The 65,284-nt window shown below is 27.7% G+C and overlaps 1 protein-coding gene across 1 annotated transcript; it reads left to right on the top strand.

The window, feature by feature from the left end:
• The first annotated feature begins 21,854 nt into the window (after nucleotides 1-21,854).
• Gnpat (dihydroxyacetone phosphate acyltransferase) lies at nucleotides 21,855-61,558 on the top strand. Its single transcript, XM_016051544.4, has 13 exons — nucleotides 21,855-22,603; nucleotides 25,320-25,496; nucleotides 25,739-25,868; nucleotides 27,684-27,887; nucleotides 30,028-30,179; nucleotides 41,060-41,187; nucleotides 44,180-44,409; nucleotides 45,872-46,144; nucleotides 48,434-48,513; nucleotides 50,778-50,918; nucleotides 52,308-52,504; nucleotides 55,321-55,382; nucleotides 59,851-61,558. Exons 1-13 carry the CDS (start codon nucleotides 22,427-22,429, stop codon nucleotides 59,922-59,924), a joined length of 2,025 nt encoding a protein of 674 aa, XP_015907030.1. The 5' UTR covers nucleotides 21,855-22,426; the 3' UTR covers nucleotides 59,925-61,558.
• The last annotated feature ends 3,726 nt before the right edge of the window (nucleotides 61,559-65,284 follow it).

The raw sequence follows: 65,284 nt of genomic DNA, 5'->3' as shown, positions 1-65,284 counted from the left end.
CTCACTTTCAACGCATGTATGCCATACTCTTATATCACTACCCTTTGTGGTATCACAATTTTTCCATTATTTACTAATTATGTATTTTAACTAATGATTTCAAAGAAATCTGATATCGAAAATCGGGGGGCCGTTCACTAATTGTTACAAGCATATTTACTTGATTTTTTTAAAATTCATTCTGGTAACTCATTATTATTATGAAGAAAAAAATAATGATTTTCCAAATACAAAATTATTAAATTGCAGATTTAGACAAAATTCATTAAGTTTGGGAATCATTTGCTAATCTAAAATTTCTAGGTATGTGTGCAACATTCATGTAAGACATAACATTATGGCATGAAAATATTTATGTCGCCCATTATTTATTAATAATCAGGGATGTGATTCTTTCACGGATTTCCACTTTTTTTTTTCAAATTTTTCTCGCTAATTTCAGCGGAAATTTTTTTTGCACTAGTTAAAATATTTTATGAGGAATTTAGCTTTCCTCGGAGCGAAAGTATTGAAGTCTTCATTCCTCCCTTTGAAGTTTCTCTAAAAATCATTTCCTTGGGATAAAACTGGTTGACCTTTATACAGGGATGAAATTTTTCCGCTTTTTAGCGGATCTTTGCTTTTATCTCTCGAATTTCAGCCTTTTTATCAAAAACTCCGATTCTCTAAACGTTTCGGGGTTGTTTTTTTTTATAAATATCCCGCTTTTTTAAAAAAATTCAGTCGTTGAAATAAAGTAATTATATTTATTTACGGTTTTCAAAGATAAACAGAAAATTCAAACTACGTACTAGCTGCTATCCCTTCCGCATTTTTACTTATTTTAGCTATTTTCTCCGCTTTTACGCACAGGAAATAAGATTTTCTGTATTTTTATCCGTCCCCCGGATAGCTCGTATTTTCGTAATTCAGGCGTGAGGAAGAAGAAAAAATAGAGGTGGAATTGCGGTGAAAATATTTTCTCATTCAATTAATCTTGTAAATTTTTAGTTATTATGTCTAAACAATACAAACAAGCCTTTTAGCAGTCCCAAATCTAGACTCTGCAAATATCTCGATTCTTATTCACGCGATTTTAATATTAATCATCGATTTTCGTATTTACCTGATTTCAAAGTTTCGCATTTTGATTCTTATTTACGCTATTTAAATATCGTACATTATGATTCTTATTTACGAGATATAGAAATCCAATATCTCGTTTTGTATTTATGCATTTTTAAAATCGCGATTTTATTATCAAGCATTGATTTTCGTATTTACCTGATTTAAAAGTTGAACGTTGCGATTCTTATTCAGGCGATTTAAATATCGTACATTGCGATTCTTATTCAGGCGATTTAAATATCGTACATTGCGATTCTTATTCAGGCGATTTAAATATCGTACATTGCGATTCTTTTTTACGAGATTTAAAAATCCAATATCGCTATTTGTATTTAAGCGCTTTTAAAACCCTATGTAGTTATTCGTATTCACGCGATCTTAAAATCCAATGCCGTGATTCGTTTTTGCGATTGTAATATCAAACATTGATTTTCGTATTTATACGTGCTTTAAAAATTAGACATTGGGATTCGTATTCGCGCAATTTTAAATTATGCATCGTGATTCGTATTTACGTGATCTAAAAATTACGCATCATGATTTGTATTTTCGCATTTTTTAAATTCGATATAGAGTTTCATATTCACGTGATTTAAAAACCTCATATCGGGATTCATATTCTCTCAATTTAAAATCATGCATGTGATTCATATTCATACAATTCTAAAATTAATGATCGGGATTTATAATCACATGGTTTACAAGTTTAAAAATAGTTCTTTTTTTGTCAAATTTGTGTGTGTATATATAATTATATATTGATATCTATATATACATATATATTTATTTATTGATATATATTTATTTATGTATACGGGGATCTGTTTATTTTTTGGAAATTTGAGTCCGTTAACGGATCCTTCACAAAATAATTTATCTTTTAATCGGACCCTTCACAAATTTGTTTATCTTCATTATTGTTTTGTTAATCGAATAAACCCTTCCCAGGAAGGGGGGGAGGGAGAAAGACAGGTGTAAACGAACTAAATTTTGTCTTCAGCAGACCCTTCCTCCTTTATTCATCCGAAATTAATATTCAGCAGTATAGGCTAAATACCAAATATTTATGTGTTGCAATAGCTAATTTAGTAGCTGCAATTGCTGTTTATTTTTTAAAATTTAATTTTTTTTTTAATTATAATTTTACACTGTTGAGCATAATCTTGTGCATGTCTTAACAATTTAAAAATTCCTTGAAAAAGTTTTTTGCAATAACGGACCCTATTTGCACAAATTCACAAAAGCGGACCCTGGTTGAAAGAATGTGACTTAACGTTTATTTTATATTCACAAGTTACGAGTAATTTTTTTTACAAAAACGGACCTTTCACAAAATGTCTAGACAGATCCCTGATATTTATATATGTATATATAGATATATAATTATTCATTCAGTCTTGGATTTCCTCTTTTTTACTTTCTGACTACTCTCATCCCTGAATAATACGAGTTAGACGACATGAATAATCTGTAAAAAAGTTAAAATTCGTTCAAGTCTTATTAAAACCCTATATGCGTTCATGTGTTTCACTTTCATGATATCCGACAGAGGTCACTAAAGAATTACAGTTGTTGTTGTTAATTTACGTCGCACTAGAGCTGCACAATGGGCTATTGGCGACGGTCTGGGAAACATCCCGGAGGATGATCCGAAGACATGCCATCACAATTTTGATCCTCTGAAGAGGGGATGGCACCCCCGCAAAGAATTACAGTTAAAAATTTCAATATATTAAATTGACAGTAGAGGATAGAAAAGAATGATTGAAAACTAAGGTATAGCAGCACAAGTTAAAAACTGTTTAGTGTACAAAATAAACAAGTGTACATGTACACCTTGAATAACTTTAGATCTAATGATCAGATTTTCACGTACTGGGACTCGATCTTAATAGTTCAAAGAGCCTATGTCAAATAAGTTAATGAGTGAACACTATTTAAGCTACACAAATATTTTAGATCAGATAATCTTCGAATAAACATGTTTTTTTTTTTTCAATGGATTTGGATTTTTGATCCTCAATATATAGGGGTAGCCAAAATCTGAAATATTTTTTTTACGTAGGCTTATCTTTGAATAGACGAATTTTATAGGTGTGTGTGCAAAGTTTTCCATTCTCTTAAAACGTCCTCAAGATATGACGTACTGAAAAGGTGAAATAAGCAATGTATTTAGCCAGTCTCCAGTGGCATAAATAACACACAGGCGGTGCGAAGGGGGCTAAAAAAAATTTTTTTATTGCGCATTTAAGTTTTTGACGCGCCAAATCTGAATCAAGGTGTTTTCTCGGTCGTTTTTCCGGTTCTTTATTGCTTTGATTTACCAAAATTCAAATTTTTTTTTAATTCGACAAAATGATGATTCTGGAATTTCAGTAATCACCTATGAAGCTCTTTATGTGTGTCCAGTTTATATGCTTAAGTCTCGACCTATTTAATGCATGCATTTATACGAGCTTCGAAATGAATAATCACTTCTGATGTGCTTTATTTGTGTCAATACTATTTTCTAAATACTCTCTTTCTCTGGATACTATTTCTCCAAGTACATATATCTTAACTAAGTTTTGACTTATTCTCGTTTTTCCAAGTATTTTTTCCTACTGTTTTTTCAGCGCTTATTGCTACACGTTTCCGCATGATTTTGTAAATCCCGTTAGTTTTATTCTTTCATTACTACAGCACTCGAATCGCGCATTTGTCCCGCAGTGGACTGATCGTTAAGACACGGTTCCCAGCAGATCACCGAAGTCAAGTATCACTGGCTGCGGTATTAGTCCTCGTTAAACTGTTCTCGACTAAAGTGCTCGACTTCGCGTGCAGGTCGTCGGGCTACCGAAGCGGGGGTGCCATCCCCTCTGCAGAGGATCAAAATTGTGATGGCATGTCTTCGGATCATCCTCAGGGATGTTTCCCAGACCGTCGCCAATAGCCCATTGTGCAGCTCTAGTGCGACGTAAATGAACTACAACAACGAATCACGCATTTAAATGTGCATTTTATTTGTGTTGATTTCATCACAAATCTAAGAGTCTTATTTTATTTTGTTGTTCTTTCAGCAGTTATTACTACGCTTTTCTAAGATCTTGATATGTTTAATCCGGTATTATAACTTACGATTTCCGAATCGAACATTTTAATCAGCCTTTTTAACGTGCGTTATTGCGCAATTTCATCGTCAATCCAAGTTTGTTTGTTTTTTTCAGTTGCTACTAGTTATCTTCGATATTTTTAATTTAATATTATTATAACACGCAAAATAATTTTTTTTTTTTTTGTTCTGTTTTTGAACTTAGTTTTTAACTTTCAGATTTGAATCCGTTCTAAAGTTAGACATTCATAAAATCTCATATAATTCACGAAATATAAATGTCTCAAAGCAAAAAATATACTGAACTAAATGTTGAATCTTACTTAGAGCTATAACGCGTTCGTTTATTTTAAATCATTTTAGAGTTTATACAATTTCTTTAATTAAAATATTTAATTTGCATTTAAGTAGCTCTATAAAATATTTATCTATTTTTTAGTTTCATTCAAGAACATTCGAGTGAATTTATCTTAAAATAAACATTACTCTTCCCCCTATATTTATAATTATTTTTTCTTCACAAATCTGTTTTTTGAAAAGAATTAATTTGGTATTCTTCAGTTTTGAATTGACTCATTGATAGTGGCTCAAGGCGAAGACCTCAAATATACTAATTAATTAGTGCAGACGATATTTCAAGTTATAAAATCAGTTTCAAAAACGTCTGAATGAACATAATTTTTTTTTTTTTTTCAACCGCTTCGGGAAATAGGGACCCCATAGTTGGGTCCGAAGAGCACTTCTATGTTCATTTTACTTTTTGCGCATTCGAGAACTTTTGTAGTGAATTGAAAAACTTTTGCACACACTTGTAAAATTTATTTATCCAATTTAAATACTATACAATAAATAAATTTTAGAATATATTATTATTTTATTTAATAATAGTCAAAAAAATTTGAATTTTAAGGTATGCAATTTTTAATATTTTAAAATATGTAATTTTACATGGCAAAATATCAAATTTGAGCGAAATCGGTTGAATCTGACCTGGGAAATCGAATTTTAAATATACGATATTCTTTAAAATTTTATTTCTCGGGGACTAATCAACCCATTTCGTATTTTGCCATGGAAAATTACATACTTTAAAATATTGCAAAAAAATGATATACCTTGCAATTCAAAACTTTCTCGACTATAATTAAATAAAAAACAAATATATTCCATGATTTATTTTTTGCTTAGAATCATTTTTGGATAAACGATATTTATAAGTATGTGCAAAAAAAAAATTTCAATTCGCTTTAAAAGTTCTCGAGATATGGCGAAATTCACAAAAAGTAAAATTAATATCAAGGGGTTCAAACTTTGAACCACTCCTGCCCAAACTAAAGGAACCCTATATTTTGGGGGGTTAAAAATCCAAATCCGCCGAAAAAAAGGTATGTTCATTCAGAGAAGCATTTTCTTCTTCTTAGCATTTTTGTTTCCTATTATAATTTTTAAAAATTTAAGAGAGAGCGTATTAATAAATCTTGCAACAGTATCCGAGCGCCGTTTGATTACCGGTCCCAACTGCCACTGGCTAATATTTCTAATGATTTATATTAGATTATTACCTCTAAAAGTTTTGTAAGTCAAGACTTCGGTTTATAAATCGGTACGAAAAAACAAGTGCAGTTGAAAAGAAGAGTGTCAACCCTTGTTTTTAAATTTATAATACTGAATTAAGTTACTAAAATTTCTAAATTACATTTTTTATTTGTAATTTTAATTGTTATGTAACTCTTAAATAAATAGAATCATCAACTTACAATGTGCACTGTCACTTCCTTTAAATGTCCTAATTTATCAATAAATGTTCTGAATTCAAAATTTTGTTAAAATTATCAAGAAGAGCAAATTTCTAAGAAAGACTTTCAAAAAATTTTAAAATTTATTATAATGCCATGTAACAAAATGAATCTTTCATATCGTGTCGAGTATGGTTATTAACTTCCTTTGTTGGTGACTCTTGATTTGATGACATTCTATATTGTAGAAATCTCTCTTTTGCCTCTTCATCCCTACGTTTTTAAAAGGGAAATCGTCGTATTTTTCTACGACTTAACGATTTTCCGGATTTAGACTATTTTCTTCTCCTTTTTTTATAACAGAAATTTTTGTGCAACTTTTCAAAAAAATTCTTACTTTTTTTCTCTCCAGTGGAAGTGTCATTAAAACTTCTATCATCAATCGTGTATCTGCGAATCCGTATTTTATTTTATAACCGTCGTTGAACAGCCGACCCCATTTTTTGGGTTTACAACTACCAATGTTTAACTCCGTAGCCTTGTCATTCTGAACCTAATCCAGAAGACGAGGGAATTCCCGGATCAAGTGTTGTGAGAAATTTGCCGTCGTTGAGGACTTTCCGATGGAACTAACCCGCATTTGCGTTACATGGAGAGGGAAACTATGAAAGCCTCTCATGGTTAGCTTGGCGGCTGGGGGACTCTAACCCATGCCATGATCCTCCTATCACTGATTTTACGTCAGCACAGTTGGATGCGGAATTCGTATCGATCAACCAAAGATTCTGCGTCAAGCAGGAGTCGAACCAGCGATCTATGGATGTCTATGATAATTTCTCTACTGTCCACCAGCAGATATAAAAATTTCTCTAACATTTGACAAAAGAGAAATTTTCAATTGTTGAAATATGACTTTTGAGTATTTTTTTTTAAGTCTTTTTTGAGAAAAATATATATTTAATAATGATTCAGACTCAAAATTTCCAGTGTTTTGTACATATTTTTTGTAATTAAATTTGTTAAAAAAAAAATTATAAAATTATTCAAAAAATGAAAGCTAATTTCATTATATTTTATAAGAATACAGAATTTCCCCTCACTTAAACAACGCGTAGGAGTAAACAACAAAGTTACGTGCGAATAGTTGTGCATAAGTTCCTTACTTTAAAAACTCTACAATAATTCGTCTCATAAAATTTAACGGCTATAATGTTTATTATATATTCAAATAAACACGCGAAAATAAAATTATGTCTTATTTATTGCCTTTCTAAAAAAATGGTTTTAAAAAAACTTAATATGATGCCTTACATATATTGCTTAATTAACAAAGTAAGCTGTTATTTGAGTAAAACCTTTAAAAAGAGAATTAATATTACTTTCCTTGTTTTAAGTAACTGGAACGTGATTGCAAACTACTTTCACTTCATCGCTAAAAACTTAAAGAATGAAATAAAATGTAAAAAATCTTTCCTTATGTCTAAATAAAAAGTGAAGTGAGGAAAATATGAAGTGAAATGATTGCAATGAAGTAATTATCGTTTGCGGAAACTCTTTATTTTTATTATTCTTACCTTCTTTTTTTAGTAGGCTTTGTAGAGCTGTAACTTATTTGACAAGTTAAAGGTCGGTCGAAATCACAATACGCACTTGAAAGAGTGGTTGCATTTTCCCTTTCTTTAAATTATTTTATTGGAGTTGTTTTATTTATCTTATCAATTCTAAGTGTTCCTATGAATAATCGTACACTTGGCTTAAGTTCGAAGTCAGACAAATAATTGAAATAAAAAAAACACATAAAAATTTATATATACATTGCATAAAATGAGAATATAAAAATAAAATTAGAAAAATAAACACATTCAGGGTCGCAAATTAATATTTATGAAAGGAAAAAAGAAAAACGCTCCCTAAGTTTGACGAATCTGGTAAGGAATTACTGTTAAAACATAAAAACCTTTTTGATTGCCAAGTTGGAACTTAAATAATCACCTTTCAACTCTCTCCTGGTCAGGACACATTTCGAAATTCGGCGGAGGATTATCAAATTTGGATAGCGCTTTTCTTTTTTGCTTGAATATTAATTTAATTGCGACCCAAAATGAGCGACTTTTTTTGATTGCATGAAATCAAAAAATACGTATTAAAAGTGGTCACTACGGAGCACCCAGCATGTACATTTTTGCTCAGCCGATGAGCTAAGTTATTGAATCGTTAGCATTTATTATGGATAAAATAAGATTCGTTTCAAACAATGTGAGAATCTAAATTTGATTATAAAATAAGACAGGCCAGTGGTCGGGGGATAGAGCGTTCCCCTTCCAATGGGATGAACCGGGTTCGAATCCCAGTGATGGCTGGTCGATACGAATTCTTCTACCGGTTCGTACCGACCACAGTGCTGACGTAAAATATCCTCAATGGTAGACGGATCATGGGTTAGAGTCCTCTTGCCCTCAGGAACCGAGGGAGGTTTTCGTGGGTTCCCTCATCATGTAACGCAAATGCGGGTTAGTTCCATCAAAAATTCCTCCACAAAGGTAAATTTCTCTCAATGCTTGATCCGGGTGTTCCCTTGTCTTCTGGATTGGGTTCAAAATGACAAGGCTACGGAATTAAGATGAGCAGTCTTAAACCCAAAATTGGGTATGCTATTCAATGGTGGCTGTAAAATAAGGCATGCTTTTAAATCATATGGGTGGCTGACAGAATGAAATGTCCACTTAATTTAAGCACACATTATTACAAAACGAGAGTCACTCCTCAGGGAAAGACTGTTAAGAACACGGAATTTAAAAAAAATCATCTAAATTAACAGAGAATTTGATTTCTTATTTTCGTATTTAAGAAATGCCGGCCTCTCAAAGTGCACTCTATAGGATATTTAAAGATGATAGTTCAGCTATACTATACTATTTTATTTACTGTAGCATTATTTGTTTGTAGAGCTGTTCCTGAGCACTATGCTGCAAAACACGAAAAACACACTTGTAGTGCGTTACTTCTGAACCCTGGGTTGAACATTAGAGGCTACAAGTTCGATATGAACTACGATTAAAATAATGCTCAATCAAAATGAAATATTAATTTAGACCGCATATATCGGGAGAGCATCTATTTCTTTGGTGGCGTTAGCATTGTGACGCATAGCTTGAAAATTCTTTTCTCTTTTTTTAGGCTACTCTAAAAACACAGTTTTTACTTTTTTTTAATTTTATTTTTAGCACATATTTTATTCTTTTTAGTTTTGTGACTGTTAATTTATTCATTCCGGAAAATGATCGAAATGTTGAAGGGCGATACATTTTGCTTACACCTTTCAGGAAACAATTGTAACTTACATTAACAGCAGTAACTGTAATTAATCGAACAATAAATTCTCAATGTTTTTTTTTTTTAATTTACTGTGAATTCTACTTGATGATAAACAAAAAGACTATAATTATGCTGATAATGGTCAGTAAGTGGCGGGAACTTATCATTAGGCATGGAGCATCAGTAAAGATTTGAATGCTCTAACTACTCTGAAAGTAGTTAGACTTTCGGTTTCGATTGACACTAAATTCCTCGACACTAAATCAGGGCTTAAGAGAATAGAAGGGCTAGTTCACTCCTTTGAAGAAACTCTCGATGCGCCAAACCTGCGATTTTCCCCCGTGACGTCTCGCTGGTGCAAAGCGTGAGCTTTTACTTCAAGAACGAAGCGTTCGGTCTAACTAGCTTCAACTAACATTGGAGCATTCCTTTTTATGACATATTCCAACACATTCTTTGTTTCCTATAATGATTTTTCTCAGTTTTGTGAAGTTAATTACAAAAATTTAAAATTATTTATGAAATGCCAGTTTGTGCGATTGCAACTTATAAAAATTCTGATAGAAATTCCACGTGCTCCCTAAAGTAAATGAACAACTATGTAAAGAATGGCTTCAACATTGCAAACGAAATGACCCAGTTAATATTAAATAAGAAGACAAAACAAGATTATGAAGATGATATGAGAAATCGTTATCGTTTGCTTGGATTGCCGATTAGAATGATTTTAAAATTGCTCTAACTCTACCAAGTGCTCTCTTATCTAAGGGAGGATTAATTGTTCCTTCAACAGCATGGATGGAAGTGTGTCAGGAATTTGAGAACATTTTTCAAAGTGTGCATGGGACAGAATATCAAAAAGTGTCATCAACGAACTTATAAATGAATTAGAGGGACGATATCCCGCAGTGAATAAAACAGCAATACGCTTATTTTGTATTTCAGAACTTTTATAAGAATTCACCATCTAAATTGAAACCACCCAGCTACTTCAAAAAAAAAAAAAAGGCAGACAAAAAAATTAAAAAATTAATAAGTCAAAGAAAATAAAAACTTAAATGAAAAGTATAGATAATTAATAGTTAAAATTCTAGCTTCATAGCGTAGTTTTCAATGTAGTTATTCTAAATATTTATTATTTTTTTAAATTATAGTGTAATTATTTTTTTAATATAATTATATTCTTTTAAATTTAAATATCTATAAGCAATTGCAAAATTTCTAATATTTTTATGAACCTAAATTATTATTTTGTCAGAATAATTAGCATTTAAGGTTGTTGTTTCCTAATGATTAAGTATAAACAAATTGCCATTAGCAGCATATTTTAAAATCAAAATTCTAAATCTAACCTAACTTTACAAATTATTGTTATCGAACAATATGTAGCTAAAAAAGTGTCGATATATGCATTAAATTACTGAAAAGTTAAAACTGAAAATTTTAAAATAAAGTATTTATAGCTTCATTAACGGCAACTAGTAAAATATTTTTATTAGTTTAAAATGGTATTAAATTTAATATTTTGGCCAAGATAATTTTTTAAAACTATGTGTTTGAAGGGAAATATGTTATTTGCATAAAGTTTGAAAGCTAATATCAAGAAAAAGTCGAACTTATTTTTGCAGAGAGAATGATACTAGGTTTTCATAATATATTTGCTTGCCATCTCCGAGATCTGAGTGCAACGTGACGTCATGAGGAGGGAAATATTAGCTTCAGCTCTAAGAACGGAATGAACTAGCCCTTCTATTCTCTTTAGCCCTGCACTAAATTCCTCGAATTCTAAATTCCTCGAAGCTGGCAATATATTCCGCTTATAGAGGTAAAAAAACGATTTAAAAACTTATTCTGTTATCCGTCAAAGAGTTCCAGACGAGATTTGAAAACTCTAGTCTGAAAAGTGGCCAGTATTGAGATAAATTCTGATTAGAATAATTAAAACTTGTATGTAAATACTCAATACGTGCTCCAGTAGAAATTTCAGAGCTCTATATGGTCAGAAAGAGGTAGAAATGTCGATTGTAACATTCCTTCCGCACAGACAAGACAGCGAATTAATGGAAACGTAATAATCCAAATTAATTTATCTTTAAAATGCTGCTTACAGAACTACAGTCCTGCAGCATCGTATTGTAATAATTTTTTGAGAGAAATCAATTTCTTAAGCTTTGAAAAAGATTTTCCCCCCTACTTAATACAGTTTTTTCTGCTCTGTAGCGGAAAAAGGAAATAAATAAAAAGGTCCACCCTAATGCTTGTCCCTTGAAGCAGAATCACGCTGTTATTTTGATTGACAGGCTGCCAAATTATGTCTTAATTCTAACGAAGAGGTTGAAAAGATTTAAAGCACTTGATTTGAAAAAGAAGAGTGAAGAAATAAAAAGAGCAAAAAACAAATTCGCCCGAAATTGACGTTATTCAAAGTTAAAAAAACAGTAAGTGTAAAATAACCTTAACCCCACCCGACCTAAATCATTTCCTGCAAGTTTAAGATTGTTTTTCTTTCATATATATTTCGTCCTTATGCGAGGCAGATATAAAAATGCAGTACTTGTTTTTATAAACAATTGAGTTGAAACATGCCTATTTTTTTTATAAAGAAAATAATTTATTTTAATAGTAATAAATAATTTTTGCTAAAACTGACTGCGGAATAAAACGCCAGAATAAACAATGTAATAGTTAGTTCGAGAATTATTAACTGTTAGGAAAACAATACTATGCTTAGTCGATCCGCCGAAATGCAACTGCGGAGATGCTGAAAAAGTCATTTTTATCTGTGAACTTAACCCCGATTTTGCTTCGAAATTCGAATTTACTCGAAAGTTATTGCAAATGTATATGCCTTTTCGAGACTTTTTTTTTCTTCTTTTTCCTTTTTATTTTGAACTAGCTGAATACCAGTTCTTCGGTGAATAAAAAATAAATAAAGGATCAATAAATCAGTAGTGAGAAACACTACGAAATCATGCTCATAACTGAAAAGCATATACCGACGCAGTTAAATAGCTTGATAGAAAAACCTAGTAAGTGACATTTTTAGGGCAATTAATGAATCACTGCTTTTACCTTCCTTTAAATTTTAATATAACTAATCACATACATTTTTAGTGCGCTAACATGATTTTTATTTCGAATTAGGCAATAAGGTTTTAATTTTTAGGTGATTAGGTTTTATTTAAAATTAGGAACAATAAAACAAGAATTATTAGATCCGCATTCTACTAAATGGGTAATACAATAGTTCGGATGCAAAATTTTTTTCATTCTGAAAATGACACTTACCCGCTTCTTCCACCAAATTTTCAATTAATACAGCTAAAATAATTTCACCTATTGCCCTTTCTCTATTATTTATTGCCCTTATCCGTGGCTTTACGTTATTGAAGTAAGCAAAACTTTTTTTTTTTTGGTAGTTTATCCAATTAGAATAAAGATAAAATGTATTTAGCAACATTTGGCATGATGCTATTTCTCGCGGCCAATCCATAATAGTCAAAATTTACCTCGATCAAATAATTTTCTCAGGTACATATCCCTTTCGAAGGGCGTAAAACACTTCTTTCTACATAAATGATCGGTATTCAAACTGCTTCGTATTGGTTCGGTTTTAATCATCACTAAATACATCATTAGAATATTTTATACATATATTAATATATTTGGTACTTATTACATAACCCTTCAACTTTAAGTGTTGTGAAAAATACATTTGTCAGCGACTGCCAACTAAAGCCGATTTTTTTTTAAATTTAAAAAATAGAATTCTTATTAAAACTTGTTAAGGATTTTGGAGCGTAGCCTTTTCTCTATCGAACCTTTAATTTACTGTTAAAATATTTATTCGTAAAAGAACAAAGTTCTTTTAATTCTTATTCATTAAAATAATAATAAATTATCTTTGCTACCACTAGAAAAAATATTTTCTGAAACTATGGGAAACTCGTTGTAGAGCCCTTATCAAAACTGCTCCTATTCTTTTATTTCAATATATGACCTAAATTAATTAAGCATCATTGACGTCAATAATATATATGTAACATAAAAAGCTTCAAGTAATCTTTTTATGTTATTCTTTTCTGTAAATCCTTTTCTTTTATTTTATTATTCTAATCGAAATACTTTCTCACACTTTTAAATTCACATCCTGTCCTAAAATCTATTTTTGACTCAACTAAGCATTAATTGAAAGCAGGACATTTTTCCCGTTAATCTTCGTGGGAATCACTCGACCTATTTCATAAACCAATAGTAATTATCAAGATTTCCATCTTTTCCCTAAATGGAGACACTTTCGGATTTACTTTGCATGATTTTTCCTAACATATAACCGAGGAGCGCAACTTTTCTTGTACACACTCTCATGACTGCTCTGTCTAATAATTAATAAATAAATTTTGTACCCTCCTTCCCGGCCTATATATATATATATATATATATATATATATATATATATATATATATATATATATATATATATATATATATATATATATATATATATATATATATATATATATATATATATATATACAACAATTCTCATTATTGCGCATAAGTTGCAAGTTCACAATATTCATTAATTGCGCATAAGCTGCAAGTAAACAGAACTCATTAGATAAGTTCAAAATGAAGATAAAACAAAGGAAAATTATAGACATATGAAAGAGAAGAAGAAAAAAAGGGGGGGGGGGGAGTAAAAATGAAAAAAAAAATAACAAACTGATAAAAAAAAGAAGAAAAAAAAAAGGATGAAATTTTTTAAAAAACCGGAAAATAAAAGATATAATCTTTTCATCAGCCCACACGATTATATCCGCAAAAAAGAGTGCTTTCTAATATTGTATCAATATAGCCAAAGCAAAATATATTAATACAATAATGTGAGGAGCACTCAAAAAAATTTTTTTGCAAAAATTACAATAAGTAAAATAGAAGACAGTAAAAATAACACGTAAAAACAGAAAATAAAATGAAATAAAAAGAAAAAACAGTATAAAACAAAATTTATAAAGCGAGTAGCGAAATAAGATGTACTTACATGAACGGGAAATTTTTCAAGAATGATTTAAAAATATTTTCGCAACAAGATTGCCAGATTACAAAATATGAAAACAAAAGCGCAAATTGAGTGTAACTAGAGAAATTTATAGTGCCGTTCTTACTGCATTGCTGAAGTGATTTGTTATGCAGTGCATTGATTTGTTAGTTACCAAGGATGGGCCCGAAGTGGATGTGCGCAAGGTAATATTATACTGGATAATTTAAAAAATTGACCATAAGTAATTTTAGAAAATAAATATTTATTTAAGAAAAAATATAAAATAGAAAAGAGAAACATAAATTGCCTGTTTTGTAATTAATTTTAGCCACGGATATGCCCGAAATGGATTTGCACATGGAAAAATTATATAAATTATCAAAGAAAAGAAATTTTAGTAGATAATTTTAACACGGATTTGCCCGAAATGGATTTGCACATGGAAAAATTAATAAAGAAATTTTTAGTAAATAATTTTACGCACGGATTTGCCCGAATTGGATTTGCACATGGAAAAATTAATAAAATTAACAAAGAAAAATTATTTTAGTAGATAATTTTAGTAGATAATTTTAGCCACGGATTTGCCCGAAATGGATTTGCACATGGAAAAATTTTATAAATTAATAAAGAAATTTTTAATAAATAATTTTAATCACGGATTTGCCCAAAATGGATTTGCGCATGGAAAAATTATAAAAATTAACAAAGAAAACATTTTTAGTAGATAATTATAGCCACGGATTGGCCCGAAATGGATTTGCACATGGAAATATTATATAAATTAACAAAGGAAATTTTTAGCAAAGGAATTTCTAAGTAAATAAGTTTGACCACGGATTTGCCTGAAATGGATTTGCACATGGAAAAATTATGCATATTAACAAAGAAATTATTTAGTAAATAATTTTGGCAACGGATTTACCCGAAATGGATTTGCACGTGGGAAAATTATATAAATTAACAAAGAAAATGTTTAGTAAATATGTCCACAAAATTATACGATTAATTCAATGATTTTATATAAAATTTTATTACTTCAGTTGGGTATCCATTGTTTTTTATCAAATTTTGAAAGAGTTTATCGATTTGTTTTTTGGATAAATAAATATTACTACATATTCTTTTAATTCTGTTCATTTCATTAAAAGTGGTATTTAAATAGATGCTCCTAGAAACATTAGAATTCCTTAGTTAGTTTATTAATATTAAAATTAAAATCATTTCTTTTATCGTATAAATCAACAAAGCAGATATTTTCAACTTTTATAATACCCAAATCCAAAAAATTGAAATTAATATTATCATCATGATTACAAAGCAAGATTAATTCCTCAGGGTAAATATCATTTAATAAAATAGTTTAATCTTGAAAATTAAAGCTAATTAAGTCATCAATATATCTAAAAACAAATTTAATACTAAGAGTATAATTTTTTTCATAATAATGCGAAAATAAGTTAGCTGAGAGGGATGAATAATTAGATCCTTGTGGTATTCCATCAATTTGAAGAAAAATACACTTTCCATTGTAAAGATAATTATTAAAAGGACAAAATTTAATCAGAATTTCCCAATAATCAAAATTTCCCGTTCATGTAAGTACATCTGATTTCGCTGCTCGCTTTATAGATTTTGTTTTATACTGTTTTTTCTTTTTATTTTATTTTATTTTCTGTTTTTACGTGTTATTTTTACTTATTGTGTTCGATTTTATTTGCTGTAATTTTTGTAAAAAAATTGTTTTGAGTGCTCCTCACACTATTGTATTAGTATATTTTGCTTTGGCTATATTGATACAATATCAGAAAGCACTCTTTTTTGCGGAAAAAATCATGTGGGCTGATGAAAAGATTATATCTTTTATTTTCCGGTTTTTTAAAAAATTTAATCTTTTTTTTTTTTTTTTTTTTTAATCAGTTGTTTCAGGAATACAGATTTTTCCATTATCTACGCGTCTACCTGAAGTATGCTATGTCCAGCCATTACGTCGTATTCATAGAAAAATATTCTCAAAGTTATTTGTTACGCATTATTTGAAATAATTACATTTTTGACAGCATCACGGAAGTATTTTTCATTTATGAAGTTTCTCATAGTAGTTAAACGAGTTATCTAATATCGAGAGATTAAAAAAATACATTTTGTTTCAAGATGCTTTTTTTTTCAAATATGCTTGTTAAAACATGACTTCAAGACCGAAATTCCAAAAATTTTCTTTCGAAAATTGAAAAATATAGTTTTATATTTAATTAAAAAACGTCATTTATTGCAGATTCTTTAATAATAAAATTTTTTTTTGATTTGTTTCACCAGGTAAACTCAAGGAACAACATAAACGATATTTAGGTGCAAGGTCCACGTCTATGAGTCGTGTTTATTTTGTTTATAGTTACGCTTTTGTAACATTTTTATGAAACTAAATATGCTAAAATCAACGGTAATTGAAATAAATAGCAAAAGTTTTTTTTATTTTTTTAGAGTAAAATTAATGGAGAAATATGTCTGAGGTAAATTTTGACTATAATGAGTTGGCATGCTTGATCAGTGGCAGCTATGTTTTGTTAATCTTTATTTTGTTTAAGGGGCCGTTCAAAAAGTACGTACATCCCGAAGGGGGGGGAGGGGGTTTGCTATTATGTACGGTTTTGTACGATGGGGAGGGGGGGAGGTATTATACAAAGTACGTACTTTATAAACATACACCAAATTTAAATTTGACTTTATCCTACACACTCCTTAAGTGAATATTTAATTTTATTTAAAACATAATTATTTTAATTTCTATGAAAAAGGGGGGTAGACTAATAAAATGTACGTACTCTAAGGGGGGGAGTAAGACCTTATGTACGGTAATGTACGGAGGGGGGGGAGGGGTTTAAAATTTCTCCATTTTTGTGTACGTACTTTTTGAACGGCCCCTAATTGAACTTCTTAAAAAATGTGTTTCTCCTAATCTAACGTAAAGTCATTAAAAAGCCCAACAAATAACAATAAATAACAAAATTTAATTATTTTAACTTTATTAATTGCTTTGGTACAGGCTTGTACATGCTGATTAATATCGATTTATCGATTATTTACTTTTCTATTTTCTACCCCGTGCGCTGAACTGGTATTCAGATTGTAAATAAATAAGAACTTTTAAACTAGAGTGTTTTTCCGGATAATACTGATGTAACTGTGCAATGTTAAGGTGTGATTCAAAATGGGATTGAATCAATAGAATAAGCAATAAATACAATTATTACATTAATATCAATAAAAATTGAGTTGTGGTGAGTCGTAAGTTTGTAATTTACTTCAGGTGACGAAATATATTTGTCCCTAAAAACTGCCTTGAGAGCTAGGCTTGTCAGTCTAAAATAGCTAATTTTTTTAAAAATAAAAATACTATTTACTTCAATTATAGTAGCATACTAAAAAAAAAAAAAAAAAAAAAGAGTTCCGTTAGTCAAATTTTTACTATATGGGCAGAATAGTGCATAATAACAGCATTTTCACAAATGAATATTTTATTTATTGATAATTTCTATTTTCACTTTCCATTTTTTGATTAAATGATTATTTCTTTTTTTCTAATACATTTTTTATAAAATAGCATTATTTAAAAGTAAAAATTTCATCAATTTTATTTTTTAACTTTTGAACCTTACATGTTTTTGTATTCCATGTTTGATTACTATATAATGTATGAAATACTGCAAATTTATTCTATGATTATAAATTGAATTATATCATAGAAACGACTGAAACTATTAAAATTGATATTAATTAATAATTAGGTAAACCCTCCCCGTTGTTTTGACAGTGGATGAAAAATAAACACTTGAAGAAAAGGTACAGAAAAAGACACCTCATAAGTAACTATATGAATTTAACAGCCTACTCAATGGGCCCGTTAAACCACAATTTAAAGTAATGAAATATAAAAGTAATGAAATTACAAATATTTTTTTTAAAATTTTAATACTTAAGGATTCATTTAAACACGTCATAGTATTTAGGAAAGTGATTACGGTTCTTAACATCTCCACTACGCATTTTTTTAAAATGGAAGAATAACACTGGGGACCAAATTTTTGCTGCATTTATACGAGTGCTTGGTCTTACCGAATTCGGATAAGGGGATTTCAAATCTAAAATTAGTAATGTTAGAAAAGTTACAGATTTTTTTTCCCGAACCGATATTTTCGGTATAGTTTATTTACTTAATTTTTTTTTTCTTTTTTTGTCGGGATGTACAAGTTTGTGAAGAACGAATAGAGGTTTATATATACATAATTTATGAAAAAATCCAATTCAAATTGTAGGTTTGTAGATATGGAAAATGTGCAGTAAAGGATTAAATAGTTTCAAATTTGTTCTTAAGTTCTCTAAAACACACTTATAGTATGGCGATGTAATAATATCAAACAATGCTTTCTCGACTATGTATTGTTTTAAAGATACTGTTAAATTAAAACTTTGTTTATATTTTAAACTCATTAAAAGATTTAGCCCCTGAGAGACTGCTGATTATTACATTATTTATAACAATACTATATATTAAATAATTAAAAATATGTAAAAATTAAAACATATAAAGTATTAAAAATATATGAAGTAATCATGTATCACATATCATTTTTAAGTATCACGTATGTCCCCTTTTTCAAAAGTCGCAATTGAAAAATAAGCATAATTTCTTTAAGTAATACATGGAAGTAAAAGTAAAGTTACTAAATCCAATACGTACAGTGTCTTAAAAATATAGTTTTATTTTGAAGAGAACATTTTGTCTGTTAAATTTTTTGATGAGAATGACATGAAATTTATAAATGCATAATATTATGTCATGTAATCCTACGTGATAAAACAATCACGAATGAGATATATTTTTTGGGCCATATTTTAACATTTTAAATTGTAGTCGAATTTTTAAAGAAGTATAAGAAAAATGTCATAAAACGTTTTGCTTAACAAAAAAAATTTTTTTTTTTTTTTTACTATGAATTTGAATTGATCTGGATTTCTGAGATGAAAGATGCAACATTAAAAATAATACTGAAGAAACTGTCTTTAATATTGGTTACAGTAGAGATTATCGTGGTCAAAATAAATATATTTATAAAACCTTAAATTGCAAAGAAAAAAAGAAGAAAAAAAAGTGAGAAATTCAAGAATATTAAAGCAGTTTTAAGTTTAGCTATTTTTCTCATCTTGTTCTGGTTCAACTTATATAGTTTTAAAAATCGAAATTGTTGTGTTTAAAAAGGAAAATAAAAATATTCAGTTGATTGACAGAACTAGTATTCATATTTTGAAGAAATGATAAATTATAATAATTGTGATGGGAATAATTTTTATGCAAATTTTATTTAATGTATTTACATTTTTATTATTTTCAAGCAAAGAAACAGACAATATGAGATATTTTGGTTTTCTTGGATAGCATGATCCATTTTGGTAACCATAAAAACTTCATATAAATGTACACGAAGAAATAAAAAAGACAACACATAGAACTCTTATTTTCCTTCCTCTATCGGCAGTATACTTTTAGTTTCAGCATTAAAATTTAAAAATTAATACTTTTAATCCAGAAAAAATATGTGTTCAAAATACTGAATTATGAAAAGGTTAATTAGCACAAAATAATTACTTTAAAAATCCCATATTATTTTGATAAAAACAAAATAAATAAAATTACATGAAGTAAGCATTAAACACTCATACAATAAATTAAGTTTAACAACTTATCCCATTCGTAAAAAAAATATTTTTATTAGTTTTAATTACTGACTGTAATAAAATCATATGAATTTTTTTATGAAACTTTTGCATTTAAGGTAAATTCTTCATTATTTTAATTAATTAAAATGCAAGTTAATGTTAATTATTTATATTAGGGCATAAATAATCAAAAATTACATTAAATTTTTTTTTTTATTAAATTATATGTAAATTTCCTTATAAACATTAATGTGACATTAAATTTCTGAATGAAAACAAAGTTATAGGAAGGTCATGGAAATTCCAAGTTTTGATTTATAATTTTAAAAATTACATTGATTTTATAAATATAAAATAAGATGTAACTCTGAGCGTTCAAAATAACTTCATGCACAATGAACAGTAAATCTATGAACGAATGTACCATATAAATAAATTTAATATACAAACTATAAAACAATTCTTGAAGTATATAAACTAAAGTGATTTAATACAAACATTTGCTTACCTCCCCAGAATATATTTAATGACTTCTTGCTATCCAACGATGAACTTAATTACAAAAACTTCATAAAAACTTTATTTAAAAAAAATAACAACTAATAATTTAAGTTAAAACAATTAATGAAACAAAAAATAAAAGTAAACAGAATTATTTATATTTAATAAAATTTCCAGTTAATTTAAATAATGAGGGAATAACACTGTGAGCGCTTATACGTAAGAGAAGATTTAGAATAATTGTATGTCAGAGAAATTTTCCTGACAAAACTACCAAAAAAGAAAAAAGAAAAAAATAGAGAATGTCTACAAGAATCTCCCCATACCTAAAAGAAATCCCCCCTAGAAATTCCAGATAATTGCCTGTTTGAGACAATTTATGAATAGGTAAGGGTCTGTTGATATTTGACATTTTAAAAACAGAGGACAAAAGAGCCAAGGGCCATAAATACGATTAAGATAATTTTAAAATGCTAAGACCATTTTCCCATATCCTTTCCCATAAGGCGGCTATTTTTGGGGTATCAAATGACTACGTGTGTGATGTTGATGGAGAATTATCTTTATCAGTGAGAAGAAAAGGAATGGTGGGAAGAGTGTTTTATTGCTTATTGAAGGAAAGGGTGGCAGTGACATTTCTTGTAGTTCTCTAAACACCTGTTTTATTTTTTTATACAGTGCATTTTTTTGCGTGTATTTTACTTTTTACTAATTTTCTTTTAATTATATAATATAATAAGTTGCACTATATAAAAATAAGAAAGAGAAGAAAAAAAATTAAAGTTATGGAAACAAAACAGAAATATTTTCTCAAAATAATGGACCCTGGCTTCCCAATTATTGGGGGCGTCCGGATCCCTCGGACCCCTATGGTTCCGACGCCAGTGTGCTAAACAATAAAAAAATTAAGCTTTATTACATACATTTTACAACAGGCAAACTTTTTCCCCCCCTAATGTTTAGTCCCTTCAAATCATTATTATTCGTACACTTTATAGCAAATTATAAAAGATGTTTTTAATGTACCGATTTTCCAAAAAAAAAAAAAAAAAAAATGAAGGAGCGCCTACGCATTTGATTTTCTTTCTTTCTAAATAACCCCTAATAATGTTAACAGAAAACTTTGCAAAAATTAAAATGAAAGAATCCTACGCATTTCTAAAGGGAATACAATCTTAAGTATAACTTTTAAATGTAAAGTCAAAAGTCAATCTAAAAATTTTTTGTTTAGGGTTGACGAAAGTAAGAAAATGTTATGCATGAAAGAATCAGGTGAAAGATCGATTGTCAAAAGGATATCTTATAGCCAATCAGAATTTTACTTACAAATACGCCAAAAACATATATTGGCGATAGTATGTTCATTAGTATGAATTCGGAGTAGAAATAAAATTATGAATGTTATGTTTTTTCTTCTCAAAGCTTTAAACTATAATTCGAGAAAAAATAACATTTGATATTTCATCCGGATTTGAAAAATTTTGTACATTTTCTTAGTTTATCTTACGGATACGGATCTTTTTCTCTCTAGTGGCGTGACAGGAAGCTCGGAATTACATTTGGCGATTTTTCGTCTTCGTATGACATCCAGTTTCTCTAGTAATGTCAGCAAAATTGAATTAAAAACATCTTAAAGTTGCCGGCTGATGAGATGAGTGGCTGTTTTGAATATTTCTTTTACAATTTGTGTATTAAATGCTGTTTCTTGTGAACAATCGTGTGTTACTCACCAGTTAATTAGTTATTTATTATATCTCAAGCTATTAAAATCAATTATATTATGGAATAAAATGTGTTAACATATACCGCATGGAAGCATTTTCTGTGATGATGATGATTTTGTTTGTACAGTGATATTTCTGTGGTTACCTCTTAATTGAATTTTAATTCAGTTTACTTAACGTAAATTCATCTAAAATGAACAACGATTCGTTTGTGGACATATTAAGTGACCGACGACACAAAACGACCGATATTGGGTGGGCATTAAAACCATGGAATGTTTCGGGATGCCGGTATTCCCTTAAAAGGACTCCTCAAGAAATTAAACAATATGTTCTCTCCTGTGATAGACTAAAAAATGTAATTTCTGAGGTAAGTTTGTACTGTATTTTTAATTTTAAAAAAAAAATCAGCAATCCACAGAAAAGGTGTTAAAAATAGCGACTTGGTGTACTGAAGCTTTGGAAAATTTGTATTTTAAAATGTTCCACATTTGTCTATTAAACGAGCTGTCCAGTTATTACTTATATTTATTTATGTGAAGAAAATTTGTTTTCTTTATTATTACTTGTGGAATAGAAGTTATGGAGAGAGACATCAGATTTCCACACATGAAATTAATCAGTTAGTTAGACTTTTCAAATGCCTAAGGAAAAAAAGTATGATGTTTGCGTTATGCATGTTTTTCTTATAGATCAATATGTACCATTGTTTTTTAAAAAAATAATTTCTACGTGTACTCGTTTTGTACAATTTTTTAGGTGATAATGTATGTAGCAAGCCCTACCTATTGTTTTGTTTGAAAATTATTTAAAATGTTTTACTTTTCCTTGTTTGTTTAATAAATTAGCGGTGATTTTATTAATTTTCATGCATCAGAAGTGTAGTAGATCAACTTTTTTTGTGCTGTTTCTTATTACATTTGTGTCATAAAAGCTATGAAAAATGACAATTTTTAGATTTGAAATTGTGTGTTCAAATACCAAGATATATTTTAAATATAATTATAGTATTGTGATTTTTTATTTTTTAAAAATGAATTTGTATTATAGTCATTAATTAAAAATAATTTCTATAGTATTCATTTCGTTCAGTTTTTAGAGTAGGTATACCTATTATATTTTTGTTGGAAGAATTCCATGGTTACTCCTTACATATATTATAGTGTTGTTCATTGACTTGATTTTATGTATGAGCTTTTTATTTTAAATTAAGCAATTTTTATGCAGAAGAACAAATACTTTTATTTATACTTGAAAAACCTGTTAAATTGTAATAGTCTTTTTAGAATGGGGAATTTAAAATATGGTTACTCTTGTAACTTGAAGAGGACCCGAGACATTTACAAATTTGCTTTAATGATTATATTATCTGAACTGTATAATAAAATCTTTTTCTTAAAACTATTTCAAGAAATTAAGGTCAACTTATTTAATGACATCCCAATAAATGTTTAAATACAGATTGTTTGTGAGGAGAGTGCATTACTTATGTAAATAAGTTTATATTAGGGATGTAACTATATATTCAACCACTGTTTGGTATTTGGCTCTTTAAAAATATTTTTCGTATTAAAGTTTTATTTTTTGAAATAAGAAATTTTTCTTTTTCTCAACTTAACAACTTAGTTTTTTTTAATACCTAGTAGTTTCTTAAATATTTCCAATGGAAATATTTAAGAAATGGATTAAGATTGGAAATTATTCCAATGGAAATATTCCAATGGAAATTTGTTTTTCCCATTTGTATAATAAATTGCTGTCAATATTTTACTTTTTTCTAAGCATTTGTAGTTTTTTCTTCTTCTTAAGTTTATGTAATAAAGGCTATGAAAGTAATAGTTGATTTCTACTTGGAGCATTGATTAGTTGGCAAGGTTTTAGCGATACTATAAAAGATATCCTAAATGTAATTGTAGTGCACATTCTATAAAGTCCCTAGAGTAATATAGTATTGTTCCAGTGATCTTATGGAAAGATGAATTTCTCGATAACAAATTGGATGTTTTGGAAAATAACTTTTATTTTTACAAAAATATAGATGATTTACTTTTTGAAATCTTAGGAGTGTTGAGAATTTTTGATTTAAAATGTTGAGACAATAATGTATTAACTTTTTTCAGGAATAAAAAGCATTTATAGATATTTGGCAATATTCCTTGCTAGTTTCCCATATATTGATATTAGTCTATCAACTCTTCAAAAATGAAAAACTGGGCAAGTTTTTCTAAAATCAATAAAATTTTTTTTCTAGCTTTAATGATCAAATATTTAAAAAATTAGTCGCAAATTTTACTAGATCATTAAAAATTTTATTGTTAAATCTTTTTAAAAACTAAAATCTGATTTTGAAACTTCACTAGATCATTAAAAAAAAACTTTTATTTTTATTTTATAGATTAGATAATTATTTAATAATTAAAATGTCTAGTTTCGTTATATTGTGTATGTTCTCTTTTGGTTTTATTCTTCATTCTAAATCTTCAAACTAGCCATTAAATTTTCCCAGACTATAGGTATGATCCATTTTAGTTTTTTTTCCTCGTTTGGCCTCTTCACACCTTATTTAATTTTTTTCTTAATCTGGTGTAACTAATCATTGATTTCCGTATAGTTAAAGACAATAGAAATGACATGTAAGTATTTTAAAATATCATCCATATTCTAATTATTTGGTGTTAATTACATCTTTTTTGACGCAGAACCATTTCTTTTGCACTCCTCCTAATAGACTTATTCCTTCAACAGACAATTGTTTTGTGTATGTAACCTCCCTCGATTAAATTTTGAAAAAGAGTCAGTTTTATAAATGTGTGGATTTTACAAGTGGGTTGTGAATTAATTGCTACCAGGGTTTTTTCCCCCTCATTATGAAGCTACTTTAATTTTTCTTTTGTTTGAAAGATCTTTCGTCATTGCAGCAATTTAAAAATAAGACTGTCTCAATGTGATTAGATGCACTGAAGATAACTCTGATAATGAAGTCTCAGGAGATTCATTTATTGCTCTAATGTGTTTTATTATCACTTGGCTTGTTTTACTATAAATTAAATAACTGTTTCATCTGAAATTGTTTCAAATAATTTTAGATAAGTAAAGATGGAGAATATACAGAAAAAGAATTGGAAGAAAAAGCTGAAGAAATTCTTGATGAGATGTCACATAACTTTCAGTTTCGAATCATAAGATTTTTTGGATTTGTACTCTCAAAATTTATGAAAAGTGTTTACGGAAAGATATTGGTAGATAAACAAGGCATCAACAAAGTAAATATTTATTTTTAAATTGTTTTAACTATTAGATTAAATAGTGACAATCTGTTCTGTAGTCTTGAGCACAGAACATCACTACAGTTGTACTAAAATGCCAATTGTAGATCTTCTGTATTTTCTGGATTGGAATTATTGAGAGTTTTTAGAAACTCTGATTTAAATTTTTAGTTTAAAATTATAGTTAGTTAAAAAAATTTTTTTTTTGTTGAAACGTTTGGAATTCTGAATTTTTTTAGCTATCTTCTGTGTCATCTCAGTATCCTGTAATTTACTTGCCCACTCATCGAAGTTATTCTGACTTTCTATTGGTCAGCTACATCTGTTTCTACTTCAACCTTCCTGTGCCTGTCATAGCTGCTGGTTTAGGTAATTACATATTTAATATTTTAGTGATTTAATTATCATGATCAGCTCTGCGGCAGAATTTTCTAAAAGCTATCTGCGACAAAACTCTCTAGCACTTTCCTAAGATACTTTTAATAATAACAAACATATATGTAGCTAATTTAAATAACAAAAGCACTGTGTTTAAAAAGAGGAGAAAAAAACTGTAATATTTTTTTAAAATTGAACATGTAATAATTTTTTATTCTAATATTATGGGTGATAATCTTGCAGTTTGTTTAGGGGGGGATGCACAAAGTGTTTCCTTTTTTGCATTTAGTGTTTCCTTTTTTGCATAGTCATCACACTAAAAAAATTTATTAAAAATCATGCAGTCCGTAGTAGTAATTGCCAAGAAAAGGATCGACTAAGAAATCACTCGAATCGCACTCCTCAAATACGTGTTTCGTTTCGAGATTAGGTTGCTGTAATAAATAATATTGTATAAAAAATATCTGATTTAAAAACTGAGAAGAAATCGATAGCAATAACTGCCAAATATTGCCTTAAGAAGTAAATACCCAAATGCACGAGACGAATTTTTCATAATGTTCGAAATAAATCGGTATATTAGAAAACCAGTTGAAAATCAATATCAGTAACTGCCAAAAATACAATCGAAACATTGTATCAATTTACAATACTATCCGCTTAAATTGAACACGTCAAAAAGTGATTGTCTAAATGCATGATTCAAATATTACGTGTAATATTACGTAGAAAAGAAAAGTAAAATTTTTTGCTTTTCAAAAGAAAAAATTTTCTGCAAGAACTCTGTAACGTTCTGCGACAATGTCGCTGCTATTCTGCCACTGGGATGATCAGAGTGATTAATATTTTATGGGGATTCAAGATTTATTGATCCTTTGAGTTATAAGAGTTTGGGGATGATATTTTCTCCTTCTTACATTATTTTTCTATTTGAAAAGATATACCAATGTCGTTCTATTGTTTATAGAAACATGAAAAGCAACTCACTAAAACCTAATGACAGATCTCAAAATGAACAGGTTACCTGTTTGTCCACGACTACTTACAGTTGACTTAGACAACCATTAAGCAATTATCATGGGTCCCCCGGACCAGCAATCTATGTTAAGGGATGTTGCGGTACTTTGGCTTTTTGATTTCCACTTTTATGATTTGGTCATAAAATATTGGACCAGTGACTAAATTTTCTTATTTTTCTACCCCTGCATAGCTAGAATGATTATCATAGGAAGAAGACAGTTTGTTTTTAAATGTGTTTGGAAGGTTAATGATTAAAAAAATAATTTTGTGCTTAACATAGGCTACTTTATATTATTTTACTTGTAATTTGGTTATCGTTTGAAAATTGAACACATGCAAACTGGTTAATCAGTTATTCGCCTTCTGCATTTCCTACTCTTCCTACTTTTCTTCATAACACTGCATGGCAACCTTTGCTGCATTTATGGCGCTATTACACACTCTTTTCATCTAAGCGACCCTTATATATTATGGTGTTACGTATCTAAAGTGACTGTTGATTACGTTTTAATGAGTATTGAATGATGGATGTTGTAAATTATACATGATGAGATTTTATTTACTGCTCTATGTCTTTAGAATTGACTTGTAAACTGATTTATTCTTAGAAGAATTGTCTTTCAATCAATTTTGCATGTTTTTCTGTAGAGTTACCCTATTGTAGAAAAATGGTTATTAGAAAGGAAAAGTCATTTTCAAGTATTTGCCAATTCCCAAAAGCATCATAGGGTTTAGATTTTTATCATTTATTGCATTTCTAATGTCTTTTATCTCCCTTTAATCTAGATTTTCTTGGTCTCAAGTATCTGAGTTTTTTACTCAGAGGAGCTGGTGCATTTTTCATCCGTCGCTCATTTGTAGGAGACAGGCTGTATCGAGAAATTTTTACCTCCTATGTTCAAACCCACATTGAAGGAGCCGAATTTCCTTTAGAGTTCTTTATTGAAGGAACTCGCAGTAGGACTGCCAAGTCCTTAGTGCCAAAATTAGGTAAGGATGATGTTCATTTCAACATTGGTTTCGGATTTTGGCATTTAAATTTCACTTATTTTAATTAGATAATGGTAAAATTACAGAAACTCCAAATATTACTGTCGAAATAATATTTGAGAAAAAATATTTTACTTTTAATTTAATTTATCATTAACATTTTTTAGGTTTCAAAATTTCTGAAAAAGGTTACGAACCTTTAATTGATCACGTGGATGCAATTTTAGAATTTCTTAAACCTAACATAATTACTCAGTTGCACTAATTTTTAGAAATGTTAAATATTTACAGATGTTTTATTCCTAAAACAGCTCAAAATTTATCACCATAAAGCAAATTTTTAGAGGGAAATTAAATAAGCCATCTCAAAAGCCAGAAAAACTTTTAGATTAGAGTGGTGATGATGATAAATCATTTTCTGTTGCAAAACAAGCTCTTGCTGATGCAACACTATTAAAATTTCATAACTTAGTTTTTGAACTGATATATTTGATGTTGCAATTGACAGTTCTTTACTGCAATTCACTGGTGATAATTGGGAACCAATTACTTTATTTTCAACAAAATCAAATAAAACTGAAGAAGCACACTTTTAGCAATACACTTATGTCAAATGCTTGAAGATAGACTTTTTTTAATTTTTAACTCGTCAAAAATCTCTTACCTATTCTTTCAAGCTAGTGCCTGAAAAACTTTCTGAACAAGTGTGTCACCTTGTTTTTATTTCCCAATTTTCAACTGATGTTCACCACATTGATGGTAAAGTAAACATATTTAGCTGACTTCTTATCCAGAATTGAAATAGATAACGTTTCTAAAGAGTTATATTAGATTTTAAACAAATATCTTGTGCTCAACTGAATTGCAACTAATTCCTATCAGTAAGCATTATTTAAAAACACTATTTTTCCCTGGAATATGTAACAGTATATTGTGATTTATCCCCAAACATACCACAATCATTAATTCCTGATTCTTTTCAATCTTAAATTTGACATATTCACAATTCTCACCTAAGAGTTTTATCAACATCTAAATTAATGACAAAACAATATTTTTGGCCAGAAGTTTATAAAAAAAATCTTTTCCGTCATATATAATTGTCAACATTCCAAAGTACTAAATCTTTCATAGGCACTTTTGCTCTGCCAGGTGAGGTGCGCGAGGTTTGTATACATTCATAATGATTTAACCAGCCTGATCTGTAGTTCATAATTATTGCATGCTTGTTTTAATCAGATGGCCAGAAGCAGAAACAAAAGCACTATATTCATAATTGGGTTGTTCATCTCGGCCCTCCTGTGACCTACAGATGGCAAAAATTTTGTCATGTTGAACTGAGGAAGCAGCCACAAATTATACTAAAGTGTATCTTGTCTATTCTTCTGGATATGTTTTTGGAATTTTATGACTCTCGAATAATATTGTATTAAATAAAACACTGAAATTTTCTTATAAAACTTTATAATGGGATTGGGGGGGGGGGGCTTATTAACTATTTTTAAGGTGAAGAAATCAAATCTGGTATCATAGAAATAAGTTGACTCAAAGTTTAAATTGTTCTTTTTATTCAGTTTTTTTTAAAAATGATTTCAATCCAGCTGACAATTCAAATTGCATAAAAATTTTAAAAATAATAAACTGTAAACTATTTTTTTTAACGTTTAGTTTCATTCAAAACTAGTGAAATACTTTAATTAAAATATTAAACCAAGTTCCAGTTTTCAAAATAATAATAAATCTTGGGATTAGCTATTAATAAGAAATTATTCCAAATAAGTTTTTAAACAACTAGAGAAGAATGTTACAATTTAAAGTGGATTAACTCCAAATGTTTAATAAAGACTATATCTATTCTGAAAGACTATTCAATTAATATTTTATTTAATATAATAGTTTCTTTAAATTGTAATTTTTACTATAGTTTGATTCTTAATTTTGCAGACCTGTTTCCGAAGTTTTGATACCTTTCAAAATTCAGCCTTTTTCCAAAACTGCTATGCAATAATAAAACCATTTTGTATTTTATGTTTGGTTGAACCAATTAATTCAGAACTAAGTTGTTTTTTAATCTGCTCTAAAATTTTGTGTTAGAATGTTGAAATCCTTGAATAATGAATTTTTGCTTTTTTTTCCCAAGGAATGCTGCAAACTATTTTAGAGCTTTATTTTTCCTCTAAAGTACCTGATATCACTATTGTACCTATCAGCATCACATATGATAGAACACTGGAAGAAAATCTTTATGCATACGAGTTGCTTGGAGTTCCAAAACCAAAAGAATCTACTAAGGTATCTAAATTCAAATTTATTTCTTTGTTTAGTTTCAAATTGAAGAAAATAATCAAATTTAACATTAATTATTTTTCAGAAAATATTCTGGAAATAAAATCTATAGTCCTACTTACATTAACTTTTGAGATCTAAATTATATTAATAAAATTTTTTATACAAAACCATAGTTTAAATTAAATGTTTGTTTATAAGGGAAAAAAATCCTTTAAATGACTTAATTTTCCATTACAGTGACCTCACTTATACACCACCCCTTTTACATTTATAGGACGGTTTTCAAAGGTCCCTGCTCATTATATAAGAAAATAATGATAATTATCATTTGTTTTTTCTTCGCTCTGAAAATAAATAATTCAATTATGCGTCTGCATTTTTCTTAGAATAGCCACAAATTTTTTTTTCTTTAAATAAAAAAAAAAACTCACATTTTGTTTTAGAAAAAAGTTTTTAAGTTAAAAATTTTCACAAATAAACAGTCTCGTTACAAATAAAATGAAATATGTTGCTGAATCCAATGGAATAGTAGTTCATTTTTCTTCCACTTGCAACTTTTTCACCTTTGTTGTTTCTAGGAAGGCATTTTTTCTACTATTTAGTATAGGATGTTATCTGTTACACCCCCCACATTGAAAACCCATTCATCTTCAGGGAAATAATCTTTGCTCAAGCTGAGCTGTTAACTTTACTCCCATGCTGTTATCTAACAAAAGGACACTTGGAATACTGTGGTTGCAGTCAGATAGTATAAATAAAAAGTGATCTGTTGAATGTCCCTAGTAATCAAGCAACCTATTGTGCAGCATGTTATGTCACCAAGAATTTCTTTACACTTTAAAAATTGTATCATTTCTCCCTTACCACCAAAAAACATTTAGTTTTTGGTTAAGTTTTAGCGATAACAAAGATGATGATGTGCCTAACGGTGTTTATTTTTGGTTTCCTTTTTTTAAAAGCCCTTAAAGGTGCTTTTAAAAAGTGCTTAATTTTTCCTTTTCCAAAGTGAGATTTTTTCTTAACCATGTTAATTTTCATTACAAATTATGCAGAAAGACATTGTTCTATTCAACGTTTTCACTAATTCAAGCCCAATTTTTTTTTGGATAACCGTCGGTTTGTGGCGTATGAAAACACCATCGTTTTACATGTTTGATGAAATACTTGTGGATCCGCATGTGTGTATACTGAGCTGGATTCAGTGGGAAGGATTTTTGGCTTCTCGCTCGTAACTCTGTTGCATTTTGCAGGAGATTTTTAGTTTTAGGCTTCATTTTCCATCTTCTGAAATTGAACTGAAAAATCTCTCGAATTTTCGCTGAGTACAGGGACCCACCAAACATTGCTAACTTTTTTCTCTAATAATGATAGAAAATTTTATTTCTCTTGTTAATTTTATCATTGGTGACTCACCAGTTTTCGTCACCGGCAAGCTAATGGCCTTCTCGAGATATTCTATTTATAGATTGGTACCCTAATCTTTGAACTTGACTTGGGGATCATTCACTTAATATGTATTTTTATGTGGGTCCCAAAGCAGTCAAGAATCCCAAAGCTTCATCACCTCAAAATTTCCATCACCCTTTTATTCATGAAGATTAAGAATTAATTCAGAATTTTAAGCGTAATATTTTTACTGTAATATTATTATACTGTATTATAATTATTATACTATTACTATTAATTATTTACTATAATATTACTACATATGTAATATATACTATTAATTTTTACTATGCACTATACCACCAATTGCATAAAAATTTTGTAAACTTTTATTGTACTTTATTCTTTTTTTTTTGCTTATTACTTTTTATCAATTATTATATTATTACTTTTAAAATTTTCAGTATTAAGTTGTTTTACGAGAACTCAATAATATTTAGAGCCGAAATTTTAAAAAAGTATGAAGTGAGGTTCTTTTAATATTTTAAATGCAGCAAAAATTATGTTTAGTTATATGAAAAAATTCCAAGTTTGTCATTCAAAAAAACTTTAATTCATCTCTTAATGATTTTATTTAAAAACAATTGATACAAAAATTCAATTATCTCAAATTTCTTAAATATTAAGAATGCTGGGAAAAAATGTTGAGCTTCATTACTCATTGTATTTGCATTTCAAAATTATTAAAAAATTTTTTTTTAACATTTCATTAAAGAAATTTAAATACTGAACCAAGTAACTAAGTTTTTTATGTTTAATGTTTGTTATAATTACTTATATGCTGGTTGGCAGAATATGTCTAATAATGTTGATGAATGATGTTTTGAGGGCAATTCAGGGGGCCAAAGAAAAATTTTCGGTCTAAAAAAATCCTAGAATTTTTTTTATTATTGAAAAATGAATCGCTTTGCAAATTTTTCCTTGTTAAAAAAGCATTAATTGTAAATTTGTGTATTTAGTTTAAATTCCTTAAGTTTGTGAGTGGGATCTTGTTTGTGAGTGGGATATTTTTATTTCTAACAATTTTTAACAAATGTTAGTTTATTCAAGAATTCTGTTAAATCGAACAATTTATTTTCTTATATAAACTTCACTTTCCAAAAAAATTTTAAAAAATTTATTGTACTAATAGAAAATTTTTAAAAGTTTTGGCAAGATTTCGATCAAAGAAAAAAAAAAAAACTTTGTTCTGAGGAAATATTAGGGATTGAGAATTTTCTGCCCTCCTGCTTATATGTACAGGAATATTTCCAATAAATCATAAATATAATATATTCCCTGATAAGTAAACTAATTATAATTTATTAAAAATATAAATGTTAATAATAATTTTTAAATTAATCAATTCAACCATCAATAATTAGTACAGTTATTGCAATAAATTTCCTAATTACATGTTATTTTATTATCTTATAATAGTTTAGTAGGTCAACATTCTAGTTTATACAGCTGATCATCAATCCGAAGAAAATGAAATGAACTTGGAGTACGGGGGGCTTCAAAACTATTTTTTTTTATCCCTTGCTTTGGAAAAAAGAGGAGTTAAAATGAAGTAAATTAAAACTGATTTTACATATAAAGAATAGGATGATTGTTAAAAGTTTTTTTTTATAAGATAATTGTTTTTGTATTTTTACTTTTAATAATTACGCAAATTGGATAAATTGCAATTTGCCGCATTTTTATTTATAATTATTTAATATTTTCTACACCAAAATTTGTGTTTTTGACAGTAATTTTCTAAACAAAAAGAGTTTTAAGTTAAAATATTTCAAGAACATAATTGATGAAACACTTGTAATTTTTCATGTATGTTAATTTAAAAGTATTTTATATTTATAATAGCTAACAATTATACTTACACCAAAATTTTGGGCTTTTGACGATTGTCAAAAACTATGTCAAAAGTTTTTTTTTTTACATGCAAGTTAAAACCTTGATTTATAACTGTCAATTGATAAAAACTTTCAACCCTGCATAATTTTAATTTTTTAAAGTGCTTAAAAATGTTTTTAAGTGCTTGAAAATTGGTTGAAAGGTGCATATTTTTTATTGTAAAATATGGGTACACACCCTGTTACAATTTTTTTCTTTGTATAGCTATAATAAATACCAAACATTATAAATGTTAACATTTATTCTTTAAAAATAATTTTATTCACACTCTCATTGCAATTTATGTAACGTTTTAGAACTTTGAATGATTTTTCACTTGTGCGTCTCTTTCACTTAAGCGCTTTGTTCCCTTAGACCAGTGGTTCCCAAACTTTTTTGACCCATGGACCCCTTTTTATAGTCAAAACTTGCCCACGGACCCCTAGTGAAAAACTGCATAAATGTACGGTATAAAAATTACAAATTAAAAAAAAAAAAAAACATTTTGTTGAAGAACTATTTATTGAAATTATATCTTTTGTTTAAAATAAAAAAAAAATTAATCACTTGCATGAACTTGATGAGATTTTAAGAGTGTATTTATATCCGGCTCAATGTTTGTGAGCACTAATTTCTAATCATTTATTTATTATTATTTTTTTTGTGATCAGGTTCATTACGGCATTGAAACAGAGAGAACAATATCCTCTTCCCAAGCTTTGTTTATACAGAAAAAGTTTTGCAACAAACGCAGTTTTACGATTTTAGTTTTGATTAAATTTAATTGTTCATCCTTTAGTTTCAAATTAGTTTCGTTATGTTTGGCAAATGTACTGAAAATACATTTGCTGCAGCTTGTTTTAAGTTAGCCAGAAAACCTCGGTATCTTCCTACCATTGCCGGAGCACCGTCAGTAGCTACAGAAATGATATTAGTCAAGGGTATAGCTTTTGATTCAGTCAATAGCGTTTCACCTTTCGTATCGCTTTCCAAACATTTAGCAAATAACAATTCTTGGTAAAAATTTTATTCTTTTACAAATCTTACATAAGCTAAAAGTAAAAGCTTCGTTTCCTGGATAAGTGGACTCCTAAAATTCAGATATTTTTAAGTACTCACATGAAGAATTTTCTAGGCACTGAGATATTTTGTCAATCCTTCTTTGTACATTATTATTACTCCATGGAATTCTTTTTACAATGTTGAAATTTGGTTTGTGCAACCCGGTGAGTATTATCTCACTTACAGCTAGTAAAATAAGTTCTTCAATAGTGTGAGGCTTTTCGGACTTTGCAATCATGTAATATATAGAAACATGCGAAACTATGAGAAACATGGAATCCATCGTCACCTCGCTTAGATGTTGTCCCTATAAGTTGTTGCAGTGACAGTGTTTTCGGATATTTTTCTTTGACTATTTGAAAAATAGTTACATCTTTATCTTTTTTGTCACTATGGATTTTAATCAATTGTTCGTTAAGCTTGGAATGTTTAATTGAATCACTTGTTACAGTTTTATTACATAGAAGACACATAGGTAAAGTACTATTTCCTGGTGAGGAAATAAAGACCTACTTCAAATATTCGACACTGTATTTTCGGCGTTTTTTATTAAACTCATTCATACTGTTATCTTTTAAAAAGGGAACAAAAGGTATGAGAAAATTTGTAAATCAACTGTTTAATTTGTAACAAACCACTGTTAATAATTTTAAGCACCCACCTTTATTTATAGTTTACTTAGAACGCAAAAATTGCTACGATTTTATTTATCTTAATTTCCATAATAATAAAAACCAATCACAATTTTATTATTTTATATTAAACCTCATGCGGACCCCCTGACATTATTCAGGGACCCCTAAATCAGTTTTTATTTTTCAAGGACCCCCTGAATGGTACCACGGACCCCTGAGGCTCCATATGGACCACTTTGGGAAACACTGCCTTAGACCGATGAATAAGTGATAATTCACTATTCAAAATTTTCCATACAAATCTTTATAATCTTGAGTTTAATTGCTAATGTGAGTCTGTGTTCTTTAAATAAATCTATGTGATGTGTAGTTTTTAATGTTTACATATTGTTCTTTTGTAAAATATATTTGTAAAATAAATTATTGTGAGTAAATTTAAAGGTCATATGGTCTCTAAAATTTAAAATATAACAGACTACTGTGTATTCCATGTTATGCTAGTTTTTAAAATTATTTAAAAAATGCAACAAAAAGAACAAATTATAATTGAAAGTTACTATGTTTTTTAGTCTTATTAAATATTACATTATGTATACTACAGTCCTTGGCGAACAAAAAACAAGGGGCGCGCTCAAATGATCAGAAAGTCGGGTCCACAATCGTGGTTGCCGGGAGAAAAGTGTTGCACCAAGCAGACTCCTCAATTCTGCTTTTAACATGTAAAGTCTATGGCGGGCTTGTCATACTTTGAATCGATTTTTCTTGTTCAAGAATCAGATTGATCAATTAAAAAAAAAATACTAATAATTTTTTCAATCTTTCCTATCCACGAAAATGTAGGTTAATTTTTTTAATCTTTGTTACTTTTTGTAATATTGCCTTTGAAACACAAGTCACTTTCTACCTTTGAGTAAGGGAGGAAGGCAACTTCCACCCCCAAGTTCACTAATCTTCTCGGTGGGAGGTCTTGCTCCCTTTTGAAAATCTTTTTCTCTCTCTGTCCTTCTGAAGAACTGATATGGGGAACGCTTTAAAAACCGATAGCTTTCTTTTTAGTTATAAGCTTGAAATTTATTATGAAAATTATATTTGCTGATAATTCGTTCATTCTATATACATTTTATTTATTTAGTAGTAATAATTTTCTTGTTTTTATTCATTTTGAGAATGGAATTTATTTTTTAAATACATGATTCCCCTTTTTTTAAACTTTGTTTCTTGTTTTTTAGAGATGTTTCAGAATTAAAAAAATTAGCTGCTGAATAAAGTGAGATTAATTAAAATCGAATAAATGACGTAAAGATCTTCCAATATACTATAAAGCATCACAAAACTGCAGTTTTCCTTTTTTTTTAAAAAAAATATATCGTACACTCATTTGTAGGTTTAAAAAAACATTTACATTAAAAAAATTTAAAAGGTTCCAATTTTTTCATTCCGTAAATAGTTTTAATTACTCCAATAGCTGGGATAGTATGTTTTTTCACGGTAAGGAAAAAAAATAGCTAGTACACAAGACCACGCATCATCCAAACATGAACAAGCACTTAACCCTGTTTTTAGGACTTTAATGTAAATACACAAGAACACTAAAGTATTATGAAATTTTCATTTTAATCAGCAAATGAAGAAAAATATGAAAATACACGCATGTATTGTAAAATTCTTTAAAAAAAAAAGGGAAGTAAAAGAACATTAGTGGTCATAATTAATATTCACGAGAGAAAAATACAAACGGTATCAAAATATAATGAATCGATGCTTAGGAACGCAACACTGAAAATATTGAAACCAGTTTGATTGCCAGATGAAATAGAAAGAATGAGAAATGTGATTATTATAAACACCACGAAATTTCATCACGATAAATTAAAAAATAAAAATAAGCTGTAATACTTAGAGTTAAGCTACTCTTTGTTACTTCAGACAGTCAAACTGGTTTTGATGTTTTCAGACCTGATTCCTTAGTTGATTCCCTGATCTGTAGTTCCTAATTAATACACTTTTTAAAACTTTTTTTCGCAATATTCTAAAAATATATATTAAGAGTAGTAATTATGCAATATCTTATGTATTTAATAACGAGAAATTTTTCGAATTTATATTAAAAGTGTATAATGTAATTTTTATTCATAACTTTTTGCTAGAACAAAGTATGTAATCAATGTGTTATTTTAATTTCTCTTCCCTGACCCTCTTTTGCCATTCATGGAGAAGAGTTTTAGTAGAAATTTCTATACTGCTAACTTTAATTAGTGTAATTATAGTTAATTAAAATATAAGAAAACTAACCGCCATTAGCATTACATAAAGAGGAAAAACACGAAAACCTCCCAGGGTTAGCCAGCATGCCATCTATATGAATATATCTCCTAGATAACCATAATTTTCTGTATTTTTGTATTTGATAAAATTTTGTAAAGTAAACTTGTCTCAATCTGTTGTTATGTTGAAAGTTTTAATCAAAACCAATAAATGCCTTTTCTTTCAAAAATTTCGTTATCGTACTTTTTATAAATTAATTTCGATTATTTTTATAAATCTTTATATTAATTACAGTGAGCAGTCTCACAAATCTATGTACTAAAATGTAAAATAACATAGAATTGTTTTATTTTGTTGTTTTTAATGATCCATCGAAATGATCTATTAGGAAAATAAATTTAAACTGTCACTTCAGCTTATTAGTCGAAAATGTTATAATTTATTTTTACGACAGAAATAATGATATTTTTTTATGAATCCTCAAAACTGAAATGAAAGAGTTACATCAATTTTCTTATAATATTACTTCTACGTTTAGAAAATTATAAAGCTTATCAAAGATAGTTTTTAAGGAATTTCTTAGAAATAAGTTATACTTTTGTAAGTTATTTATTTGTCCTTTTATTTACGACATTTACAAATAAAATGCGTTCATTACCCACTTTTACCATTATTCTTTGTTATTAGGGTTATAATAATTTAATTAAAAATGAAGTTCCTTTATTATATAAAGTAATCACAAGATATTACTTGATAAAAATTATTTGATAAAATATAAATACCTTTTAACAAGCAAAAGCTGATAAATAAAATATATTCACTTTTTAATAAGTTATATTTTCCTTTATTCCTTTAAAATAAACTTCATATAAAACTGCGCTCTCAAAATATGCAGTTTAATAAATTTATACTAAATAACTGCTTTAGATCAATAAGGAATTTCTTTTGTATTATTGTTAAATAATATCTCTGGCGATAAGTTTTTAAAGTAACTATAACTGAGAAGAAATAATGTAAGTAAAAATGATGATAATGAGTTTGTGGGTGAAGTTTTAAATGTATCCGAACTAAATTATTTGAATAAGTTAAGTGATATAATCGGAAACTAGATCTGTCTTAATATGATTTAAAATTTTGTGATAATTAAATCGAATAATTTTCAATTTGTTTGTGACAAATAACCCCGGTGTTTATTTTTTAAGATCGAATCATAATTCCAGTTCGGAGTTATTTATACAATAATAATTGTAGTTAGCAAAAGTAATAATTAAAATGAAGTGAGTTTTTAGTGAAGGTTAATTTAGTTCATTCAAATTGCGAAATTCAAATATTTAAGTCTAAATCAAATTTACATAGTAAGCAACCATATTTGCTTAAACAATGGATTAAATGTTAACATAGTTTTTTAAAGTGGTAGAATTTAATTAGTTTCAAAACGGTGTAACAATCTTTAAAAAAATTAATTAAAATTAAAAAAAGATAGTGAAAAATATTTGTATTTGAATTGTAATTGAAAGAAGAAAATTAAATACGTAATAAAAAAATAAAATCTTGAACTCAAGGTTTTACTTTAACATAAAAAGTTTCAAAAATTAGCAAATCAATTTTAAAAAAATTAACAAACTTTATTTGATCTATAGAGAAAATATAAATTTATTTTTAATGTAGTTACTTTATATGAATTACTTTCATATGACTACATAGTAAAATTTTATAAATTTAAATACTCTGGTTATTATTAGTTCTCTAAATAATCAAATCAAAATAATAAACAATTCAAGATATAATTAGAAAAAGTGCATGTTAAATAAAATGATAAAACTATTTTGAAAATAAATAAAGTCGTTTTAGAGTTAAAAAAAATATTTTTTAAGTTTTTCTTAGAAAGAGAAAAAGCATAATATAAGATGAAGAGTGAGTTTCTTCTGATATCTTTTGAAAGCTAGTTGACCCCCGCAGGTTGCAATCCCCCTTCTGTGACAGTGATTAGTTTCGGGTTATTTAACACACGCACCCCCACAAAAAATGTAGGGGAGACAGTGGAACGGGTTTTGGAGGTGCAATATATTTCGTCCCTTTTCGAACCTATCCTTACTGAAGGTTAGAATTGAAATGAAAAGGCCTCCTTAGGTATTCTTTGGCCAAGCTACAGTCAAAATCATAAATAGGAATGAAGTGCTTTTTTGAATTTTATTTTTCAATTTATTTATTTTTTTCTACTGTCAGCGTAAACAAATTTTCATTGTATTTGTTGATGATTTCGAAATACAATACTTATAGGAAAGAAGCATTGAAAAATATTCAAAATTCATTTAAAATATTCTGAATTTTACATGGATTAAATCATTAGTACTAAAACAAAGCTCTACTTCACTATTTCATAAGTAGCACATTTTTAGACCTGATAAACCCATTATTTTGAAATATTTTTTATTTATGTCCTATATTTTTTATGCTCCTTTAAGTTAAAATTTGTATTTGTTCAATTTAAAAAAAAAATACATAATTTTAAGTGGATTGAAAAAAAGCAATTGCAAATTGAATGCTGCTAAGTAATGATACAGTAGGGAACTGATTATCCGGAACGATCGGGACCATCGCTATTCCGGATAACTGATTTTTCCGGTTTTTTGAATCGCTACAAAAAGCCGTTTTTTTTATTGTTAAACCCAACTAAAAAAAATTTTTTTTTAGAAATAATCTTAAAAATAAGAAAAAACGATGGAGTAATGCACTAATGATTATTTCCAAAATGATGGTAAGGTAAACATCTTTAAAAAAAGAACGAAAAATCCTAAAATCTAATGAGGAAAAAATTTTTTTTTTAAAAAATGGCGGGAAAATTTATCGAATTTTGTTCCGGCTTTTTGGTTTTCTGATTTCCGGATAACGGGTTCTGTACTGTAATAAAAAATGCTGAAGTATAACATTTGTCATGCATACTAACAAACAAAACGAATTACATGCATTAATATAACACATGCATTAATTAAGCATTTTAATATAAAATTTTTGTTCGCAGCTTAACACTTAAGTTAAATTGTTAAGTTGCATGCATTTAATTGAAATGTAAAGTAATGTGTAAGCATATTCAAAATCTTCAAATAATATTTTTTATCATGTTAAGGGAAGGTAGGTATTTTTAAATTGTTTATTGTTCAATTGTTTATAGAAATTAAACAATTTTGCACTTGAGTACTGAATATCTCTATAAATACTAGTGCTAATGCAAATCAATACTTTTGCATTTTAATTAGATATACATACTTTAAATTTTATTTTAAAGAAATTAAGAATAGGAGAAGTGAAGATAATTTGTTTAAGTGTATTTCAAAATATGTAACACAATGAAAACTTTCTAAACTTACATTAAAGGTACTAATTTAACCTGCTTAACTCGTCACCTCACTGTAATGTATCTTTATTTGAGAGCAAATGTATCCTATCCAAAGAAAACAATGTTTTCAACCTGAAGACTATTGTTTCATTGATGGCATTGGGATATAGGGTAGTAAATTTTTTAATTAGAATCTTTCAATTGTAAATGTTTTAACACATCCATCTGAATCATGTAGCTGAATGTTTTTTTTTTTTTTGTAGGGTTTAATTAAAGCCAGAAAAGTGATGTCTGATTATTTTGGAAATGTTTATGTGAAGTTTGGGGATCCTCTATCCCTCAGAGAGCACTTTTCTCTCTATGACAGAAGTATTCATAACCTCCATCCAAGGTATGCCTTCTTATTAGTTAAGTAGTTACACAGAAGAGCAGTTGCAATCTTGTTTACCACATCATAAGGAACTGCAATAGGTGTGCACTTTTATTTATCAAAATTATCTTTTAAAGTTCATTTTATATTTTGCGATAATTATTGTTGGAAATGACCCAGAAACAGCTGCTTTGTCATAGTTGATTGCCAAATAATGAAATTACAATAAAGTAGATATTCCAAGGTCCATTGGAATGCGATTTTCTACACAAATAATTACAAGAAAACATGAGATAAACAAAAGTAACGTTTCAAATGTAAACAGCCACTGTTTTTTTATTGGCATTTTTCCATCCTTATGATGTGTTCTACTTCCCGTCAAAGTTTGTAACTGATGTACTGAATCACCCTGTATATGTTTTTTATAAAATGTTCACTAAATATTAATACAGTCGGACCTCTATTTAACGAAGTCGCTAAATCCTGATAATAAGTTTGTTAAATGGAAAATTCATTAAATGGAAAATTACCTTTTGAAATGCTAAAACAGCACAAAACAAGTTTTAAATTCATAAACACTAGACATAATTAAAATAGCAATTGATACACATTTATCTTGTACACTAGTATCTACTGTTTATTTTATATTTCTTAACCATAAAAGAAATCAGCATGGAAAGTAAGAATAGAGCAAAACATTATCCAGTGTTACACTTTCATGCCACATACATTTTCAACTAAAAAAAGATAAATTAATGTATAAAATTATAGCTGCTTTTATATAAAAGTAATTTTAAACGTATATTACCACATACGTTCTTAAGTTTAATTGCTACTGATAAAATCCATTAATTTTGTCTGAGTTTTTCGTTTGAAATGCAAACAAAAAGGAAAGGGGTGTTACTGCTTTCTCTAAAAGTTAAGTGGCTTTGAAAATCAATTCAAGGTTATTTCCTCCATAAAATGCATTAACAAGTTTGAAATGTTCTGAAATATTTTGGGAAATAGGGAAAGTGAATCTCGAAGTAAAGTTTGTTAAGCAGAAAATTCACTTCACTGTTTGGAAGTTATTTTACAAAGAAATTTCCAAAATGTTCTTGGTTCCTCGAAAAAAATTGCAAAATAGAGAAATTCGCAAAAGGGAAGTTCATTAAATAGTGGTCCGACTGTATTTGTTATAAAATATAGCTTAATTATTTGAGTTTGTTATAAAGTAGAAATTAAATACTTAAATTTACTACTCGTTATTCATCTGGGCCCGTGCTAAGCATCTGCCACCTCGCCGATGGCAATAAAATCGAATAATAATGTGTTTTGAAGAAAGTATTGGTGTAAATGAATTTTTCTAAACATATCAGCATTTTTTATTCGGTTACAGTAATTTTCGACAGATGAGCCGCATAATCAATTAGAATTGGATTCAAATAATATAAGTCTGAGAAAACTGCCGTAAAGGAATTTTCTCTGGTAAAAAAAATAATTACAAATTTTTAAGATTTGCATTTGGCGAAAACTTCAGATATTTGGGTAATTTACTGGCTAATAATTTGAAATCCTAAGCGTGGGCCCTGATTAATGATGTATTAAAATGTTGTATAGTTTAAACTACAGGGATGTGATTCTTTCGCTGATTTCCGCTTTTTTTCAGATTTTTTCAGCTAATTTCCGCGGAATATTTTTTTTGAACAAGTTAAAATATTTTATGAAGAATTTCATTTTCAGCGGAGTGAAAGTATTGAAGTCCTCATTCCTCCCTCTGAAGTTTCTCTAAAAATCATTTCCTTGGGATAAAACTGACCTTTATACAGGGATGAGATTTTTTCGCTTTTACCTCTCGAATTTCAGCCTTTTTATCAATAATTCCAATTCTCTAAAAGTTTGGTTTTTTTTTAATAAATATCCCGCTTTTTTTTTTTTGAAAATTCAAATAAAATAATTATATTTATTTACGATTTTCAAAGATAAACAGAAAATTCAAACTACGTCCTAGCTGCTAACTCTTTATATCTATTTTCTCCGCTATATGCTATTATTCTAGCAATATCTATTTTCTCCGCTTATACGTACAGAAAATAAGATTTTCCGTATTTTTATCCGCCCGCCGGTTAGCTCGTATTTTCGCAATTCAGACGTCGCTGCTTCCTGTATTCTGGCGTAAAAGTAAACGAGAAAAAAAATACAGGTGGATTTGCTGTGAAAATATTTATTTGCTCATTCAATTAATCTTGCACATTTTTATTTATTATGTCTAAGCAAAAACAATACAAACAAGCCTTTTAGAAATCTCAAGTTCAGACTCTGCAAATATCTCGATTCATATTCACGGGATTTTAATATCAAACATCGATTTTCGCATTTACCTGATTTAAAAGTTGAACGCTGCAATTCTTATTCAGGCGATTTAAATATTGTACATTGCGATTTTTATTTACGAGATTTAAAAATCCTATATTGCGATTTGTATTTACGTGCTTTTAAAACCCTATGTAGTTATTCGTATTCACGCGATCTTAAAATCCAATGCCGTGATTCGTTTTTGCGGTTGTAATATCAAACATTGATTTTCGTATTTATACGTGCTTTAAAAATTAGACATTGGGATTCCTATTCGCGCAATTTTAAATTATGCATCGTGATTCGTATTAACGTGATCTAAAAATTACGCATCATGATTTGCATTTTTTAAATTCGATATAGAGTTTCATATTCACGGGATTTAAAAGTTTCATATCGGGATTCATATTCTCTCAATTTAAAATCAGGCATGTGATTCATACTCATACAATTTTAAAATTTATCATCGGGATTTATAATCACATCGTTTACAAGTTTAAAAATCGCATTTTTTTGTCAAATTTTTGTGTATATATATATATATATATATTGTATATTCATTCTTGTATTTCCTCTTTTTTACTTTCTGACTACTCTCATCCCTGAAACTAATAAAATGTAGTGTAGTACTAAAATTGTCATTTTTTGTGTATACTTATGTATATTTTATTTTAAATAGGAGTTTATCTGTACCAGTTAAAAAAGAACAAACGCTGTGTGGAGATTTAGCAAATGTCATCATACGTTCGCATCAATCTAACTTAATTATTTCACCTTTTCCCATTATATGCCTCGTTATAGGCCAACCTGAGGTGACAAAATATGGTGGGATTCTCTTTGATACTCTTCTAGATTATACCCTTTGGATGCAAGATCTTTTAAAAAGGAGTGGTACCTATATTCACACGGGTAAGTGTTTCTATAACATTTCTTATGACATGCTATTATTGTATTTGTTTATTTTGTTTAACAAACATCTTTGATTTTCCTATTATATTTTAAACAACGCTATTTAAATTTTACCTTTCTTTATAAAAGTGTTGGCAGCAAAAAACATTGGCTCTGCAACTAATCAGGTCTGTTAGTTGACAATATTTAGACTTAACTGTTTACACATAGTGATGTTTTACAATTAGTGATGTTTTATTCATTTATCATTCCAATAGCCTTTGAACAAGCAATTGGAGTATATTAGAAACTTTGATCTGCGAAGCCCATAGTTTAACTATTTGAAATATTGATGCTAATTTTAATAAAATATTTAATTTTTAAATTGCAGTAATATTTTTTTATCCAAGGTTTTTTTACACTTTTTTTATAACCAAGTTTCGTATTTTTTGCATATTTAAGTCTATATAATGGTTGTCTTGATTAGGAATTCAATAATAAATTAACATTTAACAGGAGACCATTTACTAATTTACATATGTAATATGATTTTATGTAACTGATTCTTTTCTACTTTGTTCACAAAATTTCTTTATTATAAGGTAGAATTAAATAGTATTGAAAACATATTTTTGACATTAAGACTAGTTAAAAATCAAAAAAAAAAAAAAATTCAGTTCTCTTTTTGTATTTTTATTTTTTTTAAAATTTTCTTTTTTTACTTCTAATAAATTAAGTAAATTTTTATAGTCCCCCCCTCTTTTTATTGTCATAATTATTTTAAAGGTCTCGATTCTGATATCTAAGGCATAATAAATCATCCTAATTATTGATGTTTACATTTATGTTTTAAATCAATTATTTCCCTTTTTAGATAATAAGATTATTTAAATTTTTAGTTTAAATCTTAACATTGATATGTTGAATTTTCTTTTCTTGCTATTGCTTAAATTTTTTTAAAGTCTTTGAAAGAAATCCATTTTAGTTTAAATATCATTTCATTTTTATTTTTGAAATTTTTTTTAAACTTTTTCTTTATACAGGTTACAGGCTACAAAACTTAAAAACTAACCATCTAGTAATCCTCTGTATGTCAAGTAAAAAATAAATATTTAAATATTAAAATATAATTAAATAATTTATTTTTACCTAATATATAAATAATTTATTTTTATTGAAAATTGCGAAAATTGTTTCATGTTTCGAAGTCTAGTTTAATTCATTCAAAAGTCATAAAATACCTTTTATTACGATCCATCTTTTCTTAATATCAAAATCAAATTCTCCTTGTTATGCTTTAACAGGAAATATTTTTGAAATTGAAATTTTTTAATTTAAAATCAAAAATTTAGAAAAAGCTTAGGTGCTTGCCATCAAAGTCATTTAACGTTTTATTTAATCTGTTTATTATGAAGGTTCCAAAATACTAATTTTATAGCATAATGCTTCATTCGGCTTCTTTTAATCGTGATTTCTTTTGTAGGGGAAAAAAGTTTATACCATTCTGTGTCTGAGCAGCTTGAACTTCATTCTAACATTCTTCAGGTGACCAATTCATTCATCTCACTCAAAGAGGGTGTTGTCCAGTGTCCGTCACCCACATCCAGTATATCACGACTCACTGACGCCAGCATCAGGTCTGCTATTCCGGCAATGTTTGCCTATCATTATGGCAACCAAGCCCTACAGCTATTGGTCAATATTTGCATGGTTTGTCTAGCCGTGATGTGTGATGAACAGAATGTTCATTTAAAAGGTAGCATTTTATTGATACTGTTGTGTGTATTGCCTCTATATAGAAATGGGTTCAACCGAATTTTTATACTGTTAATGGGTCCTCATTAAATTACACATTCCTAGAAAAGCATGAAATATTCTTTCTTCTCATGAATGAATGTGTGTTTAAATTTCTTTGATACCATTACGATTGAAAGTTCGAGATGCGTTCTTTTATGTTGTAGTAAATGTGTAAAAACGGAAATATTTTTTTTATCTAAAGTACACAATGATTTTACTTTAAAAAAAAACCTTCAAAAATTTATCAGGCTTTAGTTATCCCTTCATAGAGTTTGCTTTTTCAGGTTAAGAGAAGATTGTGATGCGTCCCCTTAGAGATTCTCCTTTTTTAAAAAAAATAAATGTTTGGTCTAAAAAACTGTTAAGTATGGGGGGGGGGGGGAATTGTGTCATGATTAGAACAAAAATTGTATTTGTACATTACAAGAATTATAAAAAACTAGTATGTCTCTAATTATATATAAAAATGTAATGGTGGTGTTGCAATATTCGTACATTTTTAGTGGCCGAAAATCACGATAGGGTCCAGTTTTTCCACTTTAATTTTCATATACTTTTTGTTGTTATCAGAATGAAATTAATAAAAATCATATATTTGTTGTTTTCCTCTAAAATATTTTTATATCCCTAATTTAAATACAATATTTATTTTTCTAATACTGTTACGCTTTATTGTTTTCTGAATAACAAGTTTTAAACTAAAAGAATTTTTCTTTATAACAACGTAATTCTATGATATTACCTTATTATGCTACATTTTATGATTAGCATAGTTGAATGGGTGTTTAAACTAAACTGTTTTGTGATTATTATTTTTTGGTGTAAATTCCATTAATATGCTATTATAAATTACTGTTGAAGAGATTTATTTCATGATTTAGGACTTAATGATCCACTTGATCAAATTTTATTCAATATATCAGCCTGTCTAGTAACAAAAATATCAAATTACAGTTATAAATTTACCAAATTTGCTATAACAATCAACCTTTTAATTTAAAAAAAAAATTATTATTAAGCTAAACTATTAATATTCATTAATTGATCTTAATAGTATCACAAGGAAAATATAGTCAAACGAGACATTTCATACTTTTTTCCAAGCAAATTTGACTCAAAATAAGCATTAATTTTAAAAAAAAAAAAAATAATAATTTAGTTGTGGAAAGCGGGCCATAAACGTCAGCAAGCAGAAATTTTAAGTGCATATGCTTTAAGTGAATAATTTAAATTAAAAGAAAAAAAAAACTATTTTTGTGCTTGGAAGCAACTATTATAGCGGAGCAATCATCGGGGTTGGTGAGAAACAAACTATGAGCTTAGATCCCTAGTTACATTAAAAAACTTAAATTACATATGAACATAATGAAATTAATTTGACATGACTTTTGGTACTTACAACATATTTGGTTTCGCTTTTTTAAGATCTTAGTTAATTCTTTTAACTGAAAATGCCTAGTTTCATTTTTTTATCTTATTATTTGTTAACATTTTTATAATTTTTTATTATATTTTTAAATCTCGTTTATTTATTAACAGTAACAACAAGGGCAAGAAGTGCAATGACCACAGGCAACATATTATTAGCACTTTCAGTATATTTTATTCTATCTGGCTCATTGAACCAACAAGACGTTTTAATATTCTTTTCTTTTTTTTAAACCAATATATCTAAGGATTCTTCAGTTTGTTAAAATTGACACTTAAAACATTTTTAAGGGGAGGGATTTGGATTTTTGTTATTTGTGATATTTTTTATTTTAAGTTATAACTATTTAATTAAAGAATTACAGAAAGGCCTCCAAAAAATACATTTGTAAATCAAAAAGTACTAAAAAGCTGTATTTTCTATAAAAAATTCTCTCAGCCTTAAAAAACTTGGATGAATCTGGAAAGAAAATATCAAGATAAATTAAAGCTACTTTTCTGTAGAATCTTGTTTCAAACATAAGTGCATGCGAAAAAAAGTAATATATTATAGTAATATGTTTATGCTTTCATCATATTTTTTTACATAATTAATTTGTGTTTATACTATCAGTTTAGTGAAAAAATAAAAAGAATATAACTCTTCTATGATTTAAAAACTATTATTTTAACATAAACATTAGGATAAAACCACAGTTTTGTATTTTAAATTTATGGTTTAAAAATTAATAATCATAGAAGTGTTTCTTACTTTTTATTTGGAATTTTGAAATTTTTTGTTTTGTTTTTATTTTATAATTTTGGTTTTCAATTTTCACAGGTGATGTCTTCTTGAAATATGAAATTTTAAGAAAATTACTTCGTCGTGAATTTGTGTTTAGTAGAATGTCATCAGAAGAGGTATTTTTCTAATCTAAGTGTTTATATTTGTCATCAGTATTTTTTTAGTGATTTCTAGATTTCTTAATTTTAAAATTTATTGTTTATTTTATGATAAAATTTCATTTAAATTTACTAATAGCCTTTTTTTGGCATTTTTTTTGCTATTTAAAAGCAAAATGACTATTTTCTTTTGTACACACTTATTAATTTGGGTATTAAATTCAAAGCAATCTTTCTACAAATTTCTTTTATGCTGATTATTAATCATTACTCAATAAGCTATATTGAAGCTAATTTTATTGTTTGAAAAAAAAATTTATTTCTGAAATATTAATTAAATATTTCATGTTGCTTTTTCAGTGAATTTTTGGTAAGTTCTCCTTCTATTTCACTAAAAAGAGTCAAAAATTTCATCATCTTAATGTCTTTCAATGATGAATAACGATTGCAATCAGAATTTTTAACATATCAGAACAGTCCCTTAGCTGTTCCCATGTTAAACAGTTTCCCTTTCTAGAATTATTTAAAATGCATATTTAAATATAGTATGAGCTAGAAGAAATAAATTTTGAAAAGTAGTTCATTATTGCATTTCCATTACTTTTTTTAAATTTAATAATCCATTTTTTCCACGATCCATCTGTTCCAAAATAATTATGCTGCTGATCCATCCCTGACAGTGTCACATGAACAAATTAGTAAGGCATTAGTATAAGTCTTGTCATCGTTAAAATAAAATATGTAAAAATGACTGAATCAGAGAATAATATTTTTAAAACATTGTGCGTAAAACTCATTTCCTCCCCAGAAACCCTCTGGTTTATCACATATGTAATATTTTTGTTTTGTCATAGAAGTATATTTTTATTTGTATCACCTTATTGCAGATGGTGTTCTATGTGTTTTAATCGTATGATTGTATAGTATGATATAATGTGTTTTAATAGATGAAGTATAATGTGTTTTATTTAATTTGTAATGAATTGCATTGATTTAATCTTGCTGCTTTTAATATGGTATTATTTTTGAATTATTTCATCACTCTTAATTAGTATTATTTTTGAATTAAAGATTAATCGTTAATTAGTTGAGTAAAATAATGTTACTACCTCTTTATGTTATTCATGTGATCAATTTTGAGTCATTATGTTCTGAACTTAACTATATTTAAATATCTTGTTTTTACAATACATTGTTCAAAAAATTTTTTAAGCAATTGTTTATTAGAATAATTATATATTTTTTTAATGATTGATATTTACCTGGATTAATTATTAATTTAATTATTTAATGTTTTACTATTTTATTCATTATATAAGCAGTTACCCTTTTAAGCTGCTTTCTCACGAAAATTCCATGGGCATGGGAAGGACCTTCACTAATCTTTTGTATTTGGAATTTCTTACCTCCTCAAGTCTTTAAACTCACTGTCAACACCTGAAATGCTGTTACCTTCAGTTAACTTGATCCTTTTGTCAGTAAAACTCGAAAATCTCTAGAACATTCAATTTGTAGTTGACGTCTCCTAATCTTTTAACCCCTTTTTAAACTTTTTTTTTTTTTTTTTTTTTTACCTGATTTCGATTCGGCACATGGTTGCTCCTTTGCCAAGCAGTGTTGTATTCCTTGCCAATTTTAAGAAGCAATGTTTTTCCTACAATCTTGTCACACTGTATTTTTTTTGTTTTTTTTTATCTACTTCGTTTTTTTTTTTTTTTTTTTTTGGTGATGCTATATATTTTTTGCAAGAACTTATCTGACAACATAGTTGCTGTGCTTCAGAAATAATGTTTTGTGGCTATAAAAAAATTGTGTTGTGTGAATCATATGTTTAAGAAATAAAATGGATAGCTTTTTTTGCAGAGTTGTGATCACTTTTATTTAATGATTATGTTAGATATTTGCTGTGGGTGAGTAAAGACCTTTCTTTTTATTAAATGAGAATGTATTTTTTTTCCAGCGAAGACTCAGGTTTTGCAATTACTACCATTACTGATTGTGATTTTAAAATCCTAACCTTTTTTAATCTTTTCTCTCAGTTAATTATTATTTTGTAAGTTAAATTTGAATAGCTTTTGCTACTCAACACCTTCCTCACATTATTGACTTGGAAGACTTTTTTCTAAATGAATTAAAATTTGATATCAAGTTTTAATATTTTTTATAACAGTACTAATAGAAGTTAATGAATGTTTTTTGAATAATAACTTTAAATTTTGTTTGAAGTTTTTACTAATAAATTTACTGATTAGTTGTGTCTAATTTTGAGTCTCTATTTCTAGGATTTTTTAAACGCTCTTGATTCACTCGAAAAAGAAAACATCATTTCAATCGAGGCTTTGAAACTTATACCAGTGGAGTCTAATGTTCACAAAATTCAATTTTTGAGTTCTTTAATAGTCCATTTCCTTCAAACCTATCATGTAAGTGTGTCTCTCAAATTTTATCTTCAATTTGATTTTCCTTTTCTTTCTGAAATTATCTATATTCTATGAGATATTATTGAAGTAATTTTTAGTCTGCAATTTTAATCATAGTCCAGATATCTTCTAAATTATTCACATCATCGCCTGCTATTTGTATTGTCAATCCACTGCTGCTTAAAGTAGGGTATCTGTGTTCCTGGATGGATTCTGACCTTGATCAAAATGGGTCACTATTTTCAGTGATAAATACTAAAAATTCATGTAAACTCCCAATTCATCATGTATTTTTGGCTATTGAAGGCCTTAATAATGTCACACAATTTAAAAATCCTGTATTGAAATTTTTATTCACATGCACGACCCCAAGTCAGGGGCCCCTGATTTTATATCTAGTTATATTAAAATTATATTTTTTACATTGAAGTGAAAAATTAACTCAACTAAAATATTTGAACCTGATAAATATAAATTTTTTTTGTAAAACCTAATTTTAAAAATTATTTCATTTTGAGAAATTTTGAAGTTTGTCAGGATTCCACTCCCACACATCTGAATGACTCCTATAGTGGAGGAGGAAAGAGTTAAATGAGAAGAACCTTTTTGGAAGAAATGAAATTCATTATGGACATGATACTGATAGATTGTAGGTAAAGGAGAAGGGAGCTATGGGGCTCTTGAGATAAAAAGTTGGACTTTGTTTTTATTTGATTTAAATATTTGTATATTTGTAAAATTGAGCGTAATAACATAGAATCTAAAATAAATATATAATGCTATAAGTCCTCATCATCATTCTGAGTGTTTCAAAGGACGAACTGTATATAAAACCGTTCTACAAAGAATGGTTGTCACAATTTAGTTTTTTTTTTTTTAAATCTTTGAAATGTTTTATTTATATATATACAGTAATTTGATAACTCATGGAATGATGTTGTTTTTAAAATTAAATTAATAAAATCCCTAGAATTGACCTTAAAAGCCATGTTCTAATTTGTATGTTTGTTATTACTAATTACTAATTGCTGAGTTTTTTCCCCCATTTTTTTTAATAGTTTAATCCTTTTTTAAAGAACTCTCTACCATAAAAATCTTTATGAACCTTATCATGTAAGCGTTTTGTTTGACACTTTGTATACTACATATTAGAAAATTTTTAGTGGAGTTAAAATTTATAATGCTTCTATTTACATTTTATATAAATTTTCAATTGCTTAAAAAAAAGTGTCTATAATTTTTTATTTCCTAAATTTCTCTCACTCTCTCATGTTAGAAATTATTGTCAAATGGTATGTTCAAGTAAGGAATAATATTAAAAATGGTTACATTTGATACTTTTTTAATCAATGTGTAGAATGCAGTTCAATTGATTTTTGTTGAATCTTTTAGGTTGTTACTCAACATTTATTCCAAATTGAGAATAAAATAAATTCCGACCTAAAGAAACTTTCCCTGGAGTGTCAGAGTGAGATTGAAAATGCAATCATTCATGGCTCTCTCACTGATTATAGATGTCTCTCATTAGATATTGTAAATAACTGCATCACTTTTCTCATTAATGAAGGAGCATTGTCCAAAATTTCTGAGTAAGTCACTCACTTCTTTCTTCAATAATTAATCTTTATTGGATTAACCATCATTAATAATTGTTTCATTTTGATTATAAGGCAAATGACATCAATGCGTTATATATTGAGGGCCTATTCTTGGAGGAAAACAAAGACTTAAATTGAAAAATAATATCATCTTCGAGAGAACTCTCAAAATTCGTAAAAACTCAATATAGTCTGAGGATAATAGTGTTAAAGAATTTTACAGCTTCCATCATTTCAACAGACAAATTCACACCGCAACAATTATCCATGTTTTCACAATTAAGCTATTAGATATACTAAATGTAGGTTTGTATTAACATGTTTTTGAAAACAAATGATAATCTAATTATGAATATAGTGAAAGAAATTAAAATAAAATTGTAGAATGAAATAAAAATAGTCAAGAATTGCGGATATGCAACTGAAACATCTTATTTTGCTATTATTTTCTTTAAAACCTGAAAAAAGTTTTATTAACAATAAAACTTGTGATCTTTTTATATCTCCACTACTCATATTTACATGGGAAAAAATATGCTATTTACTTAAAAATTCCTTATTAATTAATTCTTTATTAAAAATTAGCCTAGTTTTTAAAAAAATTTTCCAATTTTTAGTTTGGTGGATTTTACATATAATTTATTTGCTAAAAATGCCAATCAGCACAGTAATTTAAATGTATTATTTTAGTCAGAACTAATGCATTTGAACGATAAATTTTAAATTTTTAGAAAGTAGGCTCAAAGGATGCTGTGCAGAAGGTTGATAAATCTCCCTCAAAATTTTTAAACTACAGAAAAACAAGTGTTGCAAATAAATGTCCCTAGTCTTAATTATTAGTGAACATCTAATCAGTCCCTTTCTGTCTCTCTCTATATATATATGTTGGGTTGGAGGGAAAGTTCTGTCGCATTTTAAATAGGCAGGTGATTTTTCTTGTAAATAAAAAAAAAACACCTGCCTAATGAGTCAATCAGATTTTTTTTGTTGTTTTTTTAGCTGCTGTATAATATAAAAGATGCCCTTTTTTACCCTTCATCATTTACTTGTGATATTTATAGTGAAAACATGTCAGTAGGTAAAGTGCATTTATGACACTGCATTTTATATGAATTCTAAAAAGGAAGCAATGCATCGGTTGCATGTAAAAATTTATGTACGGTATTTGAAAAACATTGTAAATGTTCAAATAATCAAAGATGGTTTAGCAAATTTCGTTTCGGGGATCTGAGCCTCAAAGAAAGTGATCGATCTGGACGACCATCCAAGTTCGATAATGCTGCTTTTCGATCCACGGTGGAAAATAATCCACATTTAACAAGTCGAGAAATTGCAGAAGAGTTTGACATTCATCATACAACTGTTGGAGATCACATTAAATCTCTTGGATTTGTGTTAAAGCAAAGTGTTTGGGTTCCACATGAATTAACGGAAAAGAATTTGTCTGATCGTGTAAGAATGATCATCACATCTGATTAGACACAATGTGGAGCCATTTTTGGACAGGCTGGTTACTGGAGATGAAAAGTGGATTCTTTACGAGAATATTAAAAGAAAAAAATCTTACTGCAAACCAGGAACATCATCAGCAACAGTTGCCATAAGTCCATCAACGAAAAGTAATGCTTTGTTCGTGGTGGGACAGGAAAGGTCCAGTGTACTACGAGTTGCTGAAACAGGGAAAAACCATCAACGTGGATCTATACTGCAATCAGCTGGATAAATTGAATGCAGCTATCAAAGAAAAAGGCCAGCATTAGGCTACTAAAAGCAACTATTTTGTTCATTTTTTTCTGTGGCAGCCCTGCAATGGTGACACTACAAAAACTGAATGCGTTAGGATGGGAAATCCTTAGTCACCCACCGTATTCACCTGACATTGCACCATCTGATTATTACCTGTTCAGATCTCTGCAAAATTATCTAAGGGGAAAAAATTCAAGTCTTTTGAAAATGTTTCTAAGGCGGTTGCTGACTATTTTAACTCCTAGGACGAGAACTTCTACAGAACAGGAATTCACAGGTTACTTGAAAGATGGCAACAGGTTGTAACAAATAACAGAGCATATATAATTGATTAATATTAAACACATATTTTTATAAATGAATTCAAATATTTTCTTTAAAATACGACAGAACTTTCCAGCCCGATATATAGTTAAAAAATACTCAGTGATTGTAAATTAACTTTGCTGACGTATTACCTTCTAAAGAGTTATACTATTTCAATGATCAGAAAAAAATTATAAATAAAGAGGCAAAAGTATGAAATTTTCAAATTGCATCACTCTTTTTAATTGTAGCATACTCTATAATAATAAAAAGAAAACAACTCATAAATGGATTTGGGACACTATTTTTAAAACAAGAAATTATGATGCTAGGCCTTTTTCAAACATTACCCTTTTTCATGCCCATTTGAGAAGATACGATAAAAAGCATTTTGCAAATTTTTGAAATTTTCACCCTTATATGTATGTAATTTTTTCACTGTAACTGTAAGAGCTGCTCACACTATATCTACATACATAATTTTATTCCATTCACTCAAAGTAAATGCTTTCTAGAGTATCTTATTTTGGTAGAATTATTTTATAATTACCCTGTACATTATTTTTCAGGTTTAATAAAATTCATGTTCACGTATAGTATATTTTAATGACTGACCCTTTCAAAGAAATTGACATGATATTTTTAAATGATTAAACATTGTTTGTTTGCATAATTCAACACACTTTACTAATATTTTGCTAAAATTAATAAGTCTTTCATAATATTTTAAATTAATCCTTTTTGTTTTGCAACAGGAACAACAAAGTCATCATGGCTTCTTGCCATTCCACCATTGCAAACATCTTAATGGATTTAGGTAAGCTGTTTCATATTTAATAAATTTAAAAATATTATTAATCATTAATTTTGATTTTTTTTAAAACTCAGTATGAATAGATTGTTCTTAGTATCACAGCAAGAATGTGAAATTTAGCATTTTTTTAAAAATTTAATATAGTTTAGTGAAATTGTATGGTAGATTGATTTGGGTATTAGTTGTATCATTATTATTTGATCAAATAATGGGTGTCAATTCTAACATTTGAAGGAATAAAGTGGGTCGGTTAATGTTTATTACATTTTTCTTTTTTTCAATTTTAGTTTCATTTTTTACTGTATTACACAGAGAAACTTGCATCAGAAAACTGTATATGCAGATTTTGTATATATTTATCCTAAAGTTTGTATGTTTTATAAGTTTTAATGAATGAATGTTATCTGCAATAAATGTGAAATCAGTATTTTATATGTTATTTAAAAATCAATCTTCATCACTGTATTACTTATAATTTCTTTCATTAGTCTTGTATAAATCCTTAAAATAAAGGTCTCTAGGTGAAAAGCCGGCTTAAAACCCGGTCCTTGGAAGACAAAGCATTTACTTGTGTAATTTGTTTGAAAAACTTTTCAAAAGTAAGGGTCAGAATGAACACTCCTTAAAATGCAGGTTTCCAAATCCAAAGAACTTTTTAATTGCCATTCATTTTGTATTTTCATGCTCTCCCCATTTAGTTTACGTTGATGACAAATTAAAGGTTCTAAATGTGATTTTCATGAGTAGGTCAACTCTTCTGAAATAGTGAAATATTTTGCTTTAAAACTTTCACTTAATTTAAAAATACATTATTTTTCTATTTTATGTATAAACATTTACTTTTTAAAATGTGAAGTGGTTTCTTCCAACATGCTTCATGTAACTAATAAATGTTATTTAATGTGTGCTATAAGAGTTATGTTTTCTATCATTTTTTAATATTATAATTTGACTTTTATTATCATTAATTTTCAAAATGCCATCAGGCATTAAATTTCAAAAATAATTTTGCTAATTATTTGAATAATTATAGTTCTGAAAAATTAACATTTTCATTAGTTACTTATGTAATAATACTAACACCTTAAATTGTAAAGCTGTATTTCTATTTTTTAAATATGTTAATTTAAGTATTATATTTTTTACATCTATGCTCTAAAAAATTAGGTACCTAGCATTGATTTTTTTTGTTTGCCATGATTCAACCTCATAATCAATTGAAGATTGCTTTTGATGTAAACATTTATATTTATTTATAAATTTGGGTATCATATTTACTCGCAATATGCTGGAAGGATATCGAAACTTTAAGTATAACAGACATATTATTCAACTTTTGTCCATACACAAATACTTATAACTCAAATGATACTTTATTATCTCAATACTGTTGGTATTTTGTTCATATAAGATTTTGTATTGTGTACTTATTTTGCCTGTATTCCTTTTTATTTAATGTAACTTATGTATGGTTAAATTTGTTTTAACAATGAGAACTTTTCATATTGATTGTTAATGATTCTGAATTTTATTTTATCAATTCCTGTAGAGTTTTAATAATTTCTGTGGAATTTTATTTTATTTTAATAATTTAAAATGAAAAATAAATGTAATGTTTCTAGATTTATTGAAAAAGTAAATACCTGAAAAAGTTAAACCTTTATTTTATAGTTTTTACTCCACAAATTATTTTTATTTTGTTTATTTTTAGTTCCTACTTTTCAAACAGATTTTTTTTCTTCTCTTAGCTGTTCTAACAATTACCACTCTTATTTTGTCATTAATTTCCAAACATAGTAATACCTTTTACGTTTGTTACTTGTAATAAAAGTAAAAGTAAATAGTATGTACTTTTACTTGATTTTTCATTGCCTTTTTTAGGAAAAAGTACAAGTATTTGTAACAAGAAATCGTTGCGTTTTTCTGCACTATTTCAAAAACTTTCCTTTTCAAAATTTATATTTTGAAATACATTTTTTTTATAATTTATAAATTTAATGTATTATATATTCTTTAACAGTTAATTTCTTTATCCAAATACTTTTAAGGATTGTAATTTAATGAAAAAGAGAGGGTGGCGGGGGGGGGGAAAGAAAATCACTGGTTGGGAAAGAAAGCAATTTTGGTGAGAAATTCGAAACTCCCGTCGTCCAGCTGTCTGTAGATTTCTCTTTAGATATACTTGTTTAACTTCATATTAATCAGTTGTGAAAATCTCTCTGAAAATTTTTTTTCGCAAATCTGTACAATAGAATTCACACTTATCAAAAATTTGCGTGAAAGAAGAAAGATCGTAAAGTAATAGGTGAAAGTAAACAAAACAAAAAAGAGACTTCTCTGTTTGACTACTACTTTGAAGGAATCAAACAATTTAATATCAAATGTTCTGGAAAATAAAAACAAATGAAAGATGCACACTTGAAGATGTTTTCTGTCCTTACATTTTGAAAATGAATCTTTATTTTCTATTTGATGATGAAAAGCAACAATGACTGTAAATAATCATTTTCTAAATAATGCAGTGACCCAATTTGTTTATATTCCTCAGATTGATTAAATTCTTTCACATCCATCCCCTTTTAAAATCAAATAAATTAAAAATTATGTTTTGAAATTTTTAAATTTTAATTTTTTTAAAATTTTAATTGGTAAAATTTTTTTAAAGGTAATAATTTTAAATATTCATACATTTTTTTTTTTGCATTTTTGCGATAAACAACTTATTTACGCTTTGCAAAATATTTTTATAAGAGTCGAACACTTTTTTTTCTATTACTTATACTATATATCATTTAAAGTATAACTTTAAGTTGTAATAATATTAAAAAAACTGAACTCCACACTAAAACCCTTTGGTCTGGTAAAAATGAACAAATTATCGAAATTGTATTCGAACATTTCCAATGGTACAAATGAAAGTATTTTTTAAAATTAAATAAAAATGACATGATTTTTGTAATATTTTGATGCGTTTTTTTCTATTTGCTATCTCCCTCTGAAAAAATTCCTCTATGGGTATTCTTGGTTAGTCGTAAATAATAAATGTTGGGATTTTAATCATTCATTTTGCTTTAAAATTGTATTACTTCAAGCAATTGTCTTTATGACAAATTATTTTTACATTGGTAAATTAAAAATAAATGATGTCATTAAATAGTGTCATTGTTTATTGTATTGTTATTGAAATTAAATACACAGCTGTGAAAAGAACTGATGTTAAAATTTCTAATGTTTCAATTCAAGCATCGATATTTATTGAGAAAATATAATAAAGTAGTTTAGTGTTTATTACATGTTATTGTTAATAGTGCTAAGAAAAAGTTATTTTCGTTCCATTCATAAAAAATATATAGATTTCAAACTTTATAACTTTTTTTTATTTTTTAAGAAAGCTTAAGAGAAAGCGCATGATCAATCTTTGATATTGGTTTTCCTTACATTAAGTTTCGAAACTTCTCTTCAAAATCTGTTTATCTTATATCTTAAAATCGTATATTCAAAATTTTATTTTTCGAGAACAACTTGTCCGATTACGTTCGAATCTCGTATTTTAATTTTAAATTGAATACTTTAAAATTATTAAAGACTGAGTTAGTAGTCATTAAAAAGAATTCTAGAGTTTTATTATTTCTCTGATTTGAAATAAAATAACCTTTTCTCTTTTTTTTAAATTTTACCATATAAACATTTAGTTCACCATAATATTAAAAATAAAACTTTTATGCTCAATTTTTGATTATTAAAAAAAATTAATAACAAATTTAAATTATTATTTTATTAGTTAAAATTCTAAAATTATTTTTTTTTTGACTTTTGTAAAAATTAAATATAATTTTTACTTTAATGGATTTCACAGGGTTACCTGTATATGATAAAAAAAATATTTTTATTCATTTCCCTAAATTAAAATTAAAATGTTATCAAATTTGTTCAGCAAATTAATTTACTTCTTACAAATTCTGAAAGTATAAAAAAAAATTCTAAAGAATTAATAGTTATTATTAAATTCACAATTAGTTTAATTTAATTATGTTATTTAAAAGTAGTTTTATATGCAAACATTGAATATTGATTTCTCGTTTTGTTTCTAGATATTTTCGCTGTTTATTATTTCAATTAATTTTGTAACATTTTCCTGCATTTTAAATAAATTTTTCCTACTATATAATCTTTCTTTATGGTTACTTTGAACTTTTGAAAGGTACTATAAAACGGCTACTTTTTAAAATCTAAAATTTTGACTTGTTACTCTTGCTTAAAGTACTTCTACTTTTACTCATTACTTTTTAAAAGTATTTTTATGTAAGTTAATTTCTGGTATCTGGCAAATATATTAACATAAACTTTTGAAGTAAATTATTATACTTTGTGCCATTCATTTTTCCTTAATCACCCTTATTTGTTTCTGTTATTGATTTCTGAAAAACATAATTTTTGAAAGTAAATCAATTTACATTTATTTTTCTTTCAGATGTGTTTGTACCACCACATAAAAAACAGTTTAGCATTAATGACAGATTATCTTTACCGACAGCAAAATTGTGAAATGTACTCTTGTGAGCTTCACTTTCTCATATTGGGCAGCTTTATTCTGGTTGTGATTTCTCATCAAGTATAGTTTGTATTTATTTATTCATAGGGGACAACTGCTGCAAGATGAAACGTTGAATGTTTTTCTATGGGTTGTATTTTGTAGTTCTTGATTTTACTATTGTTTCAGTTAGTGTACAGTTAAAATGATTAATATAAACTAGTAGAGGTGTTTTGATGGAACAACGACAACACAAAACATGACAAAAATGGTGTGACTCTGCATATAAATAAAACTGCCAATAAGGTTTATTTCCAAGCGTGTTTCAATCTTAAGAGGAGAGTATAATGGACTTCTGTAACTCAGTCTTAGTGTAAGAGAGTGCAATTGGTTTCAGAATATTAGAAAAAAAAAAGTTACATCTTTTCTTTTTTTAAAAGAAATTCATAATATTTTTCTTTTATCACTTGATGAAGTCACCAATTTACTCTTAAATTAATTTCTCAACTTTTTTGGAGGTCTTAATTGTATGTAACTTGTCACTATTTTTATCATAATAGGCTCTTAACATGTGATATATATTTAGAATCTTTGTCAAATAAAAAAAATATATATATATGTACTCATTAAGTTGCATATTAATATTTATGCTAGGAATGAACGATAGTGCTATGAAAATCTAACTAATCACTACTGAGGAAGAAATTACAAAAAATATCAAAACCTTTTCGGTTCCTAGAAGACAGAGAGAAAATATGAAAGTCAATAATTTGAAACTCTTTAAAGTTTCAACAGACAAACTGATTTTTTTCTTCTTGTTTTTCACATGAGTGATTTGATGGCGGATCTTTATAACATTTTTAATCCTTTCTCCTTTAAATATTAATTTGCCACCTCTAATGCCTATACTTTTTTTACTTCATTTTTGATGAGGATTCTAAAAATTTACATTAAGGGTAGTTATTACGAAATACCATATGTATATACATATACCTATTAAATCACTAAAAAAAAAAAACTTAACTGCTTACCTTATAGCTTCCACGAAATACTTTGATTTAGGGTACATTTTTTAATTGACTTGACTCTGATTTATTATAATTTATTCCTACACCTACAGATTGATTCTTCAAAATTGTATTCTCTCTGAAAGAGCGATTTTTCATTTAAATTCTAAAATGTAGATTGTTAATTTTTTTCTAACAGATAGCATTTTCTAATTTTTAAAAGTGTGCATGAAACTAAAAAGGATCTTTAAATGATTTCTAAAAATAAAATTATTTGTGAGAGCAAAAACTTGCATCCAAGTTAAAACAATTTTTTCTTTCTTGTATCTTTGCAATGGCATTAAGGGCTACAAAACTCAATTCTGCACCTATGCCTGAATTCAAGACATTATGAAAGCATTTATGCAAAATATTAAATATATGCTTTTTGTAAAGCTCTAGATTGAAGTTTACTGTTAAGACTGCTATTTTAAACTAAAAAGTTTTTATTGCCAAAAAGTTCCATGTAAATTCACTCGGAAGCACTTTTTAATTTAAAACTTTACAGGGTATCCGCGCGCCTGAAAAATAACGGAAAGTCATGAATTTCGGTATTGAACAAAATTTGTCATGAAATGTCATGATTTTAACTATTTTTTTTTTTAAAGAAAATCATGGAAAGTCATGGATTTAGGTCTAATCTAAATCTAATTTTTAAAATGGAATTTAAAAATACCCCCCCCCTTCCATTTCATGGTGTTCCGAATATCTGAATTTGTAATAAAATCCCCACTCACAGTCATATTTTATTAAAATATAAAATGTTTTTATCATGTTCTTTAAAAGTTATGGTCTTTCAAAAAATGAAAGAAAAAAACATTTCTAGAGTCTTCTTTTAAACTTCTGCGATTTCAGAATTTTTGTTATTATTTTTTTATTTTATCAATTTAAAATTGTAGCTGAAGCAAGCCAGTCATTGGCAAATTTTTTAAAATTCTGAAATGAGAGCAGAAAAATCAGGAGTATTTCTTTCCTTTCGGATGAGCAAGAAAAGTATCTTTAGAATATAATTCTACAGAAAAAAATTCTTTGCTTTTGTATTTTTTTCAAATATTTTATTGGTTCAACTCTTTCTTTACTGTTTTTTTAAATTTAAAATCTTTAAATATGACGATGCAGAGTATAACAGTTTTGTTTATACCTATCATTTAAATTTATGTTATTATAATGCTTTTTTAAATTTCTTGTGTTTTTGTCGGAGAAAATAGTAACTTCGGTACGTCATGAAAAAATCTAGGAATTAGTCATGAATTTAAGAATCTAAAATGTAGCAGATACCCTGACTTTATTTAATTTGTCAAGTTGTGAAAAGCCCATATCTGCAAATTCAGCACTTGGAATATAGTTAATCTGGAATCTTTTTATACTTCTTTGACAGCTCTCACTATTTGTTAAAACCGAATTGTTTCAACTTGTTTTGTAGTCTCATATTTAATGAATGTTTTGTTATTTTGTGTTGTTAAGAAATGAACTTATTTTATTCTCTTGTATAATTAGAAAATGACATTGTTTTGTTATTCATATTTTATTTATTTAAATATATTTATTGTTATTGAATGCTATTATTGCATTTATTGCGGCATTGTTGAAAAAAAGTTAATTTTCAAAAATCTTTATTGGTTTTGAAAAGTTAAAGGCATTTTTATATTTATCTGCATTTTTTTTCTAAACTTTATGTTTTTATGTGTATTTAAAAATTTTTACCAATTAATAAAACTTTATATTAATCTGCCTTATTTAAAATAACCAGTTTGTTGACTTATAAATTCTAAAGCATTGATTAATTAAAAACATTCAAGAATAGACTTGAAAAGGTTAAGAAAAATAATTTTCATTTTCAAACTATTTTATGCATTTTTGAAGCCATTCTAAAAATGTCTCATATTTTGAGTTAGTAATATATTGTAAAAACATAAGAAATACGTAACTTTTTTTGATTGATTTAACTGCATTAAGGCTATCAGTCTCTTACAGTTCCATAAGAATCCTTTGTATGCTTAATGCATTTAAAACTTTGCGTTAAAATAAAAAATTAATAATGAATGAAATTTCTGCTTGAATGCTCACAATTATAAAGATTATTCAGTATCTGGGGTAGTATAACTGATATTGACACCTATTATAGATTGTGGTAGTAGGTACTACTTGATCAAAGTCAGATAATTAACCATTACTGGTATCACGTGTATCATCTATTTTATATATATTGATGGCATAATAGTTGGAAATTTTTTTGTGGCGCTGGAAGTAAATATTTAATGCCAATGTCCAGAATAATACTTAATCAAAAATTGTTTAAGAAAAAGCTATGAATAAATTATCCAATTACTAAACATATCACTTATTCCATTAAAATTGGAAAATGTAAAAAACTGGAATTGACTATTTTGATTTTAGGACGACCTTTGTGTGTTGTCTTAAAAAGATTGAAAAGCATTTCGAACATTATCAAATAGCTTTTCGGTTAAAGTTGACCTTGTTAGAATATTTAATAACAGGCTATCATTCTAGTTTCAGTTATTAGTCTTATCTAAATGTTAAAAATATGTTTTTATATATAAAGAGACAGATATTTACATTAAAATTTTTGCTATTTGATTCGCACAGTCTTTGTCACATAAGAATGCTAATGATATAATTTTTTCTTCTAAGTCTGCAAATTAAATAACTCTTGTTATTAAAATAATATTTAGCAATTCTGTTACTCAGACGTTGATTCACTTTTTAACCGCATTATAAAAAATATTCTTTATGAAGTGATAGTAGCTTTTTAATTTGTGCTTTGTTAATTTTGCATTACTTCCTAACATCATCACTTATAGTTGTTTTAAAAAAAGATTGCAAGTATTAATACATCGAGATAATCTCGATATCTCGAAGTGGAAGGGACGCTGAAAAATTTTGAAATAGTGAGTTTTCGAGATAAGTTCAGAACTGAATATGTTCTGAAAAGTAGAAAAAAAATATTTTAAAATATGAATCTTAAAAATAGAGTCATTGAACATAAGAATAACTACTAATAAATATGCATACAATGATGGCTTACTGTAAGACTAAATGCAACAATAATAATTTTATTTTTAAATTGAAGGCAAAAATAATTATGCATTAAATAGAAACAAATTAATTAACAATAAACTTACATTGTGATTTTTCTGCAAAAATTAATTTTCTATTATGAAAAAAAATAGACATAGAAAGGCTTTGTGAAGAAACTCTTCAACTTGGCGTTCAAATTAACATTAAGTCCCAAGCCCGTATCCAGGGGGGACCGTCGGGACAAATCCCCCCCCCCCCCCCGAAATTCTGGGATTCGAACTTTTTAATCTTTCTTTGAGCCTCTCAGTAAAAAGAAAAACAAGAACTGTCGAATCAAACCTTTTATTAACTAACTTTATTAAACATATTTCGGGATATTCTGGTTTGTCCTAAAAAGGTAATCTAAAAATTTTCTTCGAATCCCTGTCGCATGTCTTTGTAAACTTTATTTACAAATTGATTATAATTATTATGTAATATTAATTGAAAAATAAGTATTATGTAATATTTTTTAATTACTAATTTAACTTTTGCAAACAGAATAAACAATATTTGCTACAATGTTTTTCCCCTACTTTGCATGTCTGAAACTGTCCTTGCTTCTTACCATATCCCCCCCGAAAAAATATCCTGGCTACGGCCTTGATTAGGTGGATATGCATTGCGGAGGAGAAAAATGTTTTTATGACATAAGAAGACTTTCGAGATATCGAGAGTATACCTATATGATTAAAGATAGATGTTGACGTCATGTGGAGCCAATAACAAAGTTATGAAGTAATCACAAAAGATCTGGCACTAACATTTTTGTTAATAAACAGAATCTTTCATTTTACCATAAAATGCAGAAATTTCTTTATTGTGATGGATATATAAATATGATAGTTAAAATAAAACTTAAAATGTGTGTCAATGATTTGCTATTTTTTACGTCACGCACTGTTGGAATTTCTATTGTATGATAACTGGATTTTCAATTAGTAGTGATTTCTCCCTATATCAAATGAGATATAATTTGTAGTCTTTACTTATTCAAAGATTCAGATTTCTTTTCTTTAGAAATATATACTAAATTAAATTCTCTATACTAAATGTTTAGATTTTATTTTTAAGAATGACTGTTTAGCTTACAGCTGAAAAAATAATTTCTCTGCAATTTTGTTTGGATGATGCATGTTGTCTTCTGAAAGGATATTGCAATGACTGAACATGAAAAGAAAAGAAAAAAAACTTTACCTTCTTAAAAACCCATTTTTTTTATTAGATAATCAGGAATATGCTATAATAGT

This window comes from Parasteatoda tepidariorum, chromosome 9 (genome assembly GCF_982258835.1).
Source record: "Parasteatoda tepidariorum strain Cologne lab strain chromosome 9, Ptep-v5.0, whole genome shotgun sequence".
NCBI lineage: Eukaryota > Metazoa > Arthropoda > Arachnida > Araneae > Theridiidae > Parasteatoda > Parasteatoda tepidariorum.
This window is presented reverse-complemented; position numbering and strand designations above follow the sequence as displayed.

Bases quoted from the DNA above. Each gene is read 5' to 3' on its own strand.
- Gnpat (XM_016051544.4), top strand. From the start codon at position 22,427: ATGAACAACGATTCGTTTGTGGACATATTAAGTGACCGACGACACAAA. The intron at 25,869-27,683 runs GTAATTACATAT...CCTTTAATCTAG, and splicing joins TGTCATAGCTGCTGGTTTAG to ATTTTCTTGGTCTCAAGTAT. The intron at 44,410-45,871 runs GTAAGTGTTTCT...TTTCTTTTGTAG, and splicing joins TGGTACCTATATTCACACGG to GGGAAAAAAGTTTATACCAT.